This window comes from Dendrobates tinctorius, unplaced genomic scaffold (assembly GCF_039654945.1).
Source record: "Dendrobates tinctorius isolate UK_male_01 unplaced genomic scaffold, ASM3965494v1 ptg000297l, whole genome shotgun sequence".
In the NCBI taxonomy this organism is placed as follows: domain Eukaryota; kingdom Metazoa; phylum Chordata; class Amphibia; order Anura; family Dendrobatidae; genus Dendrobates; species Dendrobates tinctorius.
In genome coordinates, this window is record NW_027361964.1 from 2,052,119 (window position 1) to 2,124,207 (window position 72,089).

Here is a 72,089-nt window from a genome sequence, read left to right on the forward strand (position 1 = left end):
AGTAACCACAGTTAGTTCCTGTGTCCGGGCAGCGCCGGGCTCTTCAGCTAGTAATTTGTTATAAGTAACCACAGTTAGTTCCTGTGTCCGGGCAGCGCCGGGCTCTTCAGCTAGTAATTTGTTATAAGTAACCACAGTTAGTTCTTCTGTCCGGGCAGCGCCGGGCTCTTCTGCTAGTAATTTGTTATAAGTAACCACAGTTAGTTCCTATGTCCGGGCAGCGCCGGGCTCTTCTGCTAGTAATTTGTTATAAGTAACCACAGTTAGTTCCTATGTCCGGGCAGCGCCGGGCTCTTCAGCTAGTAATTTGTTATAAGTAACCACAGTTAGTTCCTGTGTCCGGGCAGTGCCGGGCTCTTCTGCTAGTAATTTGTTATAAGTAACCACAGTTAGTTCCTATGTCCGGGCAGTGCCGGGCTCTTCTGCTAGTAATTTGTTATAAGTAACCACAGTTAGTTCCTATGTCCGGGCAGCGCCGGGCTCTTCAGCTAGTAATTTGTTATAAGTAACCACAGTTAGTTCCTGTGTCCGGGCAGCGCCGGGCTCTTCAGCTAGCAATTTGTTATAACCACAGTTAGTTGCTGTGTCCGGGCAGCGCCGGGCTCTTCAGCTAGTAATTTGTTATAAGTAACCACAGTTAGTTCCTATGTCCGGGCAGCGCCGGGCTCTTCAGCTAGTAATTTGTTATAAGTAACCACAGTTAGTTCCTGTGTCCGGGCACCGCCGGGCTCTTCAGCTAGTAATTTGTTATAAGTAACCACAGTTAGTTCCTGTGTCCGGGCAGCGCCGGGCTCTTCAGCTAGTAATTTGTTATAAGTAACCACAGTTAGTTCTTCTGTCCGGGCAGCGCCGGGCTCTTCTGCTAGTAATTTGTTATAAGTAACCACAGTTAGTTCTTCTGTCCGGGCAGCGCCGGGCTCTTCAGCTAGTAATTTGTTATAAGTAACCACAGTTAGTTCCTGTGTCCGGGCAGCGCCGGGCTCTTCAGCTAGTAATTTGTTATAAGTAACCACAGTTAGTTCTTCTGTCCGGGCAGCGCCGGGCTCTTCTGCTAGTAATTTGTTATAAGTAACCACAGTTAGTTCCTATGTCCGGGCAGCGCCGGGCTCTTCAGCTAGTAATTTGTTATAAGTAACCACAGTTAGTTCCTGTGTCCGGGCACCGCCGGGCTCTTCAGCTAGTAATTTTTTATAAGTAACCACATTTAGTTCCTATGTCCGGGCAGCGCCAGGCTCTTCTGCTAGTAATTTGTTATAAGTTACCACAGTTAGTTCCTATGTCCGGGCACCGCCGGGCTCTTCAGCTAGTAATTTTTTATAAGTAACCACAGTTAGTTCCTGTGTCCGGGCAGCGCCGGGCTCTTCAGCTAGTAATTTGTTATAAGTAACCACAGTTAGTTCCTATGTCCGGGCAGCGCCGGGCTCTTCAGCTAGTAATTTGTTATAAGTAACCACAGTTAGTTCCTGTGTCCGGGCAGCGCCGGGCTCTTCAGCTAGTAATTTGTTATAAGTAACCACAGTTAGTTCCTGTGTCCGGGCATCGCGCGGCTCTCCAGCTAGTAATTTGTTATAAGTAACCACAGTTAGTTCCTATGTCCGGGCAGCGCCAGGCTCTTCAGCTAGTAATTTGTTATAAGTAACCACAGTTAGTTCCTGTGTCCGGGCAGCGCCGGGCTCTTCAGCTAGTAATTTGTTATAAGTAACCACAGTTAGTTCCTATGTCCGGGCAGCGCCGGGCTCTTCAGCTAGTAATTTGTTATAAGTAACCACAGTTAGTTCCTGTGTCCGGGCATCGCCCGGCTCTCCAGCTAGTAATTTGTTATAAGTAACCACAGTTAGTTCCTATGTCCGGGCAGCGCCGGGCTCTTCAGCTAGTAATTTGTTATAAGTAACCACAGTTAGTTCCTGTGTCCGGGCAGCGCCGGGCTCTTCAGCTACTAATTTGTTATAAGTAACCACAGTTAGTTCCTGTGTCCGGGCAGCGCCGGGCTCTTCAGCTAGTAATTTGTTATAAGTAACCACAGTTAGTTCCTGTGTCCGGGCAGCGCCGGGCTCTTCAGCTAGTAATTTGTTATAAGTAACCACAGTTAGTTCCTATGTCCGGGCAGCGCCGGGCTCTTCAGCTAGTAATTTGTTATAAGTAACCACAGTTAGTTCCTATGTCCGGGCAGCGCCGGGCTCTTCAGCTAGTAATTTGTTATAAGTAACCACAGTTAGTTCCTGTGTCCGGGCAGCGCCGGGCTCTTCAGCTAGTAATTTGTTATAAGTAACCACAGTTAGTTCCTGTGTCCGGGCATCGCGCGGCTCTCCAGCTAGTAATTTGTTATAAGTAACCACAGTTAGTTCCTATGTCCGGGCAGCGCCAGGCTCTTCAGCTAGTAATTTGTTATAAGTAACCACAGTTAGTTCCTGTGTCCGGGCAGCGCCGGGCTCTTCAGCTAGTAATTTGTTATAAGTAACCACAGTTAGTTCCTATGTCCGGGCAGCGCCGGGCTCTTCAGCTAGTAATTTGTTATAAGTAACCACAGTTAGTTCCTGTGTCCGGGCATCGCCCGGCTCTCCAGCTAGTAATTTGTTATAAGTAACCACAGTTAGTTCCTATGTCCGGGCAGCGCCGGGCTCTTCAGCTAGTAATTTGTTATAAGTAACCACAGTTAGTTCCTGTGTCCGGGCAGCGCCGGGCTCTTCAGCTACTAATTTGTTATAAGTAACCACAGTTAGTTCCTGTGTCCGGGCAGCGCCGGGCTCTTCAGCTAGTAATTTGTTATAAGTAACCAGAGTTAGTTCCTGTGTCCGGGCAGCGCCGGGCTCTTCAGCTAGTAATTTGTTATAAGTAACCACAGTTAGTTCCTATGTCCGGGCAGCGCCGGGCTCTTCAGCTAGTAATTTGTTATAAGTAACCACAGTTAGTTCCTGTGTCCGGGCAGTGCCGGGCTCTTCAGCTAGTAATTTGTTATAAGTAACCACAGTTAGCTCCTGTGTCCGGGCAGCGCCGGGCTCTTCAGCTAGTAATTTGTTATAAGTAACCACAGTTAGTTCCTATGTCCGGGCAGCGCCGGGCTCTTCAGCTAGTAATTTGTTATAAGTAACCACAGTTAATTCCTGTGTCCGGGCATCGCCCGGCTCTCCAGCTAGTAATTTGTTATAAGTAACCACAGTTAGTTCCTGTGTCCGGGCAGCGCCAGGCTCTTCAGCTAGTAATTTGTTATAAGTAACCACAGTTAGTTCCTGTGTCCGGGCAGCGCCGGGCTCTTCAGCTAGTAATTTGTTATAAGTAACCACAGTTAGTTCCTGTGTCCGGGCAGCGCCGGGCTCTTCTGCTAGTAATTTGTTATAAGTAACCACAGTTAGTTCCTGTGTCCGGGCAGCGCCGGGCTCTTTAGCTAGTAATTTGTTATAAGTAACCACAGTTAGTTCCTATGTCCGGGCAGCGCCGGGCTCTTCAGCTAGTAATTTGTTATAAGTAACCACAGTTAGTTCCTGTGTCCGGGCAGTGCCGGGCTCTTCAGCTAGTAATTTGTTATAAGTAACCACAGTTAGTTCCTGTGTCCGGGCAGCGCCGGGCTCTTCAGCTAGTAATTTGTTATAAGTAACCACAGTTAGTTCCTGTGTCCGGGCAGCGCCGGGCTCTTCAGCTAGTAATTTGTTATAAGTAACCACAGTTAGTTCCTATGTCCGGGCAGCGCCGGGCTCTTCAGCTAGTAATTTTTTATAAGTAACCACAGTTAGTTCCTGTGTCCGGGCATCGCCCGGCTCTCCAGCTAGTAATTTGTTATAAGTAACCACAGTTAGTTCCTGTGTCCGGGCAGCGCCAGGCTCTTCAGCTAGTAATTTGTTATAAGTAACCACAGTTAGTTCCTGTGTCCGGGCAGCGCCGGGCTCTTCAGCTAGTAATTTGTTATAAGTAACCACAGGTAGTTCCTGTGTCCGGGCAGCGCCGGGCTCTTCTGCTAGTAATTTGTTATAAGTAACCACAGTTAGTTCTTGTGTCCGGGCAGCGCCGGGCTCTTCAGCTAGTAATTTGTTATAAGTAACCACAGTTAGTTCCTGTGTCCGGGCAGCGCCGGGCTCTCCAGCTAGTAATTTGTTATAAGTAACCACAGTTAGTTCCTGTGTCCGGGCAGCGCCGGGCTCTCCAGCTAGTAATTTGTTATAAGTAACCACAGTTAGTTCCTGTGTCCGGGCAGTGCCGGGCTCTCCAGCTAGTAATTTGTTATAAGTAACCACAGTTAGTTCCTATGTCCGGGCAGTGCCGGGCTCTCCAGCTAGTAATTTGTTATAACTATCCACAGTTAGTTCCTGTGTCCGGGCAGCGCCGGGCTCTTCAGCTAGTAAATTGTTATAAGTAACCACAGTTAGTTCCTGTGTCCGGGCAGCGTCGGGCTCTTCAGCTAGTAATTTGTTATAAGTAACCACAGTTAGTTCCTGTGTCCGGGCAGCGCCGGGCTCTTCAGCTAGTAATTTGTTATAAGTAACCACAGTTAGTTCCTGTGTCCGGGCAGCGCCGGGCTCTCCAGCTAGTAATTTGTTATAAGTAACCACAGTTAGTTCCTGTGTCCGGGCAGCGCCGGGCTCTCCAGCTAGTAATTTGTTATAAGTAACCACAGTTAGTTCCTGTGTCCGGGCAGCGCCGGGCTCTTCAGCTAGTAATTTGTTATAACTATCCACAGTTAGTTCCTGTGTCCGGGCAGTGCCGGGCTCTTCAGCTAGTAATTTGTTATAAGTAACCACAGTTAGTTCCTGTGTCCGGGCAGCGCCGGGCTTTTCAGCTAGTAATTTGTTATAACTATCCACAGTTAGTTCCTGTGTCCGGGCAGCGCCGGGCTCTTCAGCTAGTAATTTGTTATAAGTAACCACAGTTAGTTCCTGTGTCCGGGCAGCGCCGGGATCTCCAGCTAGTAATTTGTTATAAGTAACCACAGTTAGTTCCTGTGTCTGGGCAGCGCCGGGCTCTTCAGCTAGTAATTTGTTATAAGTAACCACAGTTAGTTCCTGTGTCCGGGCAGTGCCGGGCTCTTCAGCTAGTAATTTGTTATAAGTAACCACAGTTAGTTTCTATGTCCGGGCAGCGCCGGGCTCTTCAGCTAGTAATTTGTTATAAGTAACCACAGTTAGTTCCTGTGTCTGGGCAGTGCCGGGCTCTTCAGCTAGTAATTTGTTATAACTATCCACAGTTAGTTCCTATGTCCGGGCAGCGCCGGGCTCTTCAGCTAGTAATTTGTTATAAGTAACCACAGTTAGTTCCTGTGTCCGGGCAGCGTCGGGCTCTTCAGCTAGTAATTTGTTATAAGTAACCACAGTTAGTTCCTGTGTCCGGGCAGCGCCGGGCTCTTCAGCTAGTAATTTGTTATAACTATCCACAGTTAGTTCCTGTGTCCTGGCAGTGCCGGGCTCTTCAGCTTGTAATTTGTTATAAGTAACCACAGTTAGTTGCTGTGTCCGGGCAGCGCCGGGCTCTTCAGCTAGTAATTTGTTATAAGTAACCACAGTTAGTTCCTGTGTCCGGGCAGCGCCGGGCTCTTCAGCTAGTAATTTGTTATAAGTAACCACAGTTAGTTCCTGTGTCCGGGCAGCGCCGGGCTCTTCAGCTAGTAATTTGTTATAAGTAACCACAGTTAGTTCCTGTGTCCGGGCAGCGCCGGGCTCTCCAGCTAGTAATTTGTTATAAGTAACCACAGTTAGTTCCTGTGTCCGGGCAGCGCCGGGCTCTTCAGCTAGTAATTTGTTATAACTATCCACAGTTAGTTCCTGTGTCCGGGCAGTGCCGGGCTCTTCAGCTAGTAATTTGTTATAAGTAACCACAGTTAGTTCCTGTGTCCGGGCAGCGCCGGGCTCTTCAGCTAGTAATTTGTTATAACTATCCACAGTTAGTTCCTGTGTCCGGGCAGCGCCGGGCTCTTCAGCTAGTAATTTGTTATAAGTAACCACAGTTAGTTCCTGTGTCCGGGCAGCGCCGGGCTCTTCAGCTAGTAATTTGTTATAAGTAACCACAGTTAGTTCCTATGTCCGGGCAGCGCCGGGCTCTTCAGCTAGTAATTTGTTATAAGTAACCACAGTTAATTCCTATGTCCGGGCAGCGCCGGGCTCTTCAGCTAGTAATTTGTTATAAGTAACCACAGTTAGTTCCTATGTCCGGGCAGCGCCGGGCTCTTCAGCTAGTAATTTGTTATAAGTAACCACAGTTAGTTCCTATGTCCGGGCAGCGCCGGGCTCTTCAGCTAGTAATTTGTTATAAGTAACCACAGTTAGTTCCTATGTCCGGGCAGCGCCGGGCTCTTCAGCTAGTAATTTGTTATAAGTAACCACAGTTAGTTCCTGTGTCCGGGCAGCGCCGGGCTCTTCAGCTAGTAATTTGTTATAAGTAACCACAGTTAGTTCCTGTGTCCGGGCAGCGCCGGGCTCTTCTGCTAGTAATTTGTTATAAGTAACCACAGTTAGTTCCTGTGTCCGGGCAGCGCCGGGCTCTTCAGCTAGTAATTTGTTATAAGTAACCACAGTTAGTTCCTGTGTCCGGGCAGCGCCGGGCTCTTCAGCTAGTAATTTGTTATAAGTAACCACAGTTAGTTCCTATGTCCGGGCAGCGCCGGGCTCTTCAGCTAGTAATTTGTTATAAGTAACCACAGTTAGTTCCTATGTCCGGGCAGCGCCGGGCTCTTCAGCTAGTAATTTGTTATAAGTAACCACAGTTAGTTCCTATGTCCGGGCAGCGCCGGGCTCTTCAGCTAGTAATTTGTTATAAGTAACCACAGTTAGTTCCTATGTCCGGGCAGCGCCGGGCTCTTCAGCTAGTAATTTATTATAAGTAACCACAGTTAGTTCCTATGTCCGGGCAGCGCCGGGCTCTTCAGCTAGTAATTTGTTATAAGTAACCACAGTTAGTTCCTGTGTCCGGGCAGCGCCGGGCTCTTCAGCTAGTAATTTGTTATAAGTAACCACAGTTAGTTCCTGTGTCCGGGCAGCGCCGGGCTCTTCAGCTAGTAATTTGTTATAAGTAGCCACAGTTAGTTCCTGTGTCCTGGCAGTGTCGGGCTCTTCAGCTAGTAATTTGTTATAAGTAGCCACAGTTAGTTCCTATGTCCGGGCAGCGCCGGGCTCACAGCTAGTAATTTGTTATAAGTAACCACAGTTAGTTCCTGTGTCCGGGCAGTGAGGGGCTCTTCAGCTAGTAATTTGTTATACGTAACCACAGTTAGTTCCTGTGTCCGGGCAGCGCCGGGCTCTTCAGCTAGTAATTTGTTATAAGTAACCACAGTTAGTTCCTGTGTCCGGGCAGTGCCGGGCTCTTCAGCTAGTAATTTGTTATAAGTAACCACAGTTAGTTCCTGTGTCCGGGCAGCGCCGGGCTCTCCAGCTAGTAATTTGTTATAAGTAACCACAGTTAGTTCCTGTGTCCGGGCAGCGCCGGGCTCTCCAGCTAGTAATTTGTTATAAGTAACCACAGTTAGTTCCTGTGTCCGGGCAGTGCCGGGCTCTCCAGCTAGTAATTTGTTATAAGTAACCACAGTTAGTTCCTATGTCCGGGCAGTGCCGGGCTCTCCAGCTAGTAATTTGTTATAACTATCCACAGTTAGTTCCTGTGTCCGGGCAGCGCTGGGCTCTTCAGCTAGTAATTTGTTATAACTATCCACAGTTAGTTCCTATGTCCGGGCAGCGCCGGGCTCTTCAGCTAGTAATTTGTTATAAGTAACCACAGTTAGTTCCTGTGTCCGGGCAGCGCCGGGCTCTTCAGCTAGTAATTTGTTATAAGTAACCACAGTTAGTTCCTATGTCCGGGCAGCGCCGGGCTCTTCAGCTAGTAATTTGTTATAAGTAACCACAGTTAGTTCCTATGTCCGGGCAGCGCCGGGCTCTTCAGCTAGTAATTTGTTATAAGTAACCACAGTTAGTTCCTATGTCCGGGCAGTGCCGGGCTCTCCAGCTAGTAATTTGTTATAACTATCCACAGTTAGTTCCTGTGTCCGGGCAGCGCCGGGCTCTTCAGCTAGTAATTTGTTATAAGTAACCACAGTTAGTTCCTGTGTCCGGGCAGCGCCGGGCTCTTCAGCTAGTAATTTGTTATAACTATCCACAGTTAGTTCCTGTGTCCGGGCAGCGCCGGGCTCTTCAGCTAGTAATTTGTTATAAGTAACCACAGTTAGTTCCTATGTCCGGGCAGCGCCGGGCTCTTCAGCTAGTAATTTGTTATAAGTAACCACAGTTAGTTCCTATGTCCGGGCAGCGCCGGGCTCTTCAGCTAGTAATTTGTTATAAGTAACCACAGTTAGTTCCTATGTCCGGGCAGCGCCGGGCTCTTCAGCTAGTAATTTGTTATAAGTAACCACAGTTAGTTCCTATGTCCGGGCAGCGCCGGGCTCTTCAGCTAGTAATTTGTTATAAGTAACCACAGTTAGTTCCTATGTCCGGGCAGCGCCGGGCTCTTCAGCTAGTAATTTGTTATAAGTAACCACAGTTAGTTCCTATGTCCGGGCAGTGCCGGGCTCTTCAGCTAGTAATTTGTTATAAGTAACCACAGTTAGTTCCTATGTCCGGGCAGCGCCGGGCTCTTCAGCTCGTAATTTGTTATAAGTAACCACAGTTAGTTCCTATGTCCGGGCAGCGCCGGGCTCTTCAGCTAGTAATTTGTTATAAGTAACCACAGTTAGTTCCTATGTCCGGGCAGCGCCGGGCTCTTCAGCTAGTAATTTGTTATAAGTAACCACAGTTAGTTCCTATGTCCGGGCAGCGCCGGGCTCTTCAGCTAGTAATTTGTTATAAGTAACCACAGTTAGTTCCTATGTCCGGGCAGCGCCGGGCTCTTCAGCTAGTAATTTGTTATAAGTAACCACAGTTAGTTCCTATGTCCGGGCAGCGCCGGGCTCTTCAGCTAGTAATTTGTTATAAGTAACCACAGTTAGTTCCTGTGTCCGGGCAGCGGACACACTTATAACAAATTACTACCTGAAGAGCCCGGCGCTGCCCGGACATAGGAACTAACTGTGGTTACTTATAACAAATTACTAGCTGAAGAGCCCGGCGCTGCCCGGACATAGGAACTAACTGTGGTTACTTATAACAAATTACTAGCTGAAGAGCCCGGCGCTGCCCGGACATAGGAACTAACTGTGGTTACTTATAACAAATTACTAGCTGAAGAGCCCGGCGCTGCCCGGACATAGGAACTAACTGTGGTTACTTATAACAAATTACTAGCTGGAGAGCCCGGCGCTGCCCGGACATAGGAACTAACTGTGGTTACTTATAACAAATTACTAGCTGAAGAGCCCGGCGCTGCCCGGACATAGGAACTAACTGTGGTTACTTATAACAAATTACTAGCTGAAGAGCCCGGCGCTGCCCGGACATAGGAACTAACTGTGGTTACTTATAACAAATTACTAGCTGAAGAGCCCGGCGCTGCCTGGACATAGGAACTAACTGTGGTTACTTATAACAAATTACTAGCTGAAGAGCCCGGCGCTGCCCGGACACAGGAACTAACTGTGGTTACTTATAACAAATTACAAGCTGAAGAGCCCGGCACTGCCCGGACATAGGAACTAACTGTGGTTACTTATAACAAATTACAAGCTGAAGAGCCCGGCACTGCCCGGACATAGGAACTAACTGTGGTTACTTATAACAAATTACTAGCTGAAGAGCCCGGCGCTGCCCGGACATAGGAACTAACTGTGGTTACTTATAACAAATTACAAGCTGAAGAGCCCGGCGCTGCCCGGACACAGGAACTAATTGTGGTTACTTATAACAAATTACTAGCTGAAGAGCCCGGCGCTGCCCGGACATAGGAACTAACTGTGGTTACTTATAACAAATTACTAGCTGAAGAGCCCGGCGAGTAATTTGTTATAAGTAACCACAGTTAGTTCCTATGTCCGGGCAGTGCCGGGCTCTTCAGCTAGTAATTTGTTATAAGTAACCACAGTTAGTTCCTATGTCCGGGCAGCGCCGGGCTCTTCAGCTAGTAATTTGTTATAAGTAACCACAGTTAGTTCCTATGTCCGGGCAGTGCCGGGCTCTTCAGCAAGTAATTTGTTATAAGTAACCACAGTTAGTTTCTATGTCCGGGCAGCGCCGGGCTCTTCAGCTAGTAATTTGTTATAAGTAACCACAGTTAGTTCCTATGTCCGGGCAGCGCCGGGCTCTTCAGCTAGTAATTTGTTATAAGTAACCACAGTTAGTTCCTATGTCCGGGCAGTGCCGGGCTCTTCAGCAAGTAATTTGTTATAAGTAACCACAGTTAGTTCCTATGTCCGGGCAGCGCCGGGCTCTTCAGCTAGTAATTTGTTATAAGTAACCACAGTTAGTTCCTCTGTCCGGGCAGCGCCGGGCTCTTCAGCTAGTAATTTGTTATAAGTAACCACAGTTAGTTCCTATGTCCGGGCAGTGCCGGGCTCTTCAGCAAGTAATTTGTTATAAGTAACCACAGTTAGTTCCTATGTCCGGGCAGTGCCGGGCTCTTCAGCTAGTAATTTGTTATAAGTAACCACAGTTAGTTCCTATGTCCGGGCAGTGCCGGGCTCTTCAGCTAGTAATTTGTTATAAGTAACCACAGTTAGTTCCTATGTCCGGGCAGTGCCGGGCTCTTCAGCAAGTAATTTGTTATAAGTAACCACAGTTAGTTCCTATGTCCGGGCAGTGCCGGGCTCTTCAGCTAGTAATTTGTTATAAGTAACCACAGTTAGTTCCTGTGTCCGGGCAGCGCCGGGCTCTTCAGCTAGTAATTTGTTATAAGTAACCACAGTTAGTTCCTGTGTCCGGGCAGTGCCGGGCTCTTCAGCTAGTAATTTGTTATAAGTAACCACAGTTAGTTCCTATGTCCGGGCAGCGCCGGGCTCTTCAGCTAGTAATTTGTTATAAGTAACCACAGTTAGTTCCTATGTCCGGGCAGCGCCGGGCTCTCCAGCTAGTAATTTGTTATAAGTAACCACAGTTAGTTCCTATGTCCGGGCAGTGCCGGGCTCTTCAGCTAGTAATTTGTTATAAGTAACCACAGTTAGTTCCTGTGTCCGGGCAGCGCCGGGCTCTTCAGCTAGTAATTTGTTGTAAGTAACCACAGTTAGTTCCTATGTCCGGGCAGCGCCGGGCTCTTCAGCTAGTAATTTGTTATAAGTAACCACAGTTAGTTCCTGTGTCCGGGCAGCGCCGGGCTCTTCAGCTAGTAATTTGTTATAAGTAACCACAGTTAGTTCCTGTGTCCGGGCAGCGCCGGGCTCTTCAGCTAGTAATTTGTTGTAAGTAACCACAGTTAGTTCCTGTGTCCGGGCAGCGCCGGGCTCTTCAGCTAGTAATTTGTTGTAAGTAACCACAGTTAGTTCCTATGTCCGGGCAGCGCCGGGCTCTTCAGCTAGTAATTTGTTGTAAGTAACCACAGTTAGTTCCTATGTCCGGGCAGCGCCGGGCTCTTCAGCTAGTAATTTGTTATAAGTAACCACAGTTAGTTCCTGTGTCCGGGCAGCGCCCGGCTCTCCAGCTAGTAATTTGTTATAAGTAACCACAGTTAGTTCCTATGTCCGGGCAGCGCCGGGCTCTTCAGCTAGTAATTTGTTATAAGTAACCACAGTTAGTTCCTGTGTCCGGGCAGTGCCGGGCTCTTCAGCTAGTAATTTGTTATAAGTAACCACAGTTAGTTCCTATGTCCGGGCAGCGCCGGGCTCTTCAGCTAGTAATTTGTTATAAGTAACCACAGTTAGTTCCTATGTCCGGGCAGCGCCGGGCTCTTCAGCTAGTAATTTGTTATAAGTAACCACAGTTAGTTCCTATGTCCGGGCAGCGCCGGGCTCTTCAGCTAGTAATTTGTTATAAGTAACCACAGTTAGTTCCTATGTCCGGGCAGTGCCGGGCTCTTCAGCTAGTAATTTGTTATAAGTAACCACAGTTAGTTCCTATGTCCGGGCAGCGCCGGGCTCTTCAGCTAGTATTGTGTGTTATCATTCTGCTTTTCAGCATCTCTTCCCCGTTCTTCACTTTCACTTTCTCTCTCGTGTCTTCCTGGTTGTGAACATTTTAGAAGATTGCGACTTTATGTGAGTATAAAATAAATGATAAACATTCAGGCTGATGATGGGGTTATATTGAGGAGTTGAACCCCCAGCTTCTCATAGCTGCTGTGTTTCTGGGGGAGGGGATCTGTGAGTTCCCAGGTAGTGAATCTTGGGCCGTGGACATCCAGGGTGAGGTGTGGGCTGTGGGGGACATCGGTCTGTGTGGCCGGTTTCACACATGGGACATTCTTGATCAGAGCACAGACCACGGTGTCCGGACCGGTCGGGGGTCTCCTGACCGAACATCTCACAGACCCCAGTAGGTCGTCACGCTGTTCCTCTTTTCTGCTTTCGCGCTCAGCTTTACTCCGTCCTCTCCTGTAACTGGGGGTTATTATATATAGTGATACATATTTATTTTCCTCACTGATATAGCTCCATGCCTCCATGATATACCAGAGCGCTGTACAAACATCACCCTCACTGTACCCATTGGGGCTCACAATCTACAATGCCTCTCTGTATGACATCATAGTGTGGGAATAAACTAGAGAATCCAGAGGAAATCCTGCAAACACGGAGAGACCATACAAACTCCTCACAGATGCTGTAATTGGTGGGATTTTGGAGTAGGACCCAGGGTTGAAAAGTAACAGTTCTAACCACTGAGCCTCTGTGCTGCCCTATATATAATGCAGTGATAACCCCTGAACCACTGCGTTCTGCCGTATATAGTACAGTAACCACTGAGTCACCGTGTTCCCCTATATATAGTAAAGTGCTGACCACTGAGCGACCATGTTCCCCTATATATACTACTATGCTAACTTCTGAACCACCGTGCTGCCCTTCATATACAGTACTAACCACTGAGCCAATATGCTGCCCTATATATACAGTAGTACTTATATATACTACAGTATTAACCACTAAGTTACCTTGCTCCCTTATATAGTGCAGTGATAACCGCTGAGTCACCATTCTGCCATATAAATAATACAGTTCTAACCACTGAGCCATCATGTTGCCTTATATATAGCACAGTGTTAACCACTGAGCCACTGTGCTGCCCTAAATATAATACAATGCTGACCACTGATCCATTGTGCTCCCCTATATATAGTACAGTGCTAACCACCTATATGTAGTACTTTGCTGACATATTGCATGACACATACAGTCATGGCCAAAAGTATTGACTCCCCTGCAATTCTGTCAGATAATACTCAGTTTCTTCCTGAAAATGATTGCAAACACAAATTCTTTGGTATTATTATCTTCATTTAATTTGTCTTAAATGAAAAAACACAAAAAGAATTGTCCTAAAGCCAAATTGGATATAATTCCACACCAAACATAAAAAAGAGGGTGGACAAAAGTATTGGCACTGTTGGAAAAATCCTGTGATGCTTCTCTAATTCGTGTAATTATCAGCACCTGTAACTTACCTGTGGCACCTAACAGGTGTTGGCAATAACTAAATCACACTTGCAGCCAGTTGACATGGATTAAAGTTGACTCAACCTCTGTCCTGTGTCCTTGTGTGCACCACATTGAGCATGGAGAAAAGAAAGAAGACCAAAGAACTGTCTGAGGACTTGAGAAACCAAATTGTGAGGAAGCATGAGCAATCTCAAGGCTACAAGTCCATCTCCAAAGACCTGAATGTTCCTGTGTCTACCGTGCGCAGTGTCATCAAGAAGTGTAAAGCCCATGGCACTGTGGCTAACCTCCCTAGATGTGGACGGAAAAGAAAAATTGACAAGAGATTTCAACGCAAGATTGTGCGGATGTTGGATAAAGAACCTCGACTAACATCCAAACAAGTTCAAGCTGCCCTGCAGTCTGAGGGGACAACAGTGTCAACCCGTACTATCCGTCGGCATCTGAAAGAAAAGGGACTGTATGGTAGGAGACCCAGGAAGACTCCACTTCTTACCCCGAGACATAAAAAAGCCAGGCTGGAGTTTGCCAAAACTTACCTGAAAAAGCCTAAAACGTTTTGGAAGAATGTTCTCTGGTCAGATGAGACAAAAGTAGAGCTTTTAGGGCAAAGGCATCAACATAGAGTTTACAGGAGAAAAAAAGAGGCATTCAAAGAAAAGAACACGGTCCCTACAGTCAAACATGGCGGAGGTTCCCTGATGTTTTGGGGTTGCTTTGCTGCCTCTGGCACTGGACTGCTTGACCGTGTGCATGGCGTTATGAAGTCGGAAGACTACCAACAAATTTTGCAGCATAATTTAGGGCCCAGTGTGAGAAAGCTGGGTCTACCTCAGAGGTCATGGGTCTTCCAGCAGGACAATAACCCAAAACACACTTCAAAAAGCACTAGAAAATGGTTTGAGAGAAAGCACTGGAGACTTCTAAGGTGGCCAGCAATGAGTCCAGACCTGAATCCCATAGAACACCTGTGGAGAGATCTAAAAATGGCAGTGTGGAGAAGGCACCCTTCAAATATCAGGGACCTGGAGCAGTTTGCCAAAGAAGAATGGTCTAAAATTCCAGCAGAGCATTGTAAGAAACTCATTGATGGTTACCGGAAGCGGTTGGTCGCAGTTATTTTGGCTAAAGGTTGTGCAACCAAGTATTAGGCTGAGGGTGCCAATACTTTTGTCTGGCTCATTTTTGGAGTTTTGTGTGAAATGATCAATGTTTTGCTTTTTGCTTCATTCTCTTTTGTGTTTTTTCATTTAAGACAAATTAAATGAAGATAATACCAAAGAATTTGTGTTTGCAATCATTTTCAGGAAGAAACTGAATATTATCTGACAGAATTGCAGGGGTGTCAATACTTTTGACCATGACTGTATGGACAGCTCTGGAGAAATTTTGGGTTCTCTCCTATACTTTAGTCTCTGGTGATAATGGTAACAGGATATGGTTTTGACACTTGTCCATATAACACATAGGGGCAGCTCTGGAGAAGTTCTGGGTTCCCTCCTGTGATTTAGTCTCTGGTGATAATGGTAACAGGATATGGTTCTGACACTTGTCCATATAACACATAGGGGCAGCTCTGGAGAAGTTCTGGGTTCCCTCCTATGATTTAGTCTCTGGTGATAATGGTACCAGGATATGGTTCTGACACTTGTCCATATAACACATAGGGGCAGCTCTAGAGAAGTTCTGGGTTCCCTCCTATCATTTAGTCTCTGGTGATAATGGTACCAGGATATGGTTCTGACACTTGTCCATATAACACATAGGGGCAGCTCTGGAGAAGTTCTGGGTTCCTTCCTATGATTTAGTCTCTGGTGATAATGGTACCAGGATATGGTTCTGACACTTGTCCATATAACACATAGGGGCAGTTCTGGAGAATTTCTGGGTTCCCTCCTATGATTTAGTCTCTGGTGATAATGGTACCAGGATATGGTTCTGACACTTGTCCATATAACACATAGGGGCAGCTCTGGAGAAGTTCTGGGTTCCCTCCTATGATTTAGTCTCTGGTGATAATGGTACCAGGATATGGTTCTGACACTTGTCCATATAACACATAGGGGCAGCTCTGGAGAAGTTCTGGGTTCCCTCCTATGATTTAGTCTCTGGTGATAATGGTACCAGGATATGGTTCTGACACTTGTCCATATAACACATAGGGGCAGCTCTAGAGAAGTTCTGGGTTCCCTCCTATGATTTAGTCTCTGGTGATAATGGTACCAGGATATGGTTCTGACACTTGTCCATATAACACATAGGGGCAGCTCTGGAGAAGTTCTGGGTTCCTTCCTATGATTTAGTCTCTGGTGATAATGGTACCAGGGTATGGTTCTGACACTTGTCCATATAACACATAGTGGCAGCTCTGGAGAAGTTCTGGGTTCCCTCCTATGATTTAGTCTCTGGTGATAATGGTACCAGGATATGGTTCTGACACTTGTCCATATAACACATAGGGGTAGCTCTAGAGAAGTTCTGGGTTCCCTCCTATGATTTAGTCTCTGGTGATAATGGTACCAGGGTATGGTTCTGACACTTGTCCATATAACACATAGGGGCAGCTCTGGAGAAGTTCTGGGTTCCTTCCTATGATTTAGTCTCTGGTGATAATGGTACCAGGGTATGGTTCTGACACTTGTCCACATAACACATAGGGGCAGCTCTGGAGAAGTTCTGGGTTCCCTCCTATGATTTAGTCTCTGGTGATAATGGTACCAGGATATGGTTCTGACACTTGTCCATATAACACATAGGGGCAGCTCTGGAGAAGTTCTGGGTTCCCTCCTATGATTTAGTCTCTGGTCATAATGGTACCAGGATATGGTTCTGACACTTGTCCATATAACACATAGGGGCAGCTCTGGAGAAGTTCTGGGTTCCTTCCTATGATTTAGTCTCTGGTGATAATGGTACCAGGGTATGGTTTTGACACTTGTCCATATAACACATAGGGGCAGCTCTGGAGAAGTTCTGGGTTCCCTCCTATGATTTAGTCTCTGGTGATAATGGTACCAGGATATGGTTCTGACACTTGTCCATATAACACATAGGGGCAGCTCTGGAGAAGTTCTGGGTTCCCTCCTATGATTTAGTCTCTGGTGATAATGGTACCAGGATATGGTTCTGACACTTGTCCATATAACACATAGTGGCAGCTCTGGAGAAGTTCTGGGTTCCCTCCTATGATTTAGTCTCTGGTGATAATGGTACCAGGGTATGGTTCTGACACTTGTCCATATAACACATAGGGGCAGCTCTAGAGAAGTTCTGGGTTCCCTCCTATGATTTAGTCTCTGGTGATAATGGTACCAGGATATGGTTCTGACACTTGTCCATATAACACATAGGGGCAGCTCTAGAGAAGTTCTGGGTTCCCTCCTATCATTTAGTCTCTGGTGATAATGGTACCAGGATATGGTTCTGACACTTGTCCATATAACACATAGGGGCAGCTCTGGAGAAGTTCTGGGTTCCTTTCTATGATTTAGTCTCTGGTGATAATGGTACCAGGATATGGTTCTGACACTTGTCCATATAACACATAGGGGCAGTTCTGGAGAATTTCTGGGTTCCCTCCTATGATTTAGTCTCTGGTGATAATGGTACCAGGATATGGTTCTGACACTTGTCCATATAACACATAGGGGCAGCTCTGGAGAAGTTCTGGGTTCCCTCCTATGATTTAGTCTCTGGTGATAATGGTACCAGGATATGGTTCTGACACTTGTCCATATAACACATAGGGGCAGCTCTGGAGAAGTTCTGGGTTCCCTCCTATGATTTAGTCTCTGGTGATAATGGTACCAGGATATGGTTCTGACACTTGTCCATATAACACATAGGGGCAGCTCTAGAGAAGTTCTGGGTTCCCTCCTATGATTTAGTCTCTGGTGATAATGGTACCAGGATATGGTTCTGACACTTGTCCATATAACACATAGGGGCAGCTCTGGAGAAGTTCTGGGTTCCTTCCTATTATTTAGTCTCTGGTGATAATGGTACCAGGATATGGTTCTGACACTTGTCCATATAACACATAGGGGCAGCTCTGGAGAAGTTCTGGGTTCCCTCCTATGATTTAGTCTCTGGTGATAATGGTACCAGGATATGGTTCTGACACTTGTCCATATAACACATAGGGACAGCTCTGGAGAAGTTCTGGGTTCCCTCCTATGATTTAGTCTCTGGTGATAATGGTACCAGGATATGGTTCTGACACTTGTCCATATAACACATAGGGGCAGCTCTGGAGAAGTTCTGGGTTCCTTCCTATGATTTAGTCTCTGGTGATAATGGTACCAGGGTATGGTTCTGACACTTGTCCATATAACACATAGTGGCAGCTCTGGAGAAGTTCTGGGTTCCCTCCTATGATTTAGTCTCTGGTGATAATGGTACCAGGATATGGTTCTGACACTTGTCCATATAACACATAGGGGCAGCTCTGGAGAAGTTCTGGGTTCCTTCCTATGATTTAGTCTCTGGTGATAATGGTACCAGGGTATGGTTCTGACACTTGTCCACATAACACATAGGGGCAGCTCTGGAGAAGTTCTGGGTTCCCTCCTATGATTTAGTCTCTGGTGATAATGGTACCAGGATATGGTTCTGACACTTGTCCATATAACACATAGGGGCAGCTCTGGAGAAGTTCTGGGTTCCTTCCTATGATTTAGTCTCTGGTGATAATGGTACCAGGGTATGGTTCTGACACTTGTCCACATAACACATAGGGGCAGCTCTGGAGAAGTTCTGGGTTCCCTCCTATGATTTAGTCTCTGGTGATAATGGTACCAGGGTATGGTTCTGACACTTGTCCATATAACACATAGGGGCAGCTCTGGAGAAGTTCTGGGTTCCTTCCTATGATTTAGTCTCTGGTGATAATGGTACCAGGATATGGTTCTGACACTTGTCCATATAACACATAGTGGCAGCTCTGGAGAAGTTCTGGGTTCCCTCCTATGATTTAGTCTCTGGTGATAATGGTACCAGGATATGGTTCTGACACTTGTCCATATAACACATAGTGGCAGCTCTGGAGAAGTTCTGGGTTCCCTCCTATGATTTAGTCTCTGGTGATAATGGTACCAGGATATGGTTCTGACACTTGTCCACATAACACATAGGGGCAGCTCTGGAGAAGTTCTGGGTTCCCTCCTATGATTTAGTCTCTGGTGATAATGGTACCAGGATATGGTTCTGACACTTGTCCATATAACACATAGGGGCAGCTCTGGAGAAGTTCTGGGTTCCTTCCTATGATTTAGTCTCTGGTGATAATGGTACCAGGATATGGTTCTGACACTTGTCCATATAACACATAGTGGCAGCTCTGGAGAAGTTCTGGGTTCCCTCCTATGATTTAGTCTCTGGTGATAATGGTACCAGGATATGGTTCTGACACTTGTCCATATAACACATAGTGGCAGCTCTGGAGAAGTTCTGGGTTCCCTCCTATGATTTAGTCTCTGGTGATAATGGTACCAGGATATGGTTCTGACACTTGTCCACATAACACATAGGGGCAGCTCTGGAGAAGTTCTGGGTTCCCTCCTATGATTTAGTCTCTGGTGATAATGGTACCAGGATATGGTTCTGACACTTGTCCATATAACACATAGGGGCAGCTCTGGAGAAGTTCTGGGTTCCTTCCTATGATTTAGTCTCTGGTGATAATGGTACCAGGATATGGTTCTGACACTTGTCCACATAACACATAGGGGCAGCTCTGGAGAAGTTCTGGGTTCCCTCCTATGATTTAGTCTCTGGTGATAAATTTAGAGTTGAGCGATACCGTCCGATACTTCAAAGTATCGTATCGGATGGTATCGGCCGATCTTTAAAAAAAGTATCGGTATCGCCGATTCCGATACCGGAAGTCCCATTCAAGTCTATGGGACTTCCGGTATCGGAATAAGAAAAACCCTTTCCTGCCCTTGTACAGCCTCTCTGGGGTCTGTACGGGCCTTTCGGGGGGCTGTGCCGGCCTGCCAGGGGGTCTGTGCAGGCTCCGGTGGTCTGTGCAGGCATCGTCCGATGGGACTACAAGTCCCATCGGGCGATGCCTGCTACCATGACAGTGATTGACACATTAGCCAATGATGGGACAGTAGTAGTCCCATCATCCGGCTAATGTGTTGAATGTAAAAAAAAAAAAAAAAATTACATGCTACATACATACAACATGCATACTACATAAATACTACATGCAACATACATACTACATATATACTACATACATACTACATATATACTACATACATACTACATATATACTACATACATACTACATATATACTACATGCATGCTACATACTACATGCTACATACATACTACATATATACTACATACATGCTACATACATACTACATATATACTACATACATGCTACATACATACTACATAAATACTACATGCATGCTACATATATACTACATACATACTACATATATACTACATGCATGCTACATACTACATGCTACATACATACTACATATATACTACATACATGCTACATACATACTACATATATACTACATACATGCTACATACATACTACATATATACTACATGCATGCTACATACATACCACATATATACTACATACATACTACATACAATACATTCATACAATACATACATAGACATACAGTACATATAACATAGAGTAACATACTTACCAATACTTGTCACATTGTTCCCCGAAGCCATTGTCTATTCCGGGATAAATATTAACATAACAAACCACAAAAATACTCACCCACGATCCGAAGCAGTCCACGAGTGTGTCCCACGACGATCTTGGGTAGAGAACTGCAGCATCAGATGATGCTGTCGTTCTCTACGGGCTGCAGGAATCCAATGACGGAAGGTAGGTATCCTTCCGCACTGTATTCCTCCGCCACTTAAAAAAAAAAAGTCCCTAGTCTCACTTTATGCCATTGCTGTGTGGGAATTTCCCATATGTATGTAGTATGTAGTATGAATGTAGTATATATGTAGTATGCATGTAGTATATATGTAGTATGTATGTAGCATGTATGTAGTATGTATGTAGCATGCATGTAGTATGTATGTAGTATGTATGTAGCATGCAGTATGTATGTAGTATGTATGTAGTATATATGTAGTATGTATGTGGTATGTATGTAGCATGCATGTAGTATGTATGTAGCATGCATGTAGTATGTATGTAGCATGCATGTAGTATGTATGTAGTATGTATGTAGCATGCAGTATGTAGCATGTATGTAGTATGTAGTATATATGTAGTATGTATGTAGCATGCATGTAGTATGTATGTAGTATGTATGTAGCATGCAGCATGTATGTAGCATGTATGTAGTATGTATGTAGTATATATGTAGTATGTATGTAGCATGCATGTATGTAGTATGTATGTAGCATGCAGTATGTATGTAGCATGTATGTAGTATGTATGTAGTATATATGTAGTATGTATGTAGCATGCATGTAGTATGTATGTAGTATGTATGTAGCATGCAGCATGTATGTAGCATGTATGTAGTATGTATGTAGTATGTATGTAGTATGTATGTAGTATGTATGTATGTAGTATGTATGTAGCATGCAGTATGTATGTAGCATGTATGTAGTATGTATGTAGTATATATGTAGTATGTATGTAGCATGCATGTAGTATGTATGTAGCATGCATGTAGTATGTATGTAGTATTTTTTTTTTTTTTTTTAACATTTAACACATTAGCCGGATGATGGGACTACTACTGTCCCATCATTGGCTAATGTGTCAATCACTGTCATGGTAGCAGGCATCGCCCGATGGGACTTGTAGTCCCATCGGACGATGCTTGCACAGACCCCCGGACATCAGCACAGCCCCCCGGCAGGCCGGCACAGCCCCCCGGCAGGCCGGTACAGACCCCCACAGGGTGCACAGACCACCGGCAGGCCGGCACAGCCCCCCGGCAGGCCGGTACAGACCCCGGGCAGTCCACACAGCCCCCCGGCAGGCCGGCACAGCCCCCCGGCAGGCCGGCAGAGACCCCCGGAAGGCCCGAAATGACGGCGCATCATGATGCGCACACACCGCGCATCATGATGACGTCAGGCCGTCAATCAACTGAACTTCCGATTCCGATGCCGAATTCCGATATTGAAAAAATATCGGAAGTCGGTATCGGAATTCCGATACAGCAAGTATCGGCCGATACCCGATACTTGCGGTATCGGAATGCTCAACACTAGTGATAATGGTACCAGGATATGGTTCTGACACTTGTCCATATAACACATAGGGGCAGCTCTGGAGAAGTTCTGGGTTCCTTCCTATGATTTAGTCTCTGGTGATAATGGTAACAGGATATGGTTCTGACACTTGTCCATATAACACATAGGGGCAGCTCTGGAGAAGTTCTGGGTTCCCTCCTATGATTTAGTCTCTGGTCATAATGGTACCAGGATATGGTTCTGACACTTGTCCATATAACACATAGGGACAGCTCTGGAGAAGTTCTGGGTTCCCTCCTATGATTTAGTCTCTGGTGATAATGGTACCAGGATATGGTTCTGACACTTGTCCATATAACACATAGGGGCAGCTCTGGAGAAGTTCTGGGTTCCCTCCTATGATTTAGTCTCTGGTGATAATGGTACCAGGATATGGTTCTGACACTTGTCCATATAACACATAGGGGCAGCTCTAGAGAAGTTCTGGGTTCCCTCCTATGATTTAGTCTCTGGTGATAATGGTACCAGGGTATGGTTCTGACACTTGTCCATATAACACATAGGGGCAGCTCTGGAGAAGTTCTGGGTTCCTTCCTATGATTTAGTCTCTGGTGATAATGGTACCAGTGTATGGTTCTGACACTTGTCCATATAACACATAGGGGCAGCTCTGGAGAAGTTCTGGGTTCCCTCCTATGATTTAGTCTCTGGTGATAATGGTACCAGGATATGGTTCTGACACTTGTCCATATAACACATAGGGGCAGCTCTGGAGAAGTTCTGGGTTCCCTCCTATGATTTAGTCTCTGGTGATAATGGTACCAGGATATGGTTCTGACACTTGTCCATATAACACATAGGGGCAGCTCTGGAGAAGTTCTGGGTTCCCTCCTATGATTTAGTCTCTGGTGATAATGGTACCAGGATATGGTTCTGACACTTGTCCATATAACACATAGGGGCAGCTCTGGAGAAGTTCTGGGTTCCCTCCTATGATTTAGTCTCTGGTCATAATGGTACAAGGATATGGTTCTGACACTTGTCCATATAACACATAGGGACAGCTCTGGAGAAGTTCTGGGTTCCCTCCTATGATTTAGTCTCTGGTGATAATGGTACCAGGATATGGTTCTGACACTTGTCCATATAACACATAGGGGCAGCTCTGGAGAAGTTCTGGGTTCCCTCCTATGATTTAGTCTCTGGTGATAATGGTACCAGGATATGGTTCTGACACTTGTCCATATAACACATAGGGGCAGCTCTAGAGAAGTTCTGGGTTCCCTCCTATGATTTAGTCTCTGGTGATAATGGTACCAGGATATGGTTCTGACACTTGTCCATATAACACATAGGGGCAGCTCTAGAGAAGTTCTGGGTTCCCTCCTATGATTTAGTCTCTGGTGATAATGGTACCAGGGTATGGTTCTGACACTTGTCCATATAACACATAGGGGCAGCTCTGGAGAAGTTCTGGGTTCCCTCCTATGATTTAGTCTCTGGTGATAATGGTACCAGGGTATGGTTCTGACACTTGTCCATATAACACATAGGGGCAGCTCTGGAGAAGTTCTGGGTTCCCTCCTATGATTTAGTCTCTGGTGATAATGGTACCAGGATATGGTTCTGACACTTGTCCATATAACACATAGGGACAGCTCTGGAGAAGTTCTGGGTTCCCTCCTATGATTTAGTCTCTGGTCATAATGGTACAAGGATATGGTTCTGACACTTGTCCATATAACACATAGGGACAGCTCTGGAGAAGTTCTGGGTTCCTTCCTATGATTTAGTCTCTGGTGATAATGGTACCAGGATATGGTTCTGACACTTGTCCATATAACACATAGGGGCAGCTCTGGAGAAGTTCTGGGTTCCCTCCTATGATTTAGTCTCTGGTCATAATGGTACAAGGATATGGTTCTGACACTTGTCCATATAACACATAGGGACAGCTCTGGAGAAGTTCTGGGTTCCCTCCTATGATTTAGTCTCTGGTGATAATGGTACCAGGATATGGTTCTGACACTTGTCCATATAACACATAGGGGCAGCTCTGGAGAAGTTCTGGGTTCCCTCCTATGATTTAGTCTCTGGTGATAATGGTACCAGGATATGGTTCTGACACTTGTCCATATAACACATAGGGGCAGCTCTGGAGAAGTTCTGGGTTCCCTCCTATGATTTAGTCTCTGGTCATAATGGTACAAGGATATGGTTCTGACACTTGTCCATATAACACATAGGGACAGCTCTGGAGAAGTTCTGGGTTCCCTCCTATGATTTAGTCTCTGGTGATAATGGTACCAGGGTATGGTTCTGACACTTGTCCATATAACACATAGGGGCAGCTCTGGAGAAGTTCTGGGTTCCCTCCTATGATTTAGTCTCTGGTGATAATGGTACCAGGATATGGTTCTGACACTTGTCCATATAACACATAGGGGCAGCTCTAGAGAAGTTCTGGGTTCCCTCCTATGATTTAGTCTCTGGTGATAATGGTACCAGGATATGGTTCTGACACTTGTCCATATAACACATAGGGGCAGCTCTAGAGAAGTTCTGGGTTCCCTCCTATGATTTAGTCTCTGGTGATAATGGTACCAGGGTATGGTTCTGACACTTGTCCATATAACACATAGGGGCAGCTCTGGAGAAGTTCTGGGTTCCCTCCTATGATTTAGTCTCTGGTGATAATGGTACCAGGGTATGGTTCTGACACTTGTCCATATAACACATAGGGGCAGCTCTGGAGAAGTTCTGGGTTCCCTCCTATGATTTAGTCTCCAATGATAACAGCGTCAGGATATCGTTCTTACACTTATCCATATGACATATCTGGGCAGTTCTGGATTATCTTTCTCCAGTGGTATGTCAGAGGTCTGGTCTCAGACTTCCATCATTGCAGTTTTGTTTTTCTTCTCTGTAGAGCTCTGGGACGGTGGTCATCATGTCCTACTTCTCCTGCCTGGTAAGATGTGGTCCTGTCCATACTTCCCATATTGCCTGTCACATGGAGTTGTGGTCACCATTACTCATCCATATACTGGTCTTCTCTCCTCAGGTTTCTATCGTCTGCTACCCTTTTGCGTGTTTTGGGGTCATTTTACGTTACTCGGTATCAGTGTTGGTGTCTCTGGTAAGGATGAAGTGTAACATTTACTCATTATTATTATTGCCGCCATTATATCTGCCTCTCTCCATTCTACACAGATTTGTGGCTCCCTTTTCTCCCGTCGTGTTGTTGGGATTTTCTCGCGCTCGGCCACGGTTGACTACGAGTGGCTGATGACAGCCTTGAAATCCCCCATGTTTACTGGTCTTGTGGCAGAGCCCCGACCTGTGTACATCTCCAACAGAGACGAGCATCACTTCCGAAAGGCTGTCCAAGATTGTGACTTCGCCATTCTATATCACACCAAGAACCGAGGGAGGATCAACATCATCAACGTGACGGACTCCATATATGACGAGGAGCTGACATACATGGCTTCTTCTAAAGGTAGAGTCTGGTGATGGCTGTGATTGTTCCTATGGTCACTGGGTGGTGGCAATGATTGTACCCTGAGATCGACAAGCTCCAGCTCGGATCGGCATATCTTTCTGATGATTTCAGGTCTGTGGGGAATAATTGGAACGTTTATTTTACTTTAAGGAAGGGACAATGTGATTGTGTTGGTGGATGACCTGGAGAAGAGCGACTACCAAGAGAAGTGCCGCATTCTGGACGGTCAGCCCGGTATCACCATAAACTCCCGAGACCTGATACTGGTCACCAGCAACGAGAAGAGGCAGCCACAGCTACTGGATCAAAAGCTGCAGGACATCAAGGCCAACATCTCTGCTGGTAAATAGTCATTCCTGAGGATTGGACAGGTTGTAGGCGGTGCAGTATTGTAACGCTGCCACATATTAGTACCTTGGGGCTCCTGGCTGGGGAAATCTTTAGGGTAAATGTCAGAATAAGCGCATTGATCTCTGACTCGTCTTTGTCTCCTACAGGGTCTTGGACTACAGTAAATTTGTGGAATTATTTGGTAAGAAAATCTGCAAGGTCTGGAGTTAAAATAAGTCTCTGCACATTCTGAACTTTATCTAACTCGGTCTCTTCTGTATTGGAATTTCTTGCTTGTTTCGGCCCCAGAATGATTCACTTTTATCTCTGCCATTGGCCCAGAGTACGACCAGTCATCTATGTAAGACACGCTGACAAGCAAAAAATACAAAACCGATGGCAGAATTGCTGGGTCTGACTCATCCAACATTGCATATGATGAAAGAAAAAGTTGTCTGTATTAAAAAAAAAAAAAATGGCACCAATGAAAACCACAGCTCTCCCTGCAAAAACTGGGGCCTCACACGGCTCTGTCTACATAAAAATGCCAAATGTGACGGTCTCATAATATGGGGAAAACCCTTCCAAAAATTTTTTGTGTAAAAGTAGTACCGTCATTTATGAGGTTTTTAGGTTTTATTTTCTTATTGACCAGCAGAATAAGAAAATATTAATCAATTAAATTAGAGTGTGAACAGTGCGTAAAAAAAAATCAAAATCAAAATTATTTTTACATTCCATCTCTAAAAAGTGTAATAAAAAGTGATCAAAAAGTCATGTGAACCAGAAACCAGCAACAGTGAAAACTGCGTCTTATTCTGCAAAATTGTAGAGAAGTAGCTCTCAGAAGACGGTGACACAGAAAGAAATGGTTGTGTTGTTTTCAGAGTATTGATTGGACAAAAGTGTTGAGACATAAATGTGGTGTCGCCATAATCTCACGGACTCTCATAATGAAGAAAACACCTGATTTGTGCAGCACCTGAAGAGCAGAAAGTAGAAAATCTAAAAAAAAAGTTATTTTTCTAATTCTCCATATAAGCAGCAAATAAAAGTTTGTTAATAAACTATAGGTACCCCAGAAAGCTGCCGCTGACAAATACGGCTCGTCCCAGAATAAAGACGTCACACAGCGACATTGGCAGATAAAAGTCCTAGAGCTCCTGGAATCTGTCAAAACAGAAAAAAATGCTTTGTCCTAGAAAACCAAAATGGGCCAGACATTGAGGAGCTAAACGGTCGCTCCACTACTTTTGTTTTAATACCCTATCCTAAGGACATCCCCAGTGCGGTGCCTCCAGACGAGTTTCAGCAGCTGCAGAGCTGAACAGTACAGATCTCATTGTGTGGTTGGTGGTGGCCACTGCTGGGTGCTGCTGACCCACATGGAGTGGATGTGTGGCATCCATGCCCCGGCCCAGCAGGTCTAGTATTCTATCACTAACACTTCCAGGTTTAGCTTACACGTAGCCTCTGTCCCTGTTTCCTGCCATCTCAGGGTCCCCACTATCCTACAGTTATCTTCTTCACTTCTGGCCCTGTACCACTGATGTTATCTCCTGTCTCGCTGTTCTGGGCCTCTGGACTAGCCATCCTTATTCCAGCTCCACTGTCACTTATCGGACCCTATTACAGACTTGCTACCTCTGCCCTTCCTTCCCTCACCTAGGCAATCAGGTCTCTTCACTCCAAGTTCTCACTTCTCTCCCTATCACTCTTTGGCCAGCAGTTATGGAGTAACCCCTTCTGCTCCTCTGGCCCTGTACCACTGATGTTATCTCCTGTCTCGCTGTTCTGGGCCTCTGGACTAGCCATCCTTATTCCAGCTCCACCGTCACTTATCGGACCCTATTACAGACTTGCTTCCTCTGCCCTTCCTTCCCTCACCTAGGCAATCAGGTCTCTTCACTCCAAGTTCTCACTTCTCTCCCTATCACTCTTTGGCCAGCAGTTATGGAGTAACCCCTTCTGCTCCTCTGGCCCTGTACCACTGATGTTATCTCCTGTCTCGCTGTTCTGGGCCTCTGGACTAGCCATCCTTATTCCAGCTCCACCGTCACTTATCGGACCCTATTACAGACTTGCTTCCTCTGCCCTTCCTTCCCTCACCTAGGCAATCAGGTCTCTTCACTCCAAGTTCTCACTTCTCTCCCTATCACTCTTTGGCCAGCAGTTATGGAGTAACCCCTTCTGCTCCTCTGGCCCTGTACCACTGATGTTATCTCCTGTCTCTCTGTTCTGGGCCTCTGGACTAGCCATCCTTATTCCAGGTCCACCGTCACTTATCGGACCCTATTACAGACTTGCTACCTCTGCCCTTCCTTCCCTCACCTTGGCAGTCAGGTCTCTTCACTCCGAGTTCTCACTTCTCTCCCTATCACTCTCTGACCAGCAGTTATGGAGTAACCCCTTCTGCTCCTCTTGCCAGGGCTGGCTATCTGTTAACCATTCCGTGGCTCTGTGTCTGCAGTGTGCGCTCTCTCTAGAATTATCCCATCTCTTGAATACCAGACATTATCCATTACATTCCGAAAGAAAGTCACAAATCGTAAGAGATCGGGCACCTATCATAACAGCAAGTAACAGCAGCACAATCTGTAGGGAGTACTGGCAATCTTATAAACCTTTCACGTGGGTATGACCGACGTAAGGGAACCTGTCACCCGCTTAACGCTGCCCAACAATGAGCAGCGGGAATCCAAGCCTGGCTGTGCGACTGCAGGCAGGGATGTCACTCTGAAATGTGCCAACGTCAGAGAAGATATAGTTGTAGAGCTTCTCCCACTCAGCCTAAGGGGGAGTATACATGGCAGCAGCCGTGCTGTGGGGGGGTTTGGTGCCCGAGTCTTTGTCAGTTTCCCATTAAGGAAGAGGACGTAGATGTGACATGACCCTCCGTCAGCTCTGACCTCTTCACCTGCTCTGGATGCCAAGTCTAACTGAATTTCTTCTTTCCAGGATTCTATGGCTGTTTGGGTCCATAATAATGTGAGTTACATGAGGATATTGTCCAAGATGGCTCTTCAGTGTCTTCTCCTCTGTTCCTCCTCTGTGTCTCCTCTGCTGCTTGCTATCACTGTACTATATGATTACTATACAGTTACTTTTCCAGCTCGTTTTGTCCAGTATTATCTGTGTTACATTGTGTTTCCTTTTTACAGATCTCTGCAGTTTTCTCTTCTACGGCAGTGGTAAGAAATCATCTTTACCAACTTCAGATCTTAAATCACACCGTTACATATGGGGGATTACACCGTGTCGGATCACACACTGGACAGTTATAAAGTAGGTGAAATTAGTATTGAACAAGTCACTAATTTTCTAACTAAATCTGTTTCTAAAGGTGCTATTGACATGAAATTCTCTCCAGATGTCGGAAACAACCCATCCAATCCACACAGGAAAGAAATCACCGTAGATGCCCATTAATTATGCGTAATAATGAGAAATTACATCAGGAAAAAGTATTGAACAGGTTTACTGAAATTTATTTAATGCTTCGTACAAAAGCCTTCCTTGATGATGAAGCGTCAAGATGTCTCCTGCATGGAGAAACTAGTTGCAGGCATTGCTCAGGTGGAATTTTGGCCCATTCTTCCACACAAACACTTGTCACATCCTGAAGCCTCCATGACTCCTTCTATGATCTCTGAGCCTTATTTCCTTCCATACATTTTTTCTTGGATTTAGGTCCGGTGATCGGCTCGGCCATTCTCTAGCAGCTTTATTTTCCTTCTCTGAAACCATTTCAGAGTTTCCTTGGGATCATCTTGCTTAAATCTCCACCCACGTTTCATCTTCATCACCCACGTAGATGGCAGCAGAGAATGTCTCAGTACAATTGTCCATTCAGCCTTCCTTCACTGAAATGAAGTTTGCCAGTGCCACATGCTGAAAAACAGCCCCACACCATGATGTTCCCACCTCCAAACTTTACTGCTGGTATGGAGTTTTTGGGGTGATATTCAGTGCCTTTTGACACCCAAATATGATGTGTATTATGGCATCTAAAGAGTACAATTTTGGTCTCATCTGACCAGACTATAATCTCTCAGTATTTCACAGGCTTGTCTAAACGTTGTTGATCAAACTGTAAATGTGCTTGAACATGCTTATAACTCAGCAATGGAGTCTTGTGTGGTGAGCGTGAATACAGACCATAGAAGTTGTGCTGTGAGCATGCATGCAGGTCATTGGGGTTGCATGGAGAGCGTGCATACAGGCCATTGAGGTTGAGTGAGGAACGTGCATATAGGCCATGGAGGGTGAGTGCATTACTTACAGTTTTCTGTGAAACAATTGTACCTGCTGATTCCAGGTCTTTCTGTGGCTCTCCACAGGTGTCATTGGCTCCTGGAGAATTCTTCTGATAATTCTTTTCAGTCGTCTTTCTGAAATCTTGTGGGGAGCACCTGGTAATGTCCGATTTATGGTCAAAACTTGCAGGGGACAGGCGGTCGTGGACGGTTTATGTTAAAATCTTGTGGGAAACACCTGGTTATGGCCGATTTATGGTGAAATCTTGCTGGTAGCAGCTGTTCATAGCCAGTTTATGGTGAAATCTTGCGAGGAGAAGCTGGTTTTGGATGATTTATTGTGAAATCCCACGTGTCGCCGGTTTATGGTGAAGTCTTACTGAAAGCAGCTGGTCGTGGACGGTTTATGGTAAAATCTTGTGGGAAACACCAGGTCATGGATGGTTTATGGTGAAGTCTTACCGAAAACAGCTGGTCGTGGCTGGTTTATGGTGAAATCTTGCAGGGACCACCAGGTCATGGATGGTTTATGGTGAAATCTTCCAGGGAGCAGCTGGTCTTGGCTGGTTTATGGTGAAATCTTGCAGGGAGCGCCTGGTCATGGTCGGTTTATGGTGAAATCTTGCGAGGAGCACCTGATCATGGTCGGTTTATGGTGAAATCTTGCAGGGAGCACCTGGTCATGGCTGGTTTATGGTGAAATCTTGCGTGGAGCACCTGGTCATGGCCAGTTTATGGTGAAGTCTTGCGGGGAGCTCCTGGTCATGGCTGGTTTATGGTGAAATCTTGCAGGGAGCACCTTGTAATGGCTGGTTTATGGTGAAATCTTGCGTGGAGCACCTGATCATGGCTGGTTTATGGTGAAATCTTGCGTGGAGCACCTGATCATGGCTGGTTTATGGTGACATTTTTCGTGGAGCACCTGGTCATGGTCAGTTTATGGTGAAATCTTGTGGGGAGCACCTGGTCATGGTCGGTTTATGGTGAAATCTTGTGGGGAGCACCTGGTCATGGCTGGTTTATGGTGAAATCTTGCGTGGAGCACCTGATCATGGCTGGTTTATGGTGAAATCTTTTGTGGAGCACCTGGTCACGGCTGGTTTATGGTGAAATCTTGGAGGGAGCACCTGGTCATGGTCGTTTTATGGTGAAATCTTGTGGGGAGCACCTGGTCATGGCTGGTTTATGGTGAAATCTTGCGTGGTGCACCTGTTCATGGTCAGTTTATGGTGAAATCTTGCATGGAGCACCTGGTCATGGCTGGTTTATGGTGAAATCTTGCAGGGAGCACCTGGTCATGGTCGGTTTATGGTAAAATCTTGTGGGGAGCACCTGATCATGGCTGGTTTATGGTGAAATCTTGCGTGGAGCACCTAATCATGGCTGGTTTATGGTGAAATCTTTCGTGGAGCACCTGGTCATGGTCGGTTTATGGTGAAATCTTGTAGGGAGCACCTGGTCATGGCGGTTTATGATAAAATTATGTTCTTTCCACTTCCGTATTATGGCCCCAGTTTAGATATTCTTCTGTAACCAATGCCATCAGTATGTTTTGCAACTATATGGTTGTGAAGGCCTTGAGACAGCTCACTGGGTTTTACCATCATGAGATGTTTCTTATATGGCCCCTTGGTAATACCACTCCATTTTATAGGCATCAGGTGAACCGGCTGATATTATTTGTCACTAAGTGGCAGGATTGCTTTCTAATTACTGATAGATTTCAGCCAGTTTCAGGACTTTCTAGGGATTTTTGCTCCTCTTTTTCTTCTTCACGTGTTCAGTACTTTTCCCTTCTCCATTTCCCATTACTACACATAATGCATGGACTTCTATGGTGAATTCTCTGCCTCTGTGGATTGGATGGGTTATTACTGACATCTGGGAAGAATTTCATGTCAATAGCACTTTTACAAATAGATTTACTTAGAAAACTGGTGACGTGTTCAATACTTATTTCACCCGCAGTATATGAGGGGATCACAGTGCTTGGGGTCACACACATTCCATAGTAATAAGGTTACATGTCTGTGGCTCTGATCTGTTGAGTAGTTCTTGGTTCTTTTTTTCTAGTTTTCAGTTGTAAAACTGCTTGACTTATTGACACTTCTAAAATCTCGTAATTATGATCTTTTTTTTTTTTACAATGTTTCTGCCCAGTTCCGCCAACTTCTTGAAGTGGCTGGATCTTTTTGGAGAGGGAGGGCTGAGCGCGGCCAATAAGCCACCATAATTCACTCGCTAAAGTCGGGTATACTAAGACAAATATGGACGTCAGGCCCCAACCGGAAACCATTGGTCTTCACCTCTTGGCCCAGTTTACTCCAGAGAACTTTTCATCCAGACTGAACAAAACGTCTAAAATCTCTCTTCTTTCTAGCCTTACAGAAGAAGTGGACAAGGCGAGCTGGATGAGGTAACGGATAGTATAGTGAAATCACGTGATCAATGACCACCACTTGGCCTGAGGAAGGGCGACGTCAGATGTGAGGAAAGTGCGAGCGCGTCATAAACATATATTAATAACTGACTATAATACTATAGAATCTGATAGATTGTAGCACAATAGGTAAGAAAGTGACAGGAGGAAAAGGGCGATCAAATATTTACATTGAGAGTGTCGCGCAATCTCATCCGGGAAATTTGATCCACGTCAAATTTACCCCCACACATCAGATGCGCGATATTCCGCTCCGAGGCTTCTCCAGACTGCAAAGCGTAATCAATTTAGGTAGAAAAGATGTCACATAGTGGCCTTAGCCGTCCGCCCACATCCCTGGTCCAGTCATATTCTCTCTGGTCTTCACTAAAAGTGACCGGTGCCGGGTGCGCGGGGGTTGGCAGAGGGCAGGAGGAGGACAAGATTTGGCATTTTTATAGCCTCTCAGTCCCCTTGATAAGTGATAAAACCTCTGTAATCTCTTTGCTTTTGGGTCCCGGCTTCAGTTTCTGCTGCCCCATTGTGTAGACCCTGCAGGGACGTTACATAACCGCGGCAGCCATAAGAGGCGCTATGATTTGTGACATCACTGTGACACCTCATTCATGTGATGACATCACATATGATGTGTCACCCTGCCGGAGCAGAACCTGGAATGGCCGAGGCTCCGCTCGCTGCCTCCGTTGTGTCCCTTCCCATTACACAGGTCCTGTACATGACGCAGATGCCCCTATAATCTAGTTTTCTTTGGTCTTTCAGCCGTTACTTGCCTGACCCAGAGCGGAGCTTTTTGGCCCGGTTCTGTCACCTCCTCTCGTCACATCCTTCTTATGGCTCGCCCCAGCTGTCAGCACTGAAGAATCCCCAGATGAAGGATATATGTCCAACAATGGAAAGAGAAACATAAAAATCCATAAGAATGTGACGCATTTTGCTGACCATGTGAGGTTACATTTCATTACTCGAAGGAAGATTCTGTCCAACAGAGAAACCTCCTATTCCGTGATGACACATTGGACTGACACATTGTGGCTTCAGAGGAGAGGAGTCGCCCCAATAAACCCGTCACACACCATACAGCCGCAGTTTCTCTTATTTCTGGTGACTTTTTATTACTTGTGGTTTCATCTCATAATTGATCACATCCGCTTGGGGGTCATTTATGGAGTCAATTTCAGAGAAGATCAAAAGTTTATCTAAAGTTTCGCGACAAAGCTTGTGTCTTCTGGGGTCAGAAACATCTGTTTTCTAAGTTGTGAAGGCTTCTGTATTCTGTGTATGAATGAATGAAGATGGGGATGATATTATGTAGCTGCACTCGTTGTCTCACAGAGAAAATTAATTAATAAAACTTTCTGTAGTCACTTGGTGATGTCTTACCATTGGTTACCAGGACCTCTTCACACAGTGTAATATTTTATGATTTTTCCACCACTGTAGCCATTTATCTCCATCCACCGATGACGGGTGGATAATCATCTCGTGAGTCCAGAAGGCCAATAATTTCTTCCCGTATTGATTCCACAAATGGTCTATATGGAAATATTTTCTACGTCGCCCGTCTTACTGTGTAGTGAGCCTTGGATATCCAACACAAGACTTTTGTGCCTATCTATGCCCCACTTCACCTTGCATCCTCAATATTCTAGGGTCTGTTAGTGTTATTTTATGGGTTCAAATCATGAGGGTCTGTAGACATAGGACCCGGATATCAGTGAGCTTCTAATAATGGAGACATTATAGAGTAATAGTAGTCCTGACGACAGACGATTACTGAAGAAGGGCCCGATGATCCATTGACTCATTCTGATTGGTAGATTTGGAGTCGGGAAGGAATTTGTGTCCTAATGTGGGGGTCAAGAGGAATCAACCCTGCAGGGGTTCCATACATTTGGCTTGTGTTATCGTAGTGTGTAAGTCTACACTTCAGCCTTACAGTACGCGTATTATAACTTTTATGTTGTTGACAACTGTTTAGTAGTTTGGATCTTTGGGGTCCAGGTCGTGAGCCCCCTACAGATTGCTGAATGGAAGCAGAAGCTCTCGGAATATTCCCCAATAGGAGCAGAGCCGTGCACAGGCGCAGAACAAAGTCTGGTTCATGCTCATCCTCACTATAAGCCTAGTGTTTCTGCCTGTGCCTTTATTAGATTGTTGGGAGCTCGGGACATGGACCCATTCTAATCAAATGATGTCTGTAACCGATCAACATTTTTATAGACTACTGTGCAATTATACTCGTACATTACAGCAGGCACTGAGTCCAGGGGATCTAAAACAGACTCTGTCTTTTCCCTGGAGGTACTCACATCTGGGTCATACAGTATCCCAGCAGAAGGCATGAAATAAATTCTGATAGGGACACAGCGCTGGTCGCATCTTTCTGTCTAGTTTTGGGCCCCAGGCTGCACCCAGGGACAAGTATAGAGAGTGGGGCCATCTGAGCCCCTGTCATCTGTGTCAGGGGGGCTCATATGTTTATCCCACAGGGAAAATAGCAGATAATCGTCCTATATCAGTTACATGGAAGGTGAAGAGCTGCATGGAAATCAGGTGCAAATTCTGCCAGCCGGAATAATGTTTTAAGCATCCTGACCACAAAAACAAATGAGTGAATCCCTTTCCCCCTTCACTACTGGCCAGATCTTTGGATCAAATCTTTCTGGATCTGTCAGTGCCTATGTATGAACCTTCTGGTGCAGTTTTCTGTTGCGGTTGTTCCTGGACTCAGTTATTGATCAGGCGTATTAGATGTGGCCTTGATTTGAATGATGTATTGGGTGAGTTCTTAGATGCAAATATGCGTAGACCGAAGCTGGTGACACAACGGAGTTCCTCTGGCTGTACACTATGTGCTTGGGTTTTGCATGGTGCCATGAACTCTGGATTCTCAGACTTTGCTCATATATTCAGGTCTCAGAAGTCATTTCTGAAGAACATTTTACCTTCTGTCTCGGATTGATGACAATTGTGCATAAGTCCAGCTGACCAATCCGTGCAAAGTAGGAAAAGACTTGACCAAGCTCAAGAGCAATGATGAGCGTATAAAAAGCCTGGACAAGAATTGGCTCCTGAGGGCTTCATTGACCATCATCTACTCCTTGTGGAACTGCAGATGTCTTCACCTTCTTCTTTATAGGTGATCATCTGTATTGGGATAACCATGGTCTACCACGACCCAATAATCCCTATGTACATTGCTATCCTTAGTCTGGAGACCATTTATGGGGTATCCACCAATGCCTACATTATCTTGTTCCTTTCCTATTATTATGTTCGTAGACTGGACAGGAGCGTCAGTAATATTATCATCTTGGCTTTGAGCATCTCCAATGTCCTCTACGCCAGTGTCTCATATGTGAATATTTTACTGCTCTATTTTAATCCCTTAGTTTTTCTGAAAACTCTAATTACTCCAGCCGTCTACGTCTTCGCCACATTCATGATCACCTCCTCCTCCTGGCTCACTGCCTGTTTGTGCTTCTTCTACTTCACGAAGATCCAAACTTTTCGGTCTGGCTTCCTCTCCTTGATAAAGATGAAGGTGAACATTGCTATTCCATGGATGATCCTTGTGGCCGAGCTTATATCTGTTGTCACCGCCTCACTGAACATTCTAGAGTTTCTTGAACACAATGAATCTTCCAAGAACATCTCCCTGGTCCAGTTGGCCAAGATGAAGGCAAACTCCAATGGGATATTTTCCAACAATTTGTACATCTCGTTTGTGAGCAGCTGCTTCCCATTTCTCATAAGTGTGGTGACCACAACAGCCACAGTTTGTTCCCTGGACAGACACAGCAAAAAGATGGAGAAAAATCAAACTAAATCTTCTGTCAATGTGAAAGCTTACGAAAATACAATCCGCAACATGACTCGACTTCTAATCTTTTATGGGATGTTTTACGTCACATTGTTCCTTTTCTACTTTAACCTATTTGTTACATACACCACCGGGTTTTGGGTGTTTCTGATAATGATATTTTTATATGCTCCAGTTCAATCAACTCTTCTAATTTTTTCTAACACCAAACTGAAGAAAGCCTGGATGAAGGTCTTCTACTGCAAAGTGATGTCCACCCAGGAAGAAGAGAGCAGCAACATCTCCTCACCAGAGAACTGAGTCATGCTCTATCTGCACCTGAGGACTAACAGATGGTGAACAGGTCATAGTTCATCTTTGACTGAAACTAATACGAGGCCATCAAATATCATAATTGTCAATACTTATTAATCAACCCATTACCCAGAAAAATATAGTGACTGTAGAAATGTAGCAAAAAGTAATGTAAAGGCTTTTATTAATGATTTGACACATTTTCTCAAACAATAAATTATGGATAAATTGTGAAGATTAATATTTCTTCTGTTTCAAGAACATTTAGAAAGATTCCCTCTAATCTTCTTCTTTATTATTTCCAGACGTCCTGCTTCCAGACTTCCTTGTCTCCTTCTTAGTTACCTCTTTGATCATCTTCGTTTTCTCATCACCTTCCTTGTTACCTCCTCTATCCTCTTGTTACCAGACTTCCTTATCTCATTCTTCCTTTACTTCTCGATCATCATCGTTACCAGACTTCTTCCTTCTTTACCTTCTCATTAATCTTCGTTACCAGACTTCCTTATCATCTTCTTTGTTACTTCCTTGCTCATCTTCGTTACCAGACTTTTTTATCGTCTTCTTTGTTTCCTTCTTGATCATCTTCGTTTCCATACTTCCTTGTCTCCTTCTTTGTCACCTCCTCAATCATTTTCATTTGTTCCATCTTTGATCATCTCCATTTTTTCATCAACTTCTTTTTTACCTCCTCAATCATCTTGTTACCAGACTTCCTTATCTCATTTTTCCTTTACTTCTCGTTCATCTTTGTTACCAGACTTCCTTATCATCTTCTTTATTACTTACTCGATCATCTTTGTTACCAGACTTTTTCATCTTCTTTATTTTCTTCTTGATCATCTTCGTTTCCAGACTTACTCATCTTCTTCGTTACCTTCTCGAGTATGTGCGTTGCTAGATTTGCTGCTTCTTCCTCTTGTTCCTTTTACTGCTTTTTAAGCCTCGATTCATCGAGCCGTTTTGACCAGAATTCAGGTACACAACTACTTGATGTGAAGTTACACAAAAATGTTACCGTTTTCAATTTTGGTGTTTCTTTTGTCAAATTTGCGCGAGTCCTGGCTGCTATACCAACTTTTGGAAAAGTGAGTGAAACTTGAGCAGGATGATGCATGACCAAGCAGTCCGACCACATCTTTATCCTTTACTTATTACAGTGGTATAAATTATTACTTAAACGTATGCCGTCCTCTAGTGCTGCTACACTGCAGATGAATAATGCACCATGTTCATTAAAAAAGGTGCACGCCTCTTCATGAATTTGGCGCATCTTATACCAGTACTCCCTTAATTAAGAATTGTTTTCAAAATGCCGTCTTGTTATTTGGTGCCATGGTTTTCTTCTTACGCTTCAGCTCCCTATCTCTGGAGGAGGCAGGACAAATCTCTGAGCAACATAGAAATTCCATGAAGTAGGAAAAAGAAGGCTCAATGCAGAGGCCTCACTATAATTCAAAGGTCCTATATCATAATGAAATTAGTATCCTCCACCATATGAAAAAACAGACAGCAGCATTGTTAGAAATGATGTAATCACGCTGTAGTCATAGATTTATATATAATATGTTAGTTTCTATCTAAATTTTCAAGGATTCTTCTCAGTTGAGTCATGTGATCTTATGGGCTGTCCCACAAAATATCCTCACAGGGTGAGACAGAAACTTCTATCACAGATACTGATGATGACTAGATGGGATCTATAACAGCATCCCGTATTAAGCCAGGATATGTATTGTGTTATAGGAGCTAGGGAGGAAATATTAAATAAAGTGCAATAGGGTCTTATCATGTATAAGAAGTAGATACTTATAAAGGTTATGCATCCACAAATGTTTTCAAAACCTAGTTACTCAGCTGCTGCAGATCCACAGGTCACCAGACGAGATAGAAGTATTGTGGGTATAAATACGTGGATTTCTGCGCTGCTGATGAAATTATGAAAGGTCCAGAATACACAGAACTGGATTAATGTGGCTTTAATATTATTGACACATTTCATAGTTGACTCACTTCTTCAGGATGAAACCTGAATATGGATTGTATCATAAAGGCTTCTTTAATTAAAATATGAAATATTACTAAATGAATCTGCACCACTTACTCCCCTGTGAGAGGAAGACAAAAGAGAAGAGTAAAGATAAAAAGAGTAAAGATAAAGGCAGTCTCTGTAGTCTGTTACTGTTTTTCATTATTACTGTTATTTAGCCTCCTCGGAGCTAATGATTTTTTCTTAAACTTGTCTGTTTGTTTTTCTCACTAATTTAAAGCAGTTCTGAAGATTAACTTTTCTAGATAGCAGCCAACTTTTTCCTACTACCATACAGGCTATTCAGGAGGGAAGACACAAATTCCTATCACAGTTACTGAGGATGACTAGACAGCTCCTGTCTAATGTTGGATATGAAAGTTCAGGGACATTGGACCGCATAACATATAATATTAGCGGTCCCCAGAATTTTTTTTTATTTTGCCCTTATAATTTCGAATGAGCTGTGTGCAAGGACTTCATTCATGAGTTTGCCTCTTCCTTCTAACATGAACATCTAATGTTTATTTGTCATTTCGAAATTAATATAAAAATTCAGCTTTTGGATGGTATTATCATTATTATGGGCAGGGCAAACATACAGCCTAAAAATTATTCCTACCGGACTCCAGAACAATCTATGTAATAAAGGGGACATTTAGAGCAGTCGATTTGAGCTCTACCTTTGGGAGAAGTTCCTGAAAGTGGCAGCAAAGGGAGCTGTCTGTGAGAGATGGAGGGTGTGTAGTGACCAGTGTATGTGTAGCGGAATCACGAGCAGTCTGTGAGAGAGGGATGGGGCATGGGGAGCAGTCTGTGAGAGAGGGATGGGGCATGGGGAGCAGTCTGTGAGAGAAGGATGGGGCATAGGGAGCAGTCTGTGAGAGAAGGATGGGGCATAGGGAGCAGTCTGTGAGAGATGGAGGGTGTGTAGTGACCAGTGTATGTGTAGCGGAATCACGAGCAGTCTGTGAGAGAGGGATGGGGCATGGGGAGCAGTCTGTGAGAGAGGGATGGGGCATGGGGAGCAGTCTGTGAGAGAGGGATGGGGCATGGGGAGCAGTCTGTGAGAGAAGGATGGGGCATAGGGAGCAGTCTGTGAGAGAAGGATGGGGCATAGGGAGCAGTCTGTGAGAGAGGGATGGGGCATGGGGAGCTGTCTGTGAGAGATGGAGGGTGTGTAGTGACCAGTGTATGTGTAGAGGAATCACGAGCAGTCTGTGAGAGAGGGATGGGGCATGGGGAGCAGTCTGTGAGAGAAGGATGGGGCATAGGGAGCAGTCTGTGAGAGAAGGATGGGGCATAGGGAGCAGTCTGTGAGAGAGGGATGGGGCATGGGGAGCAGTCTGTGAGAGATGGAGGGTGTGTAGTGACCAGTGTATGTGTAGCGGAATCACGAGCAGTCTGTGAGAGAGGGATGGGGCATGGGGAGCTGTCTGTGAGAGATGGAGGGTGTGTAGTGACCAGTGTATGTGTAGCGGAATCACGAGCAGTCTGTGAGAGAGGGATGGGGCATGGGGAGCAGTCTGTGAGAAGGATGGGGCATGGGGAGCAGTCTGTGAGAGAGGGATGGGGCATGGGGAGCAGTCTGTGAGAGAGGAATGGGGCATGGGGAGCAGTCTGTGAGAGAGGGATGGGGCATGGGGAGCAGTCTGTGAGAGAGGGATGGGGCATGGGGAGCAGTCTGTGAGAGAAGGATGGGGCATAGGGAGCAGTCTGAGAGAGGGATGGGGCATGGGGAGCAGTCTGTGAGTGAGGGATGTGGCATGGGGAGCAGTCTGTGAAAGAAGGATGGGGCATGGGGAGCAGTCTGTGAGAGAGGGATGGGGCATGGGGAGCAGTCTGTGAGAGGCATGGGGAGCAGTCTGTGAGAGGGATGGGGCATGGGGAGCAGTCTGTGAGTGAGGGATGTGGCATGGGGAGCAGTCTGTGAAAGAAGGATGGGGCATGGGGAGTAGTCTGTGAGAGAGGGATGGGGCATGGGGAGCAGTCTGTGAGAGGGATGGGGCATGGGGAGCAGTCTGTGAGTGAGGAATGGGGCATGGGGAGCAGTCTGTGAGTGAGGGATGGGGCATGGGGAGCAGTCTGTGAGAGAGGGATGGGGCATGGGGAGCAGTCTGTGAGTGAGGGATGGGGCATGGGGAGCAGTCTGTGAGAGAGGGATGGGGCATGGGGAGCAGTCTGTGAGAGAGGGATGGGGCATGGGGAGCAGTCTGTGAGAGAGGGATGGGGCATGGGGAGCAGTCTGTGAGAGAGGGATGGGGCATGGGGAGCAGTCTGTGAGAGAGGGATGGGGCATAGGGAGCAGTCTGTGAGAGAGGGATGGGGCATAGGGAGCAGTCTGTGAGAGAGAGATGGGGCAAGGGGAGCAGTCTGTGAGAGAGGGATGGGGCATGGGGAGCAGTCTGGGAAGAAGAGGTTTATGGGGAGCAGTCTGTGAGAGAAGGGCTTATGAGAAGCAGTCTGTGGTGGGGGGAACATGGGGAGCAGTCTGTGACAGAGGGATGGGGCGTGGGGAGCAGTCTGTGAGAGAGGGATGAGGCACGGGGAGCAGTCTGGGAGAGAGGGATGGGGCATGGGGAGCAGTCTGTGAGAGAGGGATGGGGCATGGGGAGAAGTCTGTGAGAGAGGGATGGGGCATGGGGAGCAGTCTGTGAGTAAGGGATGGAGCATGAGGAGCAGTCTGTGAGTGAGGGATGGAGCATGGGGAGCAGTCTGTGAGAGAGGGATGGGGCATGGGGAACAGTCTATGAGTGAGGGATGGAGCATGGGGAGCAGTCTGTGAGAGAGGGATGGAGCATGGGGAGCAGTCTGTGAGAGAGGGATGGAGCATGGGGAGCAGTCTGTGAGAGAGGGATGGGGCATGGGGAGCAGTCTGTGAGTGAGGGATGGAGCATGGGGAGCAGTCTGTGACAGAGGGTGGGGCATGGGGAGCAGTCTGTGAGAGAGGGATGGAGCATGGGGAGCAGTCTGTGAGTGAGGGATGGAGCATGAGGAGCAGTCTGAGTGAGGGATGGAGCATGGGGAGCAGTCTGTGAGAGAGGGATGGGGCATGGGGAGCAGTCTGGGAGAGAGGGATGGGGCATGGAGAGCAGTCTGTGAGTAAGGGATGGAGCATGGGGAGCAGTCTGTGAGAGAGGGATGGGGCATGGGGAGCAGTCTGTGAGTGAGGGATGGAGCATGGGGAGCAGTCTGTGAGAGAGGAATGGGGCATGGGGAGCAGTCTGTGAGAGAGGGATGGGGCATGGGGAGCAGTCTGTGAGTGAGGGATGGAGCATGAGGAGCAGTCTGTGAGTGAGGGATGGAGCATGAGGAGCAGTCTGTGAGTGAGGGATGGGGCATGGGGAGCAGTCTGTGAGAGAGGGATGGGGCATGGGGAGCAGTCTGTGAGTGAGGGATGGGGCATGAGGAGCAGTCTGTGAGAGAAGGATGGGCATGGGGAGCAGTCTGTGAGTAAGGGATGGGGCATGAGGAGCAGTCTGTGAGTGAGGGATGGGGCATGGGGAGCAGTCTGTGAGAGAGTGATGGGGCATGGGGAGCAGTCTGTGAGTGAGGGATGGGGCATGGGGAGCAGTCTGTGAGTAAGGGATGGAGCATGAGGAGCAGTCTGTGAGTGAGGGATGGGGCATGGGGAGCAGTCTGTGAGAGAGGAATGGGGCATGGGGAGCAGTCTGTGAGAGGGATGGGGCATGGGGAGCAGTCTGTGAGTGAGGGATGGAGCATGGGGAGCAGTCTGTGAGAGAGGGATGGGGCATGGGGAGCTGTCTGTGAGAGAGGGTTGGGGCATGGGGAGCAGTCTGAGAGAGGGATGGAGCATGAGGAGCAGTCTGTGAGTGAGGGATGGAGCATGAGGAGCAGTCTGTGAGAGAGGGATGGGGCATAGGGAGCAGTCTGTGAGAGAGGGATGGGGCATGGGGAGCAGTCTGTGAGAGAGGGATGGGGCATGGGGAGCAGTGTGTGAGTAAGGGATGGAGCATGAGGAGCAGTCTGTGAGAGAGGGATGAGGCACGGGAGAAGTCTGTGAGAGAGGGATGGGGCATGGGGAGCAGTCTGTGAGAGAGGGATGGGGCATGGGGAGCAGTCTGTGAGAGAGGGATGGGGCATGGGGAGCAGTGTGTGAGTAAGGGATGGAGCATGAGGAGCAGTCTGTGAGAGAGGGATGAGGCACGGGAGAAGTCTGTGAGAGAGGGATGGGGCATGGGGAGCAGTCTGTGAGAGAGGGATGGAGCATGGGGAGCAGTCTGTGAGAGAAGGATGGGGCATAGGGAGCAGTCTGTGAGAGAGGGATGGGGCATGGGGAGCAGTCTGAGAGAGGGATGGGGCATGGGGAGCAGTGAGAGAAGGATGGGGCATAGGGAGCAGTCTGTGAGAGAGGTATGGGGCATGGGGAGCAGTCTGTGAGAGAAGGATGGAGCATGGAGAGCAGTCTGTGAGAGAAGGATGGGCATGGGGAGCAGTCTGTGAGAGAGGGATGGGGCATGGGGAGCAGTCTGTGAGAGATGGATGGGGCATGGGGAGCAGTCTGTGAGAGAGGGATGAGGCATGGGGAGCAGTCTGTGAGAGAGGGATGGGGCATGGGGAGCAGTCTGTGAGAGAGGGATGGGGCATGGGGAGCAGTCTGTGAGAGAGGCATGGGGAGCAGTCTGTGAGAGGGATGGGGCATGGGGAGCAGTCTGTGAGAGAGGGATGGGGAATGGGGAGAAGTCTGTGAGAGAGGTATGGGGCATGGGGAGCAGTCTGTGAGAGAGGTATGGGGCATGGGGAGCAGTCTGTGAGAGAGGCATGGGGCATGGGGAGCAGTCTGTGAGAGAGGGATGGGGCATGGGGAGCAGTCTGTGAGAGAGGGATGGGGCATGGGGAGCAGTCTGTGAGAGAGGGATGGGGAATGGGGAGAAGTCTGTGAGAGGTATGGGGCATGGGGAGCAGTCTGTGAGAGAGGCATGGGGCATGGGGAGCAGTCTGTGAAAGAGGTATGGGGAAGCGCAAATATCAGCTAAAGTTGCTATGCTGACAGTCTTTGATTCATGAGCTGACGATACAATTTATAGTTCTACTGCATAAATCGTACCAGTAATTTAAGATGACTCTTCGCAATAAGCCGTCCCATGGGTGCCCATCAGAGATGACGCTATATCTGCCCATTACATGGCTTGTATCCTGCAGTTTTCACCAGTTTCCAGTCAGCAGCCTTTATCTTTCTAAATTGCAGTTGACTCTGAGTTAGTGAATGGAGACTCTCTGCTATGATGTCCTCCATATACAGACATTAGGGATTCCTGTTCCCCTATCTATGTAGTTTATGCTCACAATTAGCAATGTGAATGACATTATGCCACAGTACTGAGCTGTGTAGATCTGAGTCCAGCACTGGTGTGAGATAAAACACTTATTATACATGGAGAAAATGATGCAGTGGTCCTAAGCAGTGTAGCTGTGAATCAAGCTCTGGAGGGTGTAAGATGGCCGCCGGATGGGTTCTTGAGGGGAGATAGGTGTCATCGCCATTGCTAGCTTTGGTGATGTGAGCTTGGAAAGCATACTCCAGCACATATAGTGCTGGGAGTTTTTAGGGCCTGAGTAGTGAATAGCTGGGGGGCCTGAGTGGTGAGTAGGTGGTGGTCTGAGTGGTGAGGAGGTAGAGGTCTGGGGGTCTGGGGGGTGAATAGGTCGGTGTCTGATGGGTGAGTAGGTAGAGGTCTAGGTGTCTGAGGGGTGAGTAGGTGGAGGTCTGAGGAGTGAATAGGTGGATGGTAGAGGTCTGGGGGTCTGAGGGGTGAATAGGCGGAGGTCTGATGGGCGAATAGGTGGGGGACTGAGAAGTGAATTGATGGAGACCTGAGTAGTAAGTAGGTGGAGGTCTGAGTGGTGAATAGATGGGGGCCTGAGTGGGGAGTAGGTGGCGGTCTGAGTGGTGAGTGAGAAGGTGGAGGTCTGAGTGGTGAGTAGGTAGAGGTCTGGGGGGGTGAATAGGTGGGGGTCCTAGGGGTGAGTAGGTAGAGGTCTGGGGGTCTGATGGGTGAGTAGGTGGAGGTCTGAAAGGTGAATAGGTGGGGGACTGAGGAGTGAATTGATGGAGACCTGAGTGGTGAGTAGGTGGAGGTCTGAGTGGTGAGTAGATGGAGGTCTGAGTGGTGAGTAGGTAGAGGTCTGGGGGTATGAGTCGAGGGGTGAGTAGGTTGAGTTCTGAGGGGTGAATAGGTGGGGGACTAAAGAGTTAATAGATGAGGACCTGAGTGGTGAGTAGGTGGAGGTCTGATGGGTGAGTAGGTAGAGGTCTGAATAGGTGGTGGACTGAGGAGTGAATAGATGGGGACCTGAGTGGTGAGTAGGTGGAGGTCTGAGGGATGAATAGATGGGGGCCTGAGTGGTGAATAGATGGGGCCTGATTGGTGAGTAGGTGGAGTGTTATGAATGGGAAACCGAGGAGGAAAAAAAGACAACAAGCTAAGTTCCAGAAAACCAGAGAAGTTAGTTACTATGCAGATTGCAGAGTCCCTGATCTTAACCGCACAATTAGCAGCAGTCGTGGAGTGTTCCTACGTTGGTCCTAGATGCCTCGTCACAACCGGAGAACTACATAAGCCTAAAGCAGGAAAAGAGGAAAACTAACTGCCCCAGAGCAGACCCCAAAGGAAAGACAGCCCCCCACATGTATTGACGGTGAAATAAGATGAAAATACAAACAAATGCAGGAAAAATAGGGAGAGCAAACGATGGGGCCCGGCTAACTAAAAAGGACAGAAAAGGAAAGACACTGTCTGCAATCTGCCAAAAACAACCTACAAAAATATTGTCCAACACTTCTGATAGCAAAATTAACCCTGAAGTCACTAGACTTCTAAACCTATATCAGCACTCTGAAATATTCTGAGACAGAGCAAAAAAGAGGCCAATCTAATAAGGAGCAAAAAGCAGATTGGCAAATACTGATTAATAGGAGTGGAATTTCAGCATAGCCCCAGCAGGGGCAGGCTGATTACACAAAAAACTGAATTGACCAACAAGCGCAAGTGTGAACAATAGCAAAAAACAAACTTAACTTGAAAAGACTGGAAGAGAGCTGAAGTCCAAGACCTGAGAAGCAGATTGAATCACCAGCACCCGGATAGGGCGTCGGCTGTCTTATATCCAGTCTGATACTCCAGAGATCCAGTCGTTATCTTCCTCATCAGGTGGCAGATCACTACCACTTAAACCAACCGCACTACCTTCTGTCACCAACAGAGGGAGAACAGAAGGGGATCTCTCAACTGGTGGAGCAGAAAATGAGTTCATGACAGTGGAGGCCTGAGGGATGAGTAGGTGGAGGTCTGAGGGGTGGGTCTCCTCCAATGCCTCCTTCAGTGTAGTGTTAACAGCGGGGGTATGCTGAGCGCCATCAGCCATTACAACATCTGCAATGATTTTCTATATTCTCCTCGTGTTTGCGTTGGCTTCCTCTGGGTACTTCGGTTTCCTCCCACATTCCAAAGACATGCTGATAGGGGATCTAGATTGTGAAGCCCCAATGGGACAGTGTCAATAATGTCTGAAAAGCGCTGTGGAATTAATGACGCTAAATAAATTAGTAAAATAAATATAATTACATTTTACAGTAGAAACAATGACATAACAAATATCACATCATCCGCATCAGATGACACAGGGCAGATTGTCTGTAACTATGGAGACACTTGAAATAATTAAACCCCTTTAAAGGGAATATAATTCCTGAGAATGGACTACATTCACTACTGACCCCATTCCCTCACATCTCCTCCAGTCTCTCTCTCCAGTCATCACAACTCACCTAACTAAATTCTTTAATCTCTCCCTCTCCTCGGGCATTTTCCCCTCCTCCTTCAAACACTCTATCATTACTCCATTACTAAAGAAACCCGCTCTCGACCCATCCTGCACAAACAACTACAAATTAGAGTTGAGCGACTTTGGTCGGATCGGGTTTCGTGAAACCCGACTGAAACAAAATTTGATTCGGATGAAACTGGTCCGACTAGGGCAAAAAAAGTCGGAGTTTCGTCCTAAACCCGACCCCAATGTAAGTCAATGGGGAATAAAAGTCGGCATTGAGCGGATGAATGTGGATGAACACACTATCACGTTCACTAATCACAGTCATTGTATGTGTAAGTGTGAGTGTGTAGCCCATTCACTATCTCCATCCATCCCTCACTCCCTCAGGGTGGCTGGACCGTCATTGCATATACACCCCTGTCCTCTGTATCTCCCCCACCTCATTGTAGAGTGTAAGCTCTCACCAGCAGGGGTGGCTGATTGTGCTTTAATTATTGTATTGTTAACGTTGTTACTTATGACTGTTGTGTTTGAAACTGTCTGTTAAAATTTAAAGCGCTGCGGAATATGTTGGCGCTATATAAACAAAGATTATTATTATTAGATTTTCTTTTCACCCTATGTTTGGGGTCAAGAGAAATCTCAGAGTATAATATGGGACATTGAAGGCACAGCAAATAGCTTTAATGCAAATTGAATTTCCTAGACAAATTCGATTGAATGGTGGAATTTGAACTTTGGCCGATTTGCTCATCACTGGTAGATAATCATTCATGATCATTCATCTCCAGCATTTTTCTACAACTCTTTCCATCATTTACACAGCAGAATCTTAAACGCTTTAACTCTTCATCAGTATCTACTGTAAATCCAAAGTAAGAACGTCAGGTCCAAGAATACCAGACTGATCTGCTTCTTGCATTTTGCTGCAGGCTACCTTCAGAATCACTTCTTCTGCTGGTTCCATGATCCGTACATTTGTTGGATTTGAGCTTGGATGTCTGGATTGTGAACCATTCTCAGCCTTCTTTAGTGGTTTCTTCTCCAGATGATCCCAACGACAAACTCTGCTACTCTCCAACTTATTAACCCCTGGATCCCACACCTCACAAATTTGGTAAATTGCCTTGTTGTACACATCTTCATTAAAGACTCTGAAGAATTTAGTTTTTTTCATTTTTTTTTATTTAATGAAGGACATTGAAAAACACCATGTTTTTCATGACAATTAGTTAAAAAAAATGTTGGATGGGAGGTGCGTGGGGTTTAAGGATTTCTGAAATACTGGTACCAAGAGGTCAAGGCCATGACTTGCGTGTGATGAACACATTTACAGTCAGCCATGCAAAGTCTGAAAGTAATTCAATACATCCATGGTTTCCATATAGGTAAGGTTATGCTAGACCATAAAAAGTAGAAATATTCATGCAGCTGAATGGAGATGCGAGAAAGGTCTCTGATCCTTTCCTTTGGGACAAGGGAGCAAATATGTGACACTAGACTCTGCCACCTGGAAACTGGATAATGAACACATTTATGGGAGCAAGAAAGCAAAAACTCACTGATCCTAATCAGCAGAAGCAGTGAAGGTTGTAGATCTGAAGGTCACAGGTATCTTCTCCAAGTCATGGACACCATTCACCTCTCGACTCTAGCTTGTATTACAATAGTGATAATTGAGGCCGGAGCTGGGGTCCTGGCCAGTGTCTATGTCATCATCATAATTCTTCTTGATTTTCATAAAAAGAAAAACATGAGGACTGGAAATAAGATCCGGATCGCTCTGGGCCTGTCCAACGTCTATTTTTCCATCATAACAACTGCCAACGTCTTCAGTGGTTTCTATTGGCCCACGAAGGAGAGGAAAACCTCCACTACTGACATATTATACCCGCTCACCATGTATTGCATCATCTCGTGCTCCTGGCTGAGCGCCACTCTCAGCTTCTTCTACTTTGTCAAGATTGTCAACGTGAGGAACAGATTTTTAGTCTGGGCAAAGACAAATATCAGCTCCATTATATCCTGGGTTATTCTGGTATCCGAACTTGTATCTCTTGGAAGTTTTTTTAGTGTATTTTTTATAATTGTCCCTCCAGCATCAGCGAATAATGCTTCTGTCCCATTTAGCGCTTTTGGGGTGAGAGAACTCAGACGCAAATTCATATATATAGTCATAGTTGTCACATTCCTGCCTTTACTCACTGTTTTGGTCACCACTATCTCCACGGCCGTGGTCCTTAAGCGGCACACACTTAAGATGGAGCAGAACATGGGACCTTCGGCCAACATCCAGCTGGGAACCTACGGAAGCGCTGTCTTCAGGATGCTTAGGCTATTGTTCTTTTTTTCTCTGTTTTTTGCTGACATGCTGCTCTTTTATTTGCCTGTTTTCACAGAGATGAGCCCAGGGTTTTGGGTATCTCTTATCCTCTTGTCCTCATTTACTTCGGTTCAGTCTGTGCTTCTCGTCCTTGGTAACCCACAGCTGAAGAGAGCATGCAAAGAGCTGATGAAGTTTGTGAGGAGCTGTAGACCCTAAAAATAAAGATGGCCCAAGAGACATCAGGACTAGATAGTGTACTATGCATAAAATGGAAGAAAAATCTAAGGATAAACATTGGTCACTGGAGATGGGAGAAAACAAAATTATCTGGATGCATCATGAATTTCATGGAAATTTGGGAATTTCTAGAATTTGGAATTTCACAAGATTTGATTCAAATGAATCCAAAAACATGGCTGCCAACAAGTCACCATTGTGCTGGACTTTTTTTGAAGGCCAGGACAAGGTTGAAAAATAGTAATACATTAAAGTCACCTGTTCTAGGCCCCCATCACTTGTCCCCCTTTGATTGTCTACTCTTCTTCAGTCTCCTCTACAAGTCTTTTGACTTTGACTCTACCTCATGTGGTCACGTCGGGCAAGTAAGATCTCAGAATATAAAAAGTCTTTTTGGAAAACTTAAGATTTATTACGGTAAGAATTTTATAGCGAATGTTGATGAATCAAAACCAAATATTGGAAAGTTTTATCTTCTCTTGTGGTTCCATCTGTGAAGGCTCCATGGAGTTCCGGGGCCACCAATGGCAAACTCTGGACTTGTTTCTTCTATCTATAAAGTGAATAGTGATCGAAGGAGTAAGATAACATAATGATAAAGTTTACTTTTCACAATTCGGACTTATTTTAGTAGGTTTTTGCCATTTCTTTTTGATACTGTAGATATCATGCATGAAAAGTGAATATAATAAAGGTGCAATACTCTTTTGACCACAGGTGATGTATTGTCCTGGTGTCATCTTTCTGAAGCTCTTTGTGGTTAGTATTGGTCCATTAGGTTTCTGAGACATATGTGTGTATGATCATGTAACATCGCGTCGGCTTTCATAATATGAGTGGTCATAGCATGGCATGGAGAAAAGATCTAAAGAATAGAAGGATTCTTATGCCGGGTGACCTGTCGTGAATAAAAAATTTTGGACAAAGAATGGTGGACAATGAATAAATGATGGATAACAAGTGAGTGATAATGAATAAGATAATGAATGGTGGAGAACAAATGTTGGATGATGAATCATGGATAATAGTTGAGAGATGACAAACGTTGGGTAACGACTGGTCGATAGTGAGTGGAACGGAATCTCTTGGAATCTTCACATTTATGGAAATTCTGAACAGTTTCAATTATTTTAGAATAGATTCGTTCATCTCTTGTGTTACATTATTTTCTCTGTCATGTTGAAAATGGTATTTGATCTGCAGTCCGGATGTTATAGCACAGGAGGAGCTGATCAGATTGATATACATTTCAGTGGGAACCTGTCGTGTTGTTCATGAGTCTGATTTGTGATGACTATAATCAGGGCCGGACTGGGAGAAAAAAGCAGCCCTGCCACACAAACCCCACAAACTAAACACTCCTCACCCCGATCAGTGAATTTTACTTTACTTTGTCGTGCCCCTCACTCTCCTAAAAGGAGATATTTGAAGAGCCACATGTGAATGGTGCCACAGTGCATGTGATCGGCCACTGCATTTACATGATGCTCTACAGAGCTCCGATTTTCAGGATCATGGGGTCCCAGCAGTCGGATCTCCAGCAATTGGAAAGTTATCCCCTATCCAGAGGAGAGCGGATTACTTGGGAAAATCCATTTAAACAGCTTTTCCAACATTTTATTTTTATTTGGCCATAGTAATATTGAAAATACTAAACCAATATTGACCCTCCCAAAGTCCAATGTCGACAGGAGAAGTGGTACTGTGCAGTGCATACAGGGCTGGCTCCATGATTCTGTGGACGCTGGGTGAAAGAATCTCAGTAACCCCTTTAACACATACCACAATTCATAATGCACAGATACAGCAGGGAAATATAGGTATACAATACCAAAGATTTCACTTCTTACATTACATGAGTGATAACTATTGTACAATAGGCCAGAAACCAGACAGTAAAGTCCTTCACACAGAATAATGAGCCCCATATATTGCTCCATACAGTGTAATGAGCCCCATATAATGTTCCATTCAGTATAATGAGCCCCCATATATTGCTCCATACAAATAATGAGCCCCATATAATGCTCCATACAGAATAGTGAGCCCCATATAATGCTCCATACATAATAATGAGCCCCATATAATGCTCAATACAGAATAATGAGCCCCATATAATGCTCGATACAGAATAGTGAGCCCCATATATTGCTCCATACAGAATAGTGAGCCCCATATATTGCTCCATACAGAATAATCAGCCCTATATAATGCTCCATACATAATAATGAGCCCCATATATTGCTCCATACAGAATAGTGAGCCCCATATAATGCTCCATACATAATAATGAGCCCCATATATTGCTACATACAGAATAATGAGCCCCATATAATGCTCCATACAGAACAATGATCCCCATATATTGTTCCATGCAGTAAGATGAGCCCCATATATTGCTCCATACAGAATAATGATCCCCATATATTTCTCCATACAGTATAATGAGCCCCATATAATGTTCCAAACAGTATAATGAGCCCCATATAATGCTCCAAATAATAAAGTGAGCCCTATACCTTGCTCCATACATAATAAGTCCTATATAATGCTCCATACAGAATATGATGGGCCCCATATAATGCTCCAGTGTATGATGGGCCCCGAATATTGCTTCAATCTTCAAATATAATGGGCCCCATACAGTATATGATGGGCCCTATATATTGCTCCAGAGTGGGCCCCATATAATGCTCTATATATAATGGCCCCATATGATGCTCCATATATAATGGGCTGCATATGATGCTTCATATACAGCTCTGGCAAAAATTAAGAGACCACTTTCAAATGTTCAGTTTGTCTGATTTTTCTCTTTATAGGTATATTTTTGAGTAAAATGTAAATTGTTCTTTTAGTCTATAAACTTCTGACATGTCTCCAAATTTACAAGCAATAAATTTTGTATTTTTTTTCTGACAAAGAAAAATGATCAAAATTAAGAAAAAAAACCCCAGTGATTTCAGACCTCAAATAGTGCAAAGAAAACAAGTTCATAATCATTTAGAAACAACAATACTAATGTTTTAACTCAGGAAGAGTTCAGAAATCATTATTTTGTGGAATACCCATGATTGTTAATCACAGCTTTCCTGCATCTTGGCTGCTTTCCACTAGTCTCTCACACTGATTCTTGCCCAAAAATGTAAGCAGTTCTTTGTTTGATGGCTTGTGACTCTCCATCTTCCTCTTGATTACATTTCAGATGCTTTCAATGGGGATCAGGTCTGGAGATTGGGGTGGTCATGACAGGGATTTGATGTGGTGGTCTCTTAATTTTTGCCAGAGCTGTATAATGAGCCCCATATGATGCTCCAGTATATGATAGGCCCCATATATTGCTCAAAACATTAAAAAAAATGAAATCCTCCCCTCTCCTCCCTGGCCACTGCTCTGCTCTGGACTCCTCAGCATCGGCATCTTCCAGCTCTCTGCACTGTGACTGTTGAGGCAGAAGGAGAACAGACGTGACGTCACTGCACCCTATGACCTGAAACGTCACAGTCAGAAGACGCTGCAGAGGAGGAGCGGGAAGAAGTAAGTATCGCAAGTCCCGGGGCCCTGAGCAAGCGGGAGAGGGGTGGACTCTTTATTAGCCCATGTGGCAACATTTCAGTTCCACAGCAGAGAAAGGTTCTGTTATGGATCTGAAACGTTGCCACATAGGCTAATAAAGAGCCCACCATTTTTTCACAACTTATCAGAGTGATTATATATATACACACACACATAATAAGAGCAGATACTGAGAATTACAGAATTACACCATGTATACAGGAGAAGTATACACAGCATACATGGCTCCACAATATATACTGTGGTAAGGAATTAGAGCAAGAAATGTGCCAAATATCTTAGTAGAAGGGCTTGGCGGACATATGTAAAAATGTACCGCCATGTTAGTAAACATTCCACTCCTTAAGCATAATTTCAAAAATCAGAGAACAAATGGAGTATCTGATCCAAATATTAAAATTTATCATCAGTTTATTAAATAACAATGATGTATAACTTCAGTACAAAAGACTCATTATAGCAAAAAAGATAGGACATGAAACAGAGATGGAAGTAGGTAAGCCATGCAATCAGTGCCCCTGCCTACAATACATGAGTACAAATACAATCCACATAGTGAGGTAACCCTTCAAAACAGAAGGAATGAATTAGGCACGCAGCCATCATAACAATGTCCCCAAGTGGGGGGAAATGGCGCTGCTGATATAGGGCGCTTACCGGAGGGGATGCACGGACACCCACGGAGAAGGTAAAGGCCCCCGACGCGCTTTTCGTGTCCACACCTGGTTGCATTCTCAAGGGGAGTGGGGTGTAGAGAGTCAAATAGGATCTTTAAGTAACGCTGGTAACAGGTCACGTGGTCCGTCACATGTGAGCGGTGGGCCAATAAGAGCGGCATTAGGTGGCGCATGCGCCGTGTTTATCCCAAGGTCCTTTGCTGGTATCGGCGTCAAGCGTCCAGATGCACACGATTGCGCACACATGGAGGCTGGAAGATGCCAGAATCCAACGGGGGGCACAAGGGGACAGCGTGCATGCGCGCAGCCACAAAGTATAAATCAGTTTACAATCGCACATAGACACATACATATGGCAGTATATAAACACAGTATACAAATATAGAAATAACCTTGGGCCATAGTACAGCGCGCTAATACAACATATTGTCTGATACATATATGTAAAGATATATAAAGTATCAAATAGACACATCAGAAATATGGTAATAAGTACAAAATATATATTCAGAAGACATATATATAACATAAGCTGATATTATACAAAATAATGCCAAAAAATAAAAAAATAAATAAAATATTAGTGTTTCTTCATAAGATGAATAGACGTGACACAGGATACTATGATGAATCTTGTATCATGCAGGTACCAGTCGGCTCAAAAAACCCCACAAGGTAGATAACGATCATGATCAACCTGGACTCAGAGGTGTGCAGACGTGCCTGTCTGCTCTCTGCCAGACTGTGGAGACAATAGGGCGCCTTGCTAGTGGCAGCCCATTGCAGCAGCTATTATTTTATTTTATTTTGTTTGTTACAGTCTTTTATACCTTTCCTGATGTCTTTTTGGACCTCTAATTTCAACCTTGGATCTATGCAACGTTTTCATCTCGTGGATTGCGACGTTCCTGCACGCTGGTCTGCTGTGGGATGGAAAATGCAGCACACCCCCACACTTTCTACTGCCGCTGGGCACACTGCATATGGTTTTTACCCGGATCCTCCACTACCACCCACAAGTCCCCTGCTGGCATGGCCACTTTGGGGTACGCAATATGGTCCATCTCAGCTAATACTACCGACGGATGTATGCTGCTGCCCACAGCCTGTGTCAGTGATACAGCCATATGTGCTCAGCGGAGAGCACCGTATACAGTATGCCACGGAGAGGTCTCCCGGGATGGATGGAATCACTGATCGGATGGTTGTCCCTAGGTCTGTCGCTAATCGAGTAGTGTATTCAAGGAGTCGTCTTCTGGAAATGCGCAGGACAAAGTCTTCTCCAGCAGTTGCAATACCACATGTTCCACGGGAAATGAGGAGACCTTTCAGAGGTTGCAGAGCAGGCAAGAAGACCAAGTCCTGGAGGAGAAGGTTTAAACCTGCAGTCCCATCCATCATCATGGGTAATGTACGATCGCTTGGTAACAAGTCGGATGAACTGCTGGCTCTGAGTAAGACCCAGAAGGAGTTCAGGGAATGCAGTCTCATGTGCTTTACAGAAACCTGGTTGCATGAGGACGTCCCGGATTCAAGTATATCGGTACCGGGGTTTCAAATGGTTCGGGCTGACAGGGACAGAGTGAAGTGCGGTAAGAAGAAGGGTGGAGGAGTGATACTGTACATTAACAACAGATGGTGTAATCAGGGGCATGTAACAGTAAAGGAGAGACATTGTTGCCCAAACATTGAACTATTAGCAGTGGGCCTCAGGCCTTACTATCTGCCTAGAGAATTCTCTCTTGTTATTGCAGTGGTGTCGTATATACCACCATCTGCAAATCCAGAGGCAGCTGGGGATGTACTGTCTGGGGTGATTGCCCGGCTTCAGACGAAACACCCTAACTCTCTAACTGTCATTTCTGGGGATTTTAATAGAGCCAAGATCTCATTACCTAAATTCTATCAATATGTCAAATGTTCTACAAGGGACAATTATATATTGGATCTCCTCTATGCCAGTGTTAAGGATGCTTACTCATCATCTGCATTGCCCCCCCTGGGGAAATCTGACCACAATCTCATACTATTGTCTCCAGCTTATCAACCAGTTGTCTGCAAACAACCAGCGACAATTAAACGGATAAGGAAATGGTCTCCGGCAGCTGAAAAGACTTTACAAGACTGCTTTGAATGCACAGACTGGGAGGTGTTATGTGCCAGGGAACCTAATGATGATGTTAATGAGGTTACCAGGAGAGTTACTGATTACATCAACTTTTGTACTGACAATATTGTACCTATTCATGAGGTTCGGTGTTTTGCAAACAATAAGCCTTGGATTACAAAAGAATTGAAACATCTACTAAACAGGAAAAAAAAAGCTTTTGAAAGGAAGGACAAGGAGGAAATGAAAATTGTTCAGAGAGACTTAAAGGGGAAAATTAGGATTGCCCGTGAAGCATTCAGAATTAAATTGGAAAATAAATTGTCACATAACAACTCCAGAGAAGTGTGGGCTGGAATGAAGCTTTTGACTGGGTTTAAGGCAAGGTCAGATCAGGGGGGTGGGGGGCTGATCATGGCTAATGAAATGAATGTTTTTTTCAACAGATTCAACAATAAATGTGCCATGTCAACAGAGGAGAGGGCCGGGGAGAGACGAGCAATATCAACTGGGGGGAGGAAGTCGGAGTCTTTCTTGATCTCCGAAAATGATGTGAGGGAACAGTTTAGTAAGCTGGTCATGGGTAAAGCAGCAGGGCCTGATGGTATCTGTCCACGTGTCCTCAGAGTGTGTGCGAATCAGTTGTGCACTGTCTTCCAGCACCTGTTTAACTGGAGCTTACAATCACAGAGAGTACCAGTTCTATGGAAGACTTCTTGCCTGGTGCCGGTTCCCAAGACTACCTTCCCGAGCTCCCATAATGACTATAGACCGGTGGCCTTAACATCGCATGTGATGAAGTCCTTGGAGAGAATTGTACTTGCCTACTTGTGTCCGAGGGTGTCTGCTTTTACGGACCCCCTTCAGTTTGCGTATCGGCAGAGTCTGGGGGTGGACGATGCTGTAGCGTATCTACTACAAACAGTACATTCCTTTTTGGACAATGATAGAACCACTGTGCGTGCCATGTTCTTCGATTTCTCCAGTGCATTCAACACCTTACAGCCACTATTATTACGTAAAAAGCTGGTTGAAATGGCGGTTGATGAGGGACTAGTGAATTGGATCATTGATTATCTGTCGGACAGGCCACAGTTTGTGAGGTTGGGGGCGGCCGTATCGGATAGTGTGCGGAGTAGTGTTGGAGCCCCTCAGGGAACGGTGCTGTCGCCATTCCTTTTTACGTTATACACAGCTGATTTTCAGTATAAATCAGACCTTTGTCACCTTCAGAAGTACTCTGATGACTCAGTGATAGTCGGAGGTATTGAGAGAGACCGGGGGGAGGAGGAATACAGAAGGGTGGTTTTGGACTTTGTTGACTGGTGCCAGGCTAACCATTTAGAACTCAACGTAAAGAAAACCAGGGAGCTGGTGTTGAGTTATGGAAGGTGCATGAAGGATTGCTTACCTATCACTATTGATGGTCAGGATGTGGAGATGGTGGAGAATTTCAAATATTTGGGGGTTCACCTGGACAGCAAGCTTGATTGGAGGTGCCATATGGAGAAGGTTTGCAAGAAAGGGATGAGTAGACTTTACTTCCTAAGGAAGTTAAGGTCGTTTAATGTGTGTAGCAAAATGCTTGAAATGTTCTACCAATCCATTGTGGCGAGTGCAATCTTTGATGCAATTATATGCTGGGGTAGTAGTGTGCGCACAGCTGACGCGAATAAGCTGAATAAACTTATCAAGAAGGCTAGTGCGGCGGTGGGTCTACAACTCAGGACTTTCGAGGAGGTATTAGAGGATAGAATTACTAAGAAATGCAAGGCTATAATGAGCAACAATACACACCCGCTCTATGAACTGTTTGCGAAGCAAAAGAGCACATTCAGCAAGCGTCTACTCCAACTAATGTGTAAAAAGGAAAGATATAGAAAATCGTTTGTTCCGACAGCTGTGGGGATGTTTAACAAATGTATAAGTGTAAAGCATCCCAAGACTAAATGAAGTTCAAAGTGTATGGGGGGGAATTGGTGAGTTACAAGTACCAGTCTATCCGCATCTGCTGTCCATATAGACTTATTTTGTAAAGTGTGTATTGTTCTTGTAATGTTCTTGATCTTTGTTCTGCTGCTGTAATACTGTAATTTCCTCCGGGATCAATAAAGTTTATCTAATCTAATCTAATCTAATCTAATGATGAATTAAAACCAAAATAGAGAAGGAAGAATAAAACAAGAAAAAAACAAGAAAAAGTCCCTAAAAAATGGATATGTAAGAGACGGATGCAATTCAAAGGATCTACAAAAAAGAGGCAAAATTCAAAGATTCGTTGAGACCCCTGGGGACCATCGTTCCCAGGGTAAAAATTCACTTGGCCACACATTGGGCAAAAAGTTTTTTATAATCACCACCCCTAATTCCTAGATGGATACTGTCGATACCTCGAACTTTGAATGATTTTGGGTCACAGTCGTGACAAACCCGAAAGTGTTGGGGGATAGTTTTCAAGGTTGAAGAATCGGCCACTGTCTTGGCCGCACAAATGTCCCGCACATGGTCGCGCACCCTCACCCATAATTCACGTGATGTCAGACCAACCTATATCATGGGGCACCCGCATGTCGCAAAGTAGACAACGTTTGTACTACCACATGATATACGCTGTCTAATCTGATAGGTCCTAGAACTATCAGAAGAGTGGAATGTCGTGCAGCACAGGACATTCGGGCAGGCAAGACAGTGGCCACAGGGGATGGATCCTGGGATGGGACCCCGAGAGCCAAACGGATTGGGCTGTTCCCAGATATAATGGCTCCTCACTAGCATATCTTTTAAATTTTTTGTCCTCCTAGGGGTCATCTGAGGATAGTCACCAATTGATGAAGCCAAAGATGGTTCAGCACTGAGAACAGACCAATGTTTCACCAGAATTTCCCTCATGTGGTCCCATTCGTGGTTGAAGGTGGAAATGTGGTGCCCCTGAGGCTCAGTCGCCACAGAGGTACTGCACCTTCCTCTCTCTTTAAAGGTGTAGTGCCCCACCATCATCCAGGTAGGGTGGGAACTCCTTTCCACACTCCAACACTCGCATCCCACACAACAGGGTAGTTCTGCACAACCACATTGCGGCTCAGTGCTTAGAGAGTAGCAGAGCACCTTTGGTGGCTCCCTGCTTGGAACACTGGATGTGCTGGGAGGTGGGTGGAGTTAAGAAACATAAAAGAGTGGGAAAGTGTAGGATTACAGATCAGTCTGAGGTTGAGTCTGACAGAAGGAAGCCACTCGGGAGGAGTGGGGATCCCTGGAAGGAGGGATGGAGGAAGGAGTGCTGCAGCTGCCTCAGTGATCTGAGCCAGCTGGCACGGGAAAGGAACAGAAGGAGAAAGACGTAGAACTGCAACCTAAGCTTCCATAAGAGAGAGAAGGATCAGTGCGGAACGAAGGAGTAGGAGAACAGAGAGGAGACGTGGGTTGGAAAAGAAACCCTGCCTATAGGTTCTCAGCGCAAGGCCGGGGCCCGGTTCCCGAGGTTGCATGGACACTTATGGTTCTGCAGCAGACACCGGTGGAGTAGTAGGCTGTAAATGCACTAGTCCCATCTAAGACTTGGGGCACAACAGCAATTGGATAGAGAGCCAGGACTCTGGAGGAAGGAGTCCCTGATAGAGGCTACAGCTGTCTGCCATACGAGTAGAGTTGTTAGGAACATCTGACAGGAGGAACTTCAGAGTACCACGGTACTGGAGATCTTCACACTTAAAGGCGCTATAGAGGAGTCGTTCAGGAAAGGTACATGTTGGCGGAGTGTTGGAGAGGAGCTTCCCATCTGGCCTGCAGGTTGGCTGAGTCTCTGACCCGGAGGACACGGCCTGGAGGCAGGCACCCTTGTGTACCACAGACTGTGGGTAAAGCCTTGTAACTACAAGCCTCAGTGTCCTCCATTCATTCTCGCGCCAACCTGCTCAGCACCGCTACATCTGGGTACCATCCTTTACACTGCCTGCGCCTTTCCACCACCATTACCACTACACTGCCCTGGGACGTCAGTCCTGCCTGTGGAGGGCTATACCATCACTGCTGCATCCTACCATCTGTCACAGAGGATCTGTCTGCAGCATCGGCTTAACACCTCCCTTGCCGAGCACCACAGGTGGTGTCACGAACTATTCCATTCCACATAAACTACATTACATTCCGCCATTGACTTGGGCGCCCAGGGCCATGGTCCGGGTCACCGATGCTGTGACATATTCCCATGACACCGGCCCGGGACCGAGTACCCCACAGCCCTGGGAGGGCGACCCAGAAATAAAACGGATCGTTTCCTACTTCCATCTCTGTTTCATGTCCTGTCTTTTTTGCTATAATGCGTCTTTTGTACTGAAGTTATACATCATTGATATTTAATAAACTGATGATAAATTTTAATATTTGTATCTGATATTCCATTTGTTCTCCTATTTTTGAGATTGTGGTAAGGAATGTAGAGTGGAACTGTGTATATAGTATATAGTGTAGAGATGGATTCCACACTACATATACAGTAACATACTATACAAACATCTGTACATTCTATATACTCGTATCTACGCACAACCCTACATTATTAAGACAGCATTATATTATATTATGTTGCATACATCATATAGGTGACTGCTGTATATACAGTGGGGCAAAAAAGTATTTAGTCAGTCAGCAATAGTGCAAGTTCCACCACTTAAAAAGATGAGAGGCGTCTGTAATTTACATCATAGGTAGACCTCAACTATGGGAGACAAACTGAGAAAAAAAAATCCAGAAAATCACATTGTCTGTTTTTGTTTCATTTTATTTGCATATTATGGTGGAAAATAAGTATTTGGTCAGAAACAAAATTTCATCTCAATACTTTGTGATATATCCTTTGTTGGCAATGACAGAGGTCAAACGTTTTCTGTAAGTCTTCACAAGGTTGCCACACACTGTTGTTGGTATGTTGGCCCATTCCTCCATGCAGATCTCCTCTAGAGCAGTGATGTTTTTGGCTTTTCGCTTGGCAACACGGACTTTCAACTCCCTCCAAAGGTTTTCTATAGGGTTGAGATCTGGAGACTGGCTAGGCCACTCCAGGACCTTGAAATGCTTCTTACAAAGCCACTCCTTCGTTGCCCTGGCGGTGTGCTTTGGATCATTGTCATGTTGAAAGACCCAGCCACGTTTCATCTTCAATGCCCTTGCTGATGGAAGGAGGTTTGCACTCAAAATCTCACGATACATGGCCCCATTCATTCTTTCATGTACCCGGATCAGTCGTCCTGGCCCCTTTGCAGAGAAACAGCCCCAAAGCATGATGTTTCCAACACCATGCTTTACAGTAGGTATGGTGTTTGATGGATGCAACTCAGTATTCTTTTTCCTCCAAACACGACAAGTTGTGTTTCTACCAAACAGTTCCAGTTTGGTTTCATCAGACCATAGGACATTCTCCCAAAACTCCTCTGGATCATCCAAATGCTCTCTAGCAAACTTCAGACGGGCCCGGACATGTACAGGCTTAAGCAGTGGGACACGTCTGGCACTGCAGGATCTGAGTCCATGGTGGCGTAGTGTGTTACTTATGGTAGGCCTTGTTACATTGGTCCCAGCTCTCTGCAGTTCATTCACTAGGTCCCCCCGCGTGGTTCTGGGATTTTTGCTCACCGTTCTTGTGATCATTCTGACCCCACGGGGTGGGATTTTGCGTGGAGCACCAGATCGAGGGAGATTATCAGTGGTCTTGTATGTCTTCCATTTTCTAATTATTGCTCCCACAGTTGATTTCTTCACTCCAAGCTGGTTGGCTATTGCAGATTCAGTCTTCCCAGCCTGGTGCAGGGCTACATTTTTGTTTCTGGTGTCCTTTGACAGCTCTTTGGTCTTCACCATAGTGGAGTTTGGAGTCAGACTGTTTGAGGGTGTGCACAGGTGTCTTTTTATACTGATAACAAGTTTAAACAGGTGCCATTACTACAGGTAATGAGTGGAGGAAAGAGGAGACTCTTAAAGAAGAAGTTACAGGTCTGTGAGAGCCAGAAATCTTGATTGCTTGTTTCTGACCAAATACTTATTTTCCACCATAATATGCAAATAAAATGAAAAAAAAACAGACAATGTGATTTTCTGGATTTTTTTTTCTCAGTTTGTCTCCCATAGTTGAGGTCTACCTATGATGTAAATTACAGACGCCTCTCATCTTTTTAAGTGGTGGAACATGCACTATTGCTGACTGACTAAATACTTTTATGCCCCACTGTACATTATATAGGTGATACTGTGACTAGGGTGTATAGTTGCAGTATCACCTCTGTAGTATATACACAGCAGTATCACCCATATATTGGATTTATAAGTTGCAGTATCACTAGAGTTGAGCGATACCGTCCGATACTTCAAAGTATCGTATCGGATGGTATCGGCCGATCTTTAAAAAAAGTATCGGTATCGCCGATTCCGATACCGGAAGTCCCATTCAAGTCTATGGGACTTCCGGTATCGGAATAAGAAAAACCCTTTCCTGCCCTTGTACAGCCTCTCTGGGGTCTGTACGGGCCTTTCGGGGGGCTGTGCCGGCCTGCCAGGGGGTCTGTGCAGGCTCCGGTGGTCTGTGCCGGCCTGCCGGTGGTCTGTGCAGGCTCCGGGGGGCTGTGCCGGCCTGCCGGGGGGCTGTGCCGGCCTGCCGGGGGGCTGTGCCGGCTCCGGGGGGCTGTGCCGGCCTGCCGGGGGGCTGTGCCGGCCTGCCGGGGGGCTGTTCCGGCCTGCCGGGGGGCTGTGCAGGCTCCGGGGGTCTGTGCAGGCATCGTCCGATGGGACTACAAGTCCCATCGGGCGATGCCTGCTACCATGACAGTGATTGACACATTAGCCAATGATGGGACAGTAGTAGTCCCATCATCCGGCTAATGTGTTGAATGTAAAAAAAAAAAAAAAAAATTACATGCTACATACATGCTACATACATACTACATACATACTACATGCTACATACATACCACATACATACTACATACATACTACATACATACTACATACTACATGCTACATACATACTACATATATACTACATGCATGCTACATACATACTACATGCTACATGCATGCTACATACATACTACATACATACTACATGCTACATACATACCACATATATACTACATACATACAATACATTCATACAATACATACATAGACATACAGTACATATAACATAGAGTAACATACTTACCAATACTTGTCACATTGTTCCCCGAAGCCATTGTCGTCTACGGAATAAATATTAACATAACAAACCACAAAAATACTCACCCACGATCCGAAGCAGTCCACGAGTGTGTCCCACGACGATCTTGGGTAGAGAACTGCAGCATCAGATGATGCTGCCGTTCTCTACGGGCTGCAGGAATCCAATGACGGAAGGTAGGTATCCTTCCGCACTGTATTCCTCCGCCACTTAAAAAAAAAAAGTCCCTAGTCTCACTTTATGCCATTGCTGTGTGGGAATTTCCCAGTATGTATGTAGTATGTATGTAGTATGTATGTGGTATGTATGTAGCATGTAGTATGTATGTAGCATGCATGTAGTATATATGTAGTATGTATGTAGCATGCAGTATATATGTAGTATGTATGTAGTATATATGTGGTATGTATGTAGCATGTAGTATGTATGTAGCATGCATGTAGTATATATGTAGTATGTATGTGGTATGTATGTAGCATGTAGTATGTATGTAGCATGCATGTAGTATATATGTAGTATGTATGTAGTATGTATGTAGTATGTATGTAGCATGCAGTATGTATGTAGTATGTATGTAGTATATATGTAGTATGTATGTAGCATGCATGTAGTATGTATGTAGCATGTATGTAGTATGTATGTAGTATATATGTAGTATGTATGTAGCATGTAGTATGTATGTAGCATGCATGTAGTATGTATGTAGTATTTTTTTTTTTTTTTTTTTTTTTTAACATTTAACACATTAGCCGGATGATGGGACTACTACTGTCCCATCATTGGCTAATGTGTCAATCACTGTCATGGTAGCAGGCATCGCCCGATGGGACTTGTAGTCCCATCGGACGATGCTTGCACAGACCCCCGGACATCAGCACAGCCCCCCGGCAGGCCGGCACAGCCCCCCGGCAGGCCGGTACAGACCCCCACAGGGTGCACAGACCACCGGCAGGCCGGCACAGCCCCCCGGCAGGCCGGTACAGACCCCGGGCAGTCCACACAGCCCCCCGGCAGGCCGGCACAGCCCCCCGGCAGGCCGGCAGAGACCCCCGGAAGGCCCGAAATGACGGCGCATCATGATGCGCACACACCGCGCATCATGATGACGTCAGGCCGTCAATCAACTGAACTTCCGATTCCGATGCCGAATTCCGATATTGAAAAAATATCGGAAGTCGGTATCGGAATTCCGATACAGCAAGTATCGGCCGATACCCGATACTTGCGGTATCGGAATGCTCAACACTAAGTATCACCTATATAACGTATATACAGCAGTGTCGCAGTATGACTTATATATTGTATATACAGCAGTCTATATACAGTATACAGGTGGTACTGCAAGTGCTGTACATACAGAAAACAATGTTTCCATGTTGTGACTCTCCCTGAGATGGGGGGAGGATGAAGAGTTCTGGGCAGAGGTGGGTCCATCGTCGACTGTGCACAGGAGCGGGTCCCTGGCTGGGGCTGGTGGTGAGTAGTGCTGGAAAAAACAAAAAAAAAGCTGCTCTGACCCTAATACTGGCCAACATCAGACAGAAGAGCCCTGCTCGGGCCGTGGCGGCCCTTTCAAACTTGTGACTGAAGGCCAGGCCCTGTGTGCGTGCACTCTCATACTTGTACACACTGACAGGGGCCGCCACCGCGCGCACGTACTGACAAGCAGTGTCAGACTGAAGAACATTGGGCCCACCAGAGGATTTTATTCTGAGGGCCCACCTTTCTCCCCTACTCAAAGTTCCCATAGCAGCTGCAAGGTTTGCACTATGAACTCTCCTTAAGGAGAAGCCAGGGCCCACCAGAGGATTCTCCGGTTCTCAGGTGGGCCAGTCCAACCCTGCTGACAAGTGCCACAGCAGCCCTTGTGAGCGCTTGCAAGTGACAGAGCGCATGCACACAGGGCCTTTAGTAAGATGTTTTAAAGGGCCGGCGGCCCACTTTGTATTACAGAGTCGCCATCTCACCGGGCATCTGCCAGGCTCGGCAGATTAGCAATCCAGAAATGACTATAATAGGAAGAGGGAAGGAGGCAGAGTAAGTAAAATATTTCCCATCTACTAAACACTGATGTGAGAATTTAGGGCCACAATGTTTCAGATGTCTATCCAGGGGCGGGCTGGGCCGGGTGGCAGGGAGGCATATGCGTCTATCGTCATCTACAAGTTCTGGTGAGAACGTGTTTTCCACATAAGGTGATTCAATATGGATGTAAGACACGGTGTGACCTGTCGAGCCTTCCATGGAGAGGACAGGTGTAAGCCTATACAGCTGACGGACGCAGGTGGTTCCCCCATCACATTGCTATAAATCTGTCTGCCAGCTGATGACACTGCTGACACCACCAATAATCCACTGCTTAACACAGATTCTCTGCATGAGCTACCATGAAAAACTAAAGCTCCCTGGACGTCAACGGGATGGAAATCTTTTCTGCATTTGCATGTACGGAGGATTAAAGAATGAAGTGTGATTCCACCCACTGATGTCATGGGGTAGATTATGGAGGAGGCTAATAGTGAGGGATCGCGCGGAGGTTCTGCATATGTCTTCGCTTTGACCCTGTGGCTTGTGAACTTCTTCACCAGCCAACGCTTCCATTAGGATGGGTTTGGACAATTTTTACATTCCATCATTTGTGGAGTCCTTCCTTATCGCCCTTATGATTGAGATTTGTATTGGAGTATTCACCAATGTCTTTATCGTGGTGGTCAATTTCCATGACTGGCTGAGAGGACAGGCCTTGAACTCCAGTGATCATCTGGTGGTGTCCTTGGCTCTCTCTAATTTTTGCTTCTCTTGTGTCAATGCTGCCACCACAGTGTGCGCCATCTTGTTCTCCAGCGTTTTCTTAGTGGATTATGTCTTTTATACCTTGTATGGTATCATGTCCTACAACATCTTCTCCAGTTCTTGGCTCTCAGCCTGGCTCTGTTTATTCTTTTGCGTAAAAATCATCATCTTTAAAGACGGCTGTATGGCATGGCTGAAGGTGAACATCACATCGGTGGTTCCATGGCTGATATTTTTATCCCAGGTTTTCTCCATTGTCTCCAGTCTCCCGTTAATTTGGACCATCATGAAAGTGTTTGCCTTGAATTCCACAGATGGGTTTCAGGCCAATAGGACATTACCATTGATTGGGTACAAAATTAATGACACTTACAATGTTTTTTCCCTCCTCATTAACTGCTTTATACCGTTCATGTTTGTGATGGTCACCACTGGCCGCATCATTGCATCGCTTTGTGCACATGCCCGTCATATGAAACAGAACATGGACAACCATGGTCCAAGCTTGAAGGCCCACCAGAGCGCTGCCATAACCATGATGTCTCTCCTAATTCTATATCTCATATTTTATGCTGTAGAAATCGGTCTTGGATTCCTTTCCATGAGGGATCCATTGTACTGGGTCTGTTTTTTACTATTTTATTCTTTTCCCACTTTACAATCCATCATAATTATTTACGGAAACTCTAAGCTGAAGGAGACTTTTCACAAACTGCTAAAGATCTGCAGAAGTAAATAAAAATCCAAATAATTTGCCATGTCGGAGTATTCAGCAGCTGCAGGCTTATGCTGGGTGACTGTGCTGAGCAGGCAGCAGATGATGTGTGAGCTGTATGAGCTGTATGTTTGCTGATATGTATAGTAGTTCCTCTAGACTGAACTGTATGACTTCTCAGGGTGATTTGTGTCACTTCTTTCCTGTATCCTCCATGTTGGGATCATGCAGATAATGAGTGATGTATGTCCCAAGGAAAACAAGTAATTCTTCCAGACTGTCCAAGTGCAGATTATTCTGCTGAAAGCTGAGATCTGCAACATGTCGGACTAAAGAAAAGTTCTCCTCGGCTTTTCATCTAGTTCAGGTGTAAATTGTTGCAGTGGGTTCCTGGATAATCGGCTGTTGTGTTGTGATGGGTTTGGCTATAGTGATTCCAGTTCCTTATTCTCACCATGTCACATACTCTTCTCAAGGGACAGGCACTGGACTTCCTTCAGGAGATCCTCCAGGATTGATCCTACGCTTGATAGGACTGAGCTCTTTGTCCTCGTTCCTATTAGGGGATCTCTTGAAATTTGAATTTCTCAGCTCTGATGAATTGTTAAAAAAAAAATGGATGAAAAAAAAGCCTCCAATTACCCTGGAAAAATGTAGGATGTTTCGGGTTTTCTCAGGACTGCAATGAAAAAAAATACATATGGCTTGGTAACCATCAGCCTCTTTCACACACTAATCTTTCTCACTGCTGTGCTGTCATACACATTATCTGGACAGTTAGTTCAGTGTTTTATGGATTTCTCTATCTTCTATTACTGAGCTGTGACGTCCTCACGCTATCCATATTCACTCTAAAATGGCTGCTTCATTCCCTGTCTTGGCTTTTACACTGGCTGTGATAGTCCCTCTGGATTGGCTGGGCTATGACATGTGACGTCACGCTGAGTTTATATGATGCGTCTCTAGCTGATGTAATCTTATGCAACCTGTAAATGGCTCAGCCATTTTAATACAGGAAAGATATATATCTTTGTACTGTGTTAGCCAGTAGATAGAAAAATATTCAGAATGGAGAGTCCTCAGTGGTTGATGCCTTTTAATGGCAAGCTGAAAAGATGGTGACACATTGCAGCTTTCGAGACTACTCAGGTCGCTTCATCAGGCATTGACTAATACAACATCTGAAGAATCACACATATATACACAACACAGCACAGAAATAACCCAATAGATAAGACAAGTGACGTGAAGCAGAACTATCATTATGGGGGAGGGACAAACAGTTATGGCCATAAATATTGGACCAGTTCATAGATAAGGAGTGAGAGTTTTATTGTCCTCTGATTGGGGTTCTGGTTCTGTGTTGTGCGACGCCCCCACAAGGTCTTACGAGCAAATTCCTTAATTGATGTAAAGACATGAATCCATGTGACACATTCATTCAGGGAACATTCATGCGACACATTCATTCCAGCATTGAGTGTGTCAAAGGTCGTCATGAATTTGTACTCGAAACCTGTCCATTTATAATGACCACAGACAAGATAAAGATCCACAATTCACATCAGGACTACAAGATCCCAGGTACTTTCATCTGCATCACATCTAATGGGGTGTACTTAATTATTTGTACTAAACGTCCAACTGGGGGTCTGTATGTGGGGGAGACAGGGCGAAAACTGAGAACAAAGATGAATTCTCATCATCATACAATAAGAGAAAAAAGAATGGATCTACTTAGTATAGCAAACGTATGGATAAACACAGGGCTGTAACACAGATAGTGACTTACCCACCATGCTTAGAGCAGGCTGTTTACAAGGAGCATGCAGAAAACGAATGTGTTTTCTCCTCAGAAGCATGGAGGAACAATGGCTGCTGTTCCTCTCAGTGTCATAATAACACCACAATGCAACAGGAATAGTGTTGAGCATTCCGTTACTGCAAATACTGGGTATCGGCCGATATTCGCTGTATCGGAATTCCGATACCGAGTACTTTGTGGCTGTGATTGGCTGCTGAAATGATGTCACCATGATGCGCAGTCTGTCCGCATCATGATGCGGGGTCTGTACGGGCCTGCCGAGGGCCTGTGCCGGCTGTCGGGAGCCTGTACGGGCCTCTCGGGGGTCTATGCGGGCCTGCCGGGGCCCTGTACGGGCCTGCCGGGGGCCTGTGCCGGCTGTCGGGGGCCTGTACGGGCCTCTCGGGGGTCTTTGTGGGCCTGCCGGGGCCTGTACGGGCCTCTCTGGGATCTATGTGGGCCTGCCGGGGCCCTGTGCGGGCCTGCCGGGGGCATGTGCCGGCTGTTGGGGGCCTGTACGGGCCTCTCGGGTGTTTTTGCGGGCCTGCCGGGGCCCTGTGCGGGCCAGTTCGGGAGGGGGGAAGAGTGTGGGCGGTGCGTGGGCGGAGACTGTGCGTGTGTGTGTTCAGGCAGGGCCTGTACGGGCCTGCCGGGGGCCTGTGCTGGCTGTTGGGGGCCTGTACGGGCCTCTCTGGGATCTATGCGGGCCTGCCGGGGGCATGTGCCGGCTGTTGGGAGCCTGTACGGGCCTCTCGGATGTTTTTGCGGGCCTGCTGGGGCCCTGTGCGGGCCAGTTCGGGAGGGGGGAAGAGTGTGGGCGGTGCGTGGGCGGAGACTGTGCGTGTGTGTGTGCAGGCGGGACCTGTACGGGCCTGCCGGGGGCCTGTGCCGGCTGTCGGGGGCCTGTACGAGCCTGCCGGGGCCTGTACGGACCTCTCGGGGGTCTATGTGGGCCTGCCGGGGGTCTTGTGTGTGTGCAGGCATCGTCCGATGGGACTACAAGTCCCATCGGGCGATGCCTGCTACAATGACAGTGATTGACACATTAGCCAATGATGGGACAGTAGTAGTCCCATCATCCGGCTAATGTGTTGAATGTAAAAAAAAAAGAAAAACATACATACTACATACATACTACATACTACATACTACATACATACTACATACATACTACATACATACTTCATATATACTACATTCATACAACATACATACATGCTACATACATACTACATACATACTACATACAATACATTCATACATTCATACAATACATATATACATACAGTACATATAACATAGAGTACATACTTACCATCACTTGTCACTTTGTTCCCCGAAGCCAGGGTCATCTGTGGAAAAATATGAAAGAACAAACAAGCAATATACTCCCTGATCCACAGAAATCCACAGTGTCCCACGCCGATCTCCCGTAGAGAACAGCAGCATCAGCTGATGCGACTGCTCTCTAGGGGGCTCCTCCGCCACTGTAAAAAAATAGTCCCTAGTCTCACTTTTGGCATTGCTGTGTGAGAAAGTTCCCACGCAGCTTTTGCCATAAAGTGGCGGAGGAGCCCCCTAGAGAGCGGTCGCATCAGCTGATGCTGCTGTTCTCTACCGGAGATCGGCGTGGGACATTGTGGATTTCTGCGGATCAGGGAGTATAAACAAAGTGACAAGTGATGGTGAGTATGTACTCTATGTTATATGTACTGTATGTCTATATGTATGTATTGTATGAATGTATGACTGTATTGTATGTAGTATGTATGTAGTATGTATGTATGTTGTATGAATGTAGTATATATGAAGTATGTATGTATGTAGTATGTATGTATGTTGTATGTATGTTGTATGTATGTAGTATGCATGTATGTTGTATGTATGTTGTATGAATGTAGTATATATGCAGTATGTATGTAGTATATATGTAGTATGTATGTAGTATGTATGTAGCATGTATGTAGTATGTTGTATGTATGTTGTATGTCTGTAGTATGTATGTAGTATGTATGTATGTTGTATGAATGTAGTATATATGCAGTATGTATGTAGTATGTATGTTGTATGTATGTTGTATGTATGTTGTATGTCTGTAGCATGTTGCAGTATGTATGTAGTATGTATGTATGTTGTGTGTCTGTAGCATGTTGTAGTATGTATGTAGTATGTATGTATGTATGTAGTATGTATGTAGTATGTATGTATGTTGTATGAATGTAGTATATATGCAGTATGTATGTTGTATGTATGTTGTATGTATGTTGTATGTCTGTAGCATGTTGTAGTATGTATGTAGTATGTATGTATGTTGTATGTATGTAGTATGTATGTATGTTGTATGAATGTAGTATATATGTAGTATGTATGTAGTATGTATGTATGTTGTATGAATGTAGTATATATGCAGTATGTATGTTGTATGTATGTTGTATGTATGTTGTATGTCTGTAGCATGTTGTAGTATGTATGTAGTATGTATGTTGTATGAATGTAGTATATATGAAGTATTGTAGTATGTATGTAGTATGTATGTTGTATGTACTGTATGTTGTATGTCTGTAGCATGTTGTAGTATGTATGTAGTATGTATGTAGTATGTATGTATGTTGTATGAATGTAGTATATATGCAGTATGTATGTATGTAGTATGTATGTTGTATGTATGTTGTATGTCTGTAGCATGTTGTATGTATGTATGTTGTATGAATGTAGTATATATGTAGTATGTAGTATGTATGTAGTATGAATGTAGTATATATGTAGTATATATGTAGTATGTATGTTGTATGAATGTAGTATATATGTAGTATGTATGTAGTATGTATGTTTTTTTTTTACATTCAACACATTAGCCGGATGATGGGACTACTACTGTCCCATCATTGGCTAATGTGTCAATCACTGTCATTGTAGCAGGCCCCCGGCAGGCCCGTACAGACCCTCGACAGCCGGCACAGGCCCCCTGGAGGCCCGTACAGACCCCCGGCAGCCGGCACAGGCCCCCGGCAGGTCCGCACAGACCCTGCCCGCACACACAGACATACACAGTGTCCACCCACGCAACGCCCACACTCTTCCCCCCTTCCGAAATGGATGTGCAAGGAAAGAAAGGATTTTTTTTAATTCCGATATTTCTGTCCCACTGACTTGTATGGGACTTCTGGGATCGGAATCGGCGATACCCGATACTTTTTTGATATCGGACGATCCAATCTGATCCGATATTTTTCAATATCGGGTGGTATCGCTCAACACTAAACAGGAACAATCCCACAATGCCCTAGGAACTTCCCAGAATACAATGCAGAATGCACTAGAATGTATCCATTAATCTGCCAGCAGATGGTGCTGTTACCTTACAGTATGAAATATAGGAAGAATTAATACACACAAAATATGCAATGTCTGTAATAACTGTAATAACCTAATCTATCCCTGTGTGACCCATTCAAATTTTTTACCATAACCAGGTTCCTCGCATCATGTTCTCAAACGCTTTATGCATCCATTAGCCCTCTGTGTCTGTACTGTTACACACTTAGGCTGATAACACAGGAACTCCCGATTCTTTCACTATGGCTGGTCCATACAATCAGGGCAACTGTTACCACCCACCTTTTGTGTCTCCCTCTTTCCTCATAGACTGTAAGCTTGCGAGCAGGGCCCTCACTCCTCTTGGTATCTGTTATGATCTATGTGATTATTGTTATGCTGTAATGTCTATTCTCTGTACAAATCCCCTCTGAAATGTAAAGTGCTGCGGAATATGTCGGCGCTATAGAAATAAAATTTATTATTATTTTTATTATAGACTGCTGAGTTGCTCATGGAGAATCCCGTCCTTCATTTGGATTTTACATTTGTGGAGTAATTTACATTTATTTTTAACTCTTCGGGCTCTTACTTTATTTATGGGAAATAACAGGTCATTTATAAACTTTATCTGTCATCTTAAAAGACAAGGATGGTAGAATGAACACAAATATAGCAGATTCTGGAGGGTCTCCCCTGCAATATGCCAACTAGATGTCACGAATCCACTTTCCTCCGAGTCTCGTCTTCTCCATACAACGCCTCGCGCTCCCCAATGTAACAAGAAACCGCCACAAATCTGATTAACAAAGCAGAAGATTTACATTTTGCCGAGAGAAATCGCTTTACCCTCCTACACAGCCCCGCTCTCACCACAAACACGGAGACGGTGTAGATTTACCCTCCATTATGCTGAAAAGAATCTGTGAAGAGCGTTCTTGGAAATGAACCCATAAAGGCGGAAACGGGAATTCCAACTGCCCCCAACTGCCATGTGATATTTATACCAGAGACATCTAAAAATGTGACCCCATCAAGCCTCCAAAGTCACAGTTATCTCTGCACCCCCTAAATCTGCACCCCACCGGCTCAACCACTAGCAGTCAATGGCGTCATGTTCATACCGTAAACCACAGAAAAGGCGTGACACAATGCGTTGTAGAGCAAGTCTTCATCGTGGCTTTGGGCAATGTTCTCCTGAGGATCTTTCCATTATTTATTCC

At 45.5% G+C, this 72,089-nt stretch overlaps 3 protein-coding genes across 4 annotated transcripts; all 3 read left to right on the plus strand.

Annotated features, from left to right (window-relative positions):
* Positions 1-11,895: 11,895 nt before the first annotated feature.
* On the plus strand, positions 11,896-33,247 carry LOC141073140 (uncharacterized). Of its 2 annotated transcripts, XM_073560505.1 has the most exons (10): positions 11,896-12,022; positions 24,571-24,612; positions 24,706-24,780; positions 24,855-25,143; positions 25,297-25,488; positions 25,644-25,678; positions 28,435-28,464; positions 28,638-28,667; positions 32,113-32,148; positions 32,932-33,247. In XM_073560505.1, exons 2-10 carry the CDS (start codon positions 24,592-24,594, stop codon positions 32,944-32,946), a joined length of 723 nt encoding a protein of 240 aa, XP_073416606.1. In that variant the 5' UTR covers positions 11,896-12,022; positions 24,571-24,591; the 3' UTR covers positions 32,947-33,247. The 2 variants fall into 2 exon arrangements, with proteins under 2 accessions (XP_073416606.1, XP_073416605.1); XM_073560504.1 differs by lacking the exons at positions 32,113-32,148; positions 32,932-33,247 and adding an exon at positions 31,893-32,089.
* A 415-nt stretch (positions 33,248-33,662) lies between these two features.
* LOC141073139 (taste receptor type 2 member 8-like) lies at positions 33,663-39,143 on the plus strand. Its single transcript, XM_073560503.1, has one exon. The coding sequence runs from the start codon at positions 35,336-35,338 to the stop codon at positions 36,293-36,295; it is 960 nt and encodes a 319-aa protein (XP_073416604.1). The 5' UTR covers positions 33,663-35,335; the 3' UTR covers positions 36,296-39,143.
* A 25,701-nt stretch (positions 39,144-64,844) lies between these two features.
* Positions 64,845-65,810, plus strand: LOC141073177 (taste receptor type 2 member 41-like). The gene has a single exon (XM_073560561.1). It carries the CDS (start codon positions 64,845-64,847, stop codon positions 65,769-65,771), a length of 927 nt encoding a protein of 308 aa, XP_073416662.1. The 3' UTR covers positions 65,772-65,810.
* Positions 65,811-72,089: the final 6,279 nt, after the last annotated feature.

Excerpts from the sequence above, each read along its gene's own strand:
- LOC141073140 (XM_073560504.1), top strand. The coding sequence starts at position 24,592 with ATGTCCTACTTCTCCTGCCTG. Across the intron at positions 24,781-24,854 it reads TATCAGTGTTGGTGTCTCTG|ATTTGTGGCTCCCTTTTCTC; the intron begins GTAAGGATGAAG and ends CATTCTACACAG. Across the intron at positions 25,679-28,434 it reads TAAATTTGTGGAATTATTTG|GATTCTATGGCTGTTTGGGT; the intron begins GTAAGAAAATCT and ends TCTTCTTTCCAG.
- LOC141073139 (XM_073560503.1), top strand. The coding sequence starts at position 35,336 with ATGGTCTACCACGACCCAATAATCCCTATGTACATTGCTATCCTTAGT.
- LOC141073177 (XM_073560561.1), top strand. The coding sequence starts at position 64,845 with ATGGGTTTGGACAATTTTTACATTCCATCATTTGTGGAGTCCTTCCTT.